The sequence below is a fragment of the Pagrus major genome, chromosome 23 (assembly GCF_040436345.1).
Source record: "Pagrus major chromosome 23, Pma_NU_1.0".
NCBI lineage: Eukaryota > Metazoa > Chordata > Actinopteri > Spariformes > Sparidae > Pagrus > Pagrus major.
In genome coordinates this window covers 5,027,514-5,099,602 of record NC_133237.1, presented here as the reverse complement: position 1 = coordinate 5,099,602, position 72,089 = coordinate 5,027,514, and the positions used below count along the sequence as shown (strand labels likewise).

At 41.0% G+C, this 72,089-nt stretch overlaps 4 protein-coding genes across 4 annotated transcripts in view; all 4 read right to left on the bottom strand.

Moving 5' to 3' along the window:
• The window catches only part of LOC141018938 (NACHT, LRR and PYD domains-containing protein 3-like), a 14,799-nt gene extending 7,673 nt beyond the window's left edge, over positions 1-7,126 (bottom strand). Inside the window, exons 1-2 of the mRNA XM_073493690.1 lie at positions 5,567-7,126; positions 5,303-5,473 (exon numbers count right to left, since the gene is read on the bottom strand). Of these exons, the coding sequence (XP_073349791.1) occupies positions 5,303-5,473; positions 5,567-7,089 (1,694 nt within the window). The 5' untranslated portion in view covers positions 7,090-7,126. The remainder of the gene's footprint in view (positions 1-5,302; positions 5,474-5,566) is intronic.
• A 17,353-nt stretch (positions 7,127-24,479) lies between these two features.
• Positions 24,480-30,798, bottom strand: LOC141019210 (stonustoxin subunit beta-like). The gene is made up of 4 exons (XM_073494064.1): positions 30,713-30,798; positions 25,747-25,779; positions 25,333-25,409; positions 24,480-25,075 (listed from the first exon to the last, which is right to left on the bottom strand). Exons 1-4 carry the CDS (start codon positions 30,796-30,798, stop codon positions 24,480-24,482), a joined length of 792 nt encoding a protein of 263 aa, XP_073350165.1.
• A 775-nt stretch (positions 30,799-31,573) lies between these two features.
• LOC141018937 (NACHT, LRR and PYD domains-containing protein 3-like) lies at positions 31,574-54,922 on the bottom strand. Its single transcript, XM_073493689.1, has 10 exons — positions 54,678-54,922; positions 50,698-52,432; positions 50,431-50,604; positions 48,766-48,939; positions 38,353-38,526; positions 36,605-36,778; positions 36,314-36,487; positions 33,525-33,698; positions 32,849-32,895; positions 31,574-32,507 (listed from the first exon to the last, which is right to left on the bottom strand). The coding sequence occupies exons 1-10, from the start codon at positions 54,733-54,735 to the stop codon at positions 31,918-31,920; spliced, it is 3,474 nt and encodes a 1,157-aa protein (XP_073349790.1). The 5' UTR covers positions 54,736-54,922; the 3' UTR covers positions 31,574-31,917.
• A 3,083-nt stretch (positions 54,923-58,005) lies between these two features.
• nags (N-acetylglutamate synthase) lies at positions 58,006-67,065 on the bottom strand. The gene is made up of 8 exons (XM_073493691.1): positions 66,627-67,065; positions 65,784-66,064; positions 65,084-65,297; positions 64,709-64,889; positions 64,474-64,513; positions 64,149-64,280; positions 63,784-63,966; positions 58,006-60,734 (listed from the first exon to the last, which is right to left on the bottom strand). Exons 1-8 carry the CDS (start codon positions 66,999-67,001, stop codon positions 60,554-60,556), a joined length of 1,587 nt encoding a protein of 528 aa, XP_073349792.1. The 5' UTR covers positions 67,002-67,065; the 3' UTR covers positions 58,006-60,553.
• Positions 67,066-72,089: the final 5,024 nt, after the last annotated feature.

The window sequence follows — 72,089 nt, the reverse complement described above, 5'->3', positions numbered from 1 at the left end:
CCTCCTCATGGGTAAATCAGCGTTGTCCGCCCTCCTCTTTTCCTTCTATCTGCTGCTCGACCCCCGGCTAATTGTTAAATATTCTGTGCCACAGTTTGGATCAGGCAGAAAGCCATGCAGTAACTCTGCTACCTGGCCTGCTGTGACGCTGCGCCGGTGAGGTCCATATGAGCATTAATTCATCGCCACGGCTCCCTGGACGACGCTGCTGTTTTGGTTAGCTCCATTGTATGGCTGCCACGGACTTTACGCAGCTATTTTAGTCCCATTTAAACATTTACTCTTGTTGTCTGGTTTGCTGGGTTAAGTTTGGGTCCAGCATCCCCCTCACAGAGCTGTTATCAGAGCCCTAAAATTCCTGGGCTCTCTGGGCGCTGCTGCGTGGGTCTGTTATTGATTGGAGGAACAGCTTGATTTATTAATTTGATTAATTAATTTAATTGATGAGTGTGAATTTGAGTTCTTTTGTATTCTTTTCATTGTTTTTGTTTATGTATTTGAAGATTTAATTATATATGTATATATTTTTTTGGTTATTTTGGTTTCTTTTTCATAATACTTTGTTGATTTTGGTGTGTGTGTGAGAGAGATATACTAGTCCAGACTGAGGCCATTTTAATTCTCCCTCTCTCCTTGTGGACAGGTGCTGTGAGCCCAGAGCGGCGACCCAATCCCCGGTGGCGGGTTCTTGACTTCTCAGGCGTGTGTGTGCAGTGTCACGGGTGATATTATGTTTCTCCCTCCTCTTTGGTTTCGGGCCGCCGTGGCAAGCCCAGCCCTGTCCATCCATCACCACTTTTTGGCCCAGTGTTTGTTGGTGTGAGACGGCCTGGTAATCTTGAAACTGAAACAAAATTATATAATAAAAGGATTTTTATATTTTGAACACTGTCTCCTGCCCAGTGGTGATTTGAGCCTGTGTAATCTTAAAGCACTCTGTTTAGAAAAGAGGTAACTACTTCCTGGGGCGAAATTCCCCAGGTGGCGTTGTTCGGCAACACTCATCCCCAGCCTTCCACCTCGCCACACTGTAATGACTAAGTAATGGGTTATTAGTGGAATATGTGTGGATGGTGAAGTCACTGGTTGGGTAAAAGCATTTAAATATTACAAGAGTAATTTTAATACTATCGAGACCCTAACCGAATTTCTCTTAAGCTAAAAAGATATGAATCAGAGCCATAAACACCAACTCAATGGTCATTAAACTGTTTCATGTGTGAATCCAGCTGTTATGAGTGATGGAGAGCCTACTTTCTCAGCAGAGTTTTGGAGTCAGCGGGTTTCTCTCCGGTGATTTGCGACTCTAGCTGGCAGTCCCGGTCCAATGGCAGAGTGTCACTGCTCGTCCGGTATCCGCTGGTTGGCGACTCAGTCCCACGTCGTAGGAGGAGGGCAGCGCGTCCAGTACCGAGCCGGTGACGATCTTGGCTCAATGCCCAGCGGGATACCGCTAGTGAACATTGGGGGCAGAGCCGGTCTGGCTTGTCAAAAAGTCTGTCTTTCGTTGGAAACCGCTTGCACGGTTATTGACACAGCAAGTTGCTGTAATGTTGTGATGATGATTTTAATGAAGATGTTCTCCTTCGTTGCTTCGAGTGGTTCTCAGGCTCTGACTTTGTAAACTAAATCTAACTTCTTGAATAAAATAACTGAGGATGATACGTTGATCAGGCGGATCTTCCGTTACTCAAAACAAGATAATTTAAATTAAGTTCACTTCCTCTAAATCAGGTTACGATACTTACGATACGAGAAGTTAATCAATACTGCTAAAAATATAAAAGTGAGAAAAATCAACACGTGAGCACTTTTGCTGAGATCACTGTCTTAAAGCGTGTTTCAAAGTAAAGAGCGGAAAAATTAAACGAAGAGAGCATTTTTAAGAGTAAGTTTTAGGAGTAAGAGCGCGAGTTTCAAAAATAAGAGACAGAGAGCGATGTCTCTTGTTAACTCCGAGGCGGGCATGCCTGGGGGCAGGGCTGCCGGCTTTTTGCCTCAGAGTAGTGTGAAAATTCACATGAACTAACTAAAACTAAACTCTTGTTTTAAATGTTTCAATATCCTGTATCACCTTTTCTCCCAAGAGTCTGTCCCAATCGTACCAGGACTCACCATCAGGATGTGCTGTGGTCCCACAGGACACATTAACATTAAAAGTTGATCTCAGCCAAACTTCATCGCAGAGAAACGTGGGAAAAATCAGTTTTATGAACTTCTTTCACTGTTTCCTAATTTGTTAAAATTAGGAGGGTAAGATCCTGGTTTAATGGTTATTTGGAACTTGCTTGAGATCTGGATGAGTGCAGAAACCGTTATAGATTGGAATGTGGCAGATAAGGTCTTAAATTTCTGAGCTGTCGACCAAGATCAGTAACGAAGAAGGGGGTTTACCAGACCTTCAATCTGGGAATGTGTGCATGTGTATGTTAATTTAGATCAGGAGAGAACATAGCAAATCAGCCATTGTTGATCTTATTTACACTTGAAAAGACATTCGATTATAACACATCTTTGTCACAAAACAGTTTTCTGTTCCTCTTGATGTTCAGAGAGTGGATTCCTCCATGTTGACCTCGACTGACCTGAAGGAAAGGAGTGCTACTTGTTTTGGGGGGGGAGACGCTGTTAGATCCCGTTTTACGGCCCCCTAGAGATGGGTGTAGATACCAGGGAGGATCTCTGAGAATCGTCTATTTGACGGCTTTATTGTAAAGACAACATGTCCTCCTTGCCAGGTGAAGAGGAGGGCTCATATCTTTAAAGGAATGTTTGCCTTTCAAAAACAAATCCTCAATTAAAAGCAGAGGTGAGTCACATGTGTTCCTACATGATCTTGCAAATGCATCTTGTTGGGCAAGCTTTGTGCTGTCGTTGAACACACAATAATTCAGATCAAAAGGTAACCAATAAGGAACTACTTGCAGCTACGGGCATGGTTGAGATGTGAAGACCAGTGAGAAATGACCCATAACTGATGTTTTAGAGAACTACAATGGCAGCTTTTGAGGTTAATGTAGAAGCTGCTATAGCATCTGTCATATCAGAACTGGAGAGGAAAGAACAAAAAACTGCACAGAGGGCTTTTCTTGATGGAGAAGATGGTTTTTGCTCTTCTTCCAGGTGACTTTGATACAAGCTTGGCTGGCTATGCTGGTGGTGGCACTCTCCTACTGTTGGTCTGATTGGCTGAAGGCAGCTTGTGACAGTAGGTGACAGACAGATGGTTCCTCCAACCACCTGCAAAGTAGTTTTTTGTTTTCCCTTTTCCAAAAAGGTTCTGACGTCTCCTTCCCAGGTGGCTCTGTGTAACAAACCATCTGGCACGTCAGGTAGCCTTTAAAAAAGACGATCCAAGTGATTTTACTTTGATCATACTCACTCGGCTATATTTATTTTTAGACAGGAGTACACTGTCAATGAGCTATATCAAATGAAATAGAAAAGAAAAGGATGGGGGAAGTGGCAGAAATGCAACAGAACTGTCCCAAAGACAGCTTTGCTCAGGAAACTCTCCACAACCAACTAAAGTGGAAAACTTTGTGGGACCTGTTGATCTAAATGATGAGTGTTAGATTATTTCAATCTGAAACAAGATAGGACACCTTCTTGTGGCACTAGGGGATCACTAAGTCATTAGGATAGATGATTTGGGAACCATGGATGGCTGCACCAAACTTTGTTCTTTCACTGGTTAACAAAAAATGTTGCTGCTGGATCTACTGTAGATGAAACATCAGGTGATTATTAAATAGTATGGATGTAAGTAAACCAAAAACTCACTGTATGATATCATCACGATATTAAATCCACGGTAAGATAATTATCACAATATTAATCAAAAAAGCAGTGTTCTTTAATAATAAATGTGATGTGTACAGCATTTATTAAAAATGTACAATCTGTTTTTACTTTTTACTTGAGGTCCTTCTTCTTTCCTTTTATATTATAATAAAAGTAGCAGGCCATGACTTACGCATGTGTGAAAAGTAGCCATTGGAATTTGTACAATTGCAAAACAATAGAGCAAGTAGTAGCAATCCCTCCCTCCCTCTGGTTGTACAGTGGGAATTCCAGGGCATGCAGGGGGGTTTGACACGAGAGGACAACACAGGCCCATCCACGGGTCCCACCAATGTCCCTCGCTTATGTTGTCCAGCACACGACCAGGGCCAAAAAAGTGTTAGTGTAACAGACATGTTACTTTTTCCCATCTGTATGTTCAGTGGTGTTCGGGTGTTTATGGGTAGACAGGTTTTTCTTGCGGTTGCTTTGTAAAATTAAACAGCCAGCGGTGAGGCAGTGCAGCTAATGCAGCGGATTGTAAGCTGTAGTTTCACGGTAAAAACACCGCCGAGTTGCCGCAGCTGCAGTGTCTTTGAGCTCGTTAGGTGAAGCAGATATGTCTGGTGGTGGAGCAGTGGCAGCAAGCAGGCCAACTGCTTGCTGCAACCAACAATTAGAGACACCCTTACAGTGAAAAGTGGCTCCGGAGAATGAGTTAATAGGTTGGTGAGCTACTCCAGCTCAAGCACTGCGAAAAACAGACATTACCAGAGCTTGTGTCAGTTAACAGTTACCCCTGGTTTCCATCGGGCACATGTCTATGACATTATGTGTGCAAAGCTATTTTGCTCTGTTCCCCTTGCAAACTGCATATCCCAAAAGAGCCTTAGAGAAGTGGAGTGTGCTGCTGGCTGATACAGTAGACATCCTGAGATTTTGCTTATTTCGTTACATTCTCCTTGATTTGTGTGCTTCTGCCATGGGTGAGTAGGCTACATACTTAAATGTAAATGTACTTAAATGTTCGATGTAGTGAAGTGAAACATGATCCCAAAATGGTACAGGGTGTTTTATTGGAATCGAGGGGTTAGAGTCAGCCATAGAGAAGGCAACCAACCAAACAGAACAATTCAATGACATGGACAGATAACAAAATGCATTCATACTGATTTCCCTTGTTCGATCCATGAACTTTTTGAGCAAAATAGCCACATGACAGGTTGGTAGATATTGTCAGGGTCTCGCGACGGAATATTCGGTATATCGTTACATCCCGATTAAGTAGTGATTTGTATACCTGTTACATATTGCACGGCAATCAATTACATATTTTCTAAGATATTTCAGGTAATATATCTGGACCAAGGTGGTGGACTAACCAACTGTCTTTGCTACCCTAAGAGGCACACCACTATCATAGCTAAAAAGTCTATAAAGTGTAACAATATATTTTAAATACCTACAAAACCTTAACAAACAAAATTAAAATGTTATTACATCAATAAAGCCAGCATACCTGAGAGTCTCCAGTTTGCATTGTGGATTCTTCAACCCCCTTGTGAGCTCATAGAGACCTTGATGCATCACATGGTTGTAACTCAGGTCCAGTTCTCTCAGATTAGAGTTGGAGCCAAGAACTGAGGCCAGAGCTTCACAGCTTCTCTCAGACAGGTTACAGCCACTCAGCCTAAATATGTCATAACCAAAGAAAGAATGAGCAAGAACCTAAAAACAGAACATAATATTACAGTATTTAATATGTACTAAGTTGTAAACCCACATAGCTCGACGGGAAGCCTGAACCACTGGCAGCAATCTCAGAAAACCTTCCTCTGAAGCAGAGAATTTTTTCAGGTCGAACACCTCAAACTCATTCTCTGATGACAGTAAGATGAAGACCAGAGCTGACCACTGAGCTGGAGACAGTTTGTCTGAGGACAAACATCCTGAACTGAGGTACTGTTGGATCTCCTCAACTAGAGACTGATCCTTCAGCTCATTCAGACAGTGAAGCAGGTTGATGCATCGCTCTGGGCAGGGATTCTCCCTGATCTTCTTTTTGATGTACTGGACTGTGTCTTGATTGCTCTGTAGGCTACTTCCTGATCGTTTCAATAGGTCTTGGAGTAGTTCTTGATTATTCTGTTGTGAGAGACCACTGAGAAAGCGGAGGAACAAGTCCAGGTGTCCATTTGTACTCTGTAAAGTCTTGTTGACTGCTGACTGGTAGAGTTGGTTTACTGCTGATTGCTCTGTGATCTGCACAGACTGTTTGGAGGTTGATTGTTCTTCAGACAAGAGGTTGATACCTGAGTTGATGAATGACACTATGACATGAACAGCAGCCAGAAACTCCTGGAAGCTCAAATGAACAAAGAAGAAACGCCTGTCCTGGTTCAGCCCATGATCCTCTTTAAAGATCTCTGAGATTACTTCTGAGTACTCAGAAGCGGCCCTGATGTCAATGCCACACTCCACTAGATCTGCTTCATAGAAGATCAGGTTTCCTTTCTGCAGCTGCTCAAAAGCCAGTTTCCCCAGGGACAGAATCATCGTGCTGGTCTCTGTGCTCCAGATCGGATCTGTCTCAGCTCTTCCATGATCTTTGACATTTGCCAGTTTGGACTGAACTACCAGGAAGTGTGTGTACATGTCAGTCAGAGTCTTGGGCAGCTCTCCTCTGTCATCTGTTTTCAACACATCCTCCAGAACTGTCACAGTGATCCAACAGAAGACTGGGATGTGGCACATGATGTGCAGGCTTCGTGATGTCTTGATGTGGGAGATGATTCTGCTGGCCAGTTCCTTGTTCCTGAATCTCTTCCTGATGTACTCTTCCTTCTTTGGATCAGTGAACCCTCTCACCTCTGTCACCATGTCAATGGACTGTCGAGGGATTCGACCAGCTGCCTCAGGAGTTGTGGTTATCCAGACGCAGGCAGAAGGGAACAGTTTCCCCATGATGAGGTTTGTCAGCAGCACATCCACTGAAGCTGAGTCAGTGACATCAGTCAGGATCTCGTTGTTGTGGAAGTCCAAAGCAAGTTGACACTCATCCAGACCATCAAGGATGAACATAGCCGGGAATTTATCGAAACTGCATGTTCCTGCTCCTTTGGTTTCAGCAAAGAAGTGATGAAGAAGTTCCACCCAGCTGTATTTCTCCCCCTTAAGCAAATTCAACTCTCGGAAAGTGAATGGAAATATGAACTGTATATTGTTGTTAACTTTGTCTTCAGCCCAATCCAGGGCAAACTTCTGTGTTGTGACTGTTTTCCCGATACCAGACACTCCTTTCAACATTAATGTTCTAAGTGATCCATCTTGACCAGGTAAGAGTTTAAGTAAGTCTCCTATATTGACAGTGTGTTCCAAATTTTCATCTGTGATATGGAGCTCAGTGTAGATCTCATTCATCAACATCTGCTTCCCACATTTTGTGGCTTGCACAAACAAATGCTGAAACTTTTTCCTCAGGTTAAACTTGAGTTTGCGCTGGCAATCAGTGAGAGCCTCTGAAAGAATAAACAACAGATATACAAATGGAGTAATGCAATATTTCCAGATAAATGGACACAATCAACACAACACTGACATACTGTATATTCACATTTGTATTCCCAACATTTAGCCAAAGAAACAATGTATGGAGTTTGTTGAGGCCTCGTGCCCCATAGGATAGGAGTTACCTGGGAGTGTCACCTTGCTTAACTCATAGTCTTATAATTTATTTTAATTGGAGCCATGGGCTTAGATCCTTAAGGGCCCAGACACACCAAACTGAGATCAAAGAACTAGCAAAGGCCGACTGTTGCGCCGCCTCACATCGCCTGTGTCTCGGCCAAAAAGCTGCACTTGTACAAGTTGCTTGTCGACAACAGCTATCAGTCAAATAGCTTGTAGTCTGTATTTTCCATTCAAAAGGGGAAACTGGAAGTCTCATTTCTGTGGATATACAAACTGTTGTAACGATAAAGTAGCATTTTTTCACACCACTCTCACTAATATACCAATCTCTAAATGAATACGTCTGAAAAGTTTCAATGAATAAGTCACAGGCACTGGCAAAGAGGTGGAATTGAAAAATAAGGAGAAACCATGCTAAATGGGTAAAATCGTGGATACTACAATAACTTTGCCTATCTTTTCCCCTGTCTCTTTTGTGCACTGATTCCATTAGCTGAACAGCCAATCAGAGCGACTTCTCTTCTGATGGGTTCTGCTGCTGATTCAATATATTCAATGGGCCGAAAAACTAGTACCAATGGTATCATGGTCACAGGTCATTACCCAGTGTAATTCATAACACTGCGATATGCAACTCTCTTCTTCTGGTGACATTAAAAAAAAAAAAAATGCATGGCCACAATTTAATGAGGCGTGGCCATGAGATTTATTTATTTTAACTGTACTTACCTTTGGATGTTGAGTTGATATTTGTTAAACGCTGCACCAAGTCATTCTTTTTGATCTTCTTCAAAACTTTGATGGTCACCTCCACTGCATTTTTGTCATAGGTGTCAGTGATTTCATCCACTGTGTCCATCCTGTCTGCATTCACTAAATGGCTCCTTGGAATTGCTGGGAAGCCCTCTAAGATGTCAGCCTGCTGCAGGAACCATTTGAACTTTTTAAACTCTTCATCTGCCAAATCCTCTAAGGTTGCCAGCAGCTCTGCAGGTGTTGCCATGGTTTCCTTTCACTGCAATACCAATAAACCTTGGTAACAGTTTAACATAAGGGTGCAATCATTAACATCAGTTTATACACGGAAGTATGCTATGTACTATTAAAGCTATACTACAGTTTGGGCACATTACATAATATAAACCAAACTGGTTAACATTTATTGATGATGTGTGTATTTACAAAACAGGTAGTCCAGCGATTTTAATATTGTACTCCCATAAAGTTGTGAGTCTAGAAAGAGACTTTACAAAAGAATGGTGAAAATTGCATATTCTAACTTATAGTCTTAGTTTGAAATAACGTAGCCCACTTTTTGCTAAATTAAGGGAACACTTAAAATCTTTAGTATTGAATACTGACCAGCTGTAGGCTTGAATGGTGGCTCTGAAAAGTTTGAAGCTTGCTTCTGTGTAGTTGTAGTCACCTTGAAATGACAGCCGTGAGAGAGGATCAAACATCAAAATCAAAACAGCCGACGTACAATAACTTCATAAAAGTATTAAAATAAAAGTCAGTATCTAATATTACACATATCTAACAATTAAATGACAGTTTTTATGACAGTATAAAGATAAAAGTGTCTATTTGTTGAACTGTAACCACATTATCTACACTATACGAGAAAAAAATAATATGTTTTAGGAAACAAACACTAATAAAATCAAAACCCTCAAGTATGTATTAAAATAGTTAAAGACTAACAGCCACACCCTTGACTCCAGTTAGAAAACCCCTGACTCAAAGCATGACAACAGCATTTCTCCAGTGAATCCTGCAACATGAAAATAGAAAACATTTGCCCAGCTTAAAAGTCTTTTTTGCATCATTCGGATGGAAAGATTAGAATTTGGGGCACCTACTATGAATAACGTAAAGGGGTATATGAAGAGGCCAATAGATGGACTCTTCCATTATGAAAATGCAGCATGTCACAGGTTATTTTATCATCAGTGTATGGCTCCAGAAACATGACAGGAAGTTAGTTATTCCAGGATCTTACTGAGCATCTTTAGGCTGTTGTGGAAACAGCTGTTCACAGCAAGACAGTGCAATCATTTTGAGATGGACAAATACCCTTATTTAGAAAGCCACTAAGCACCTGCATATGAGGATGGTTTGTAAGCTTATGTTTATAACTGCTGACCATGCAGGCAGATAAAAAAAATTCTAATTATTCACTTCATTGAACTATGGACCAAAGAGTAAAAGCAGTGAATTGGGGTTTTACAGGTGGGGAATGACTTCCCAATTCTCCACCTGACTATCATTTTTGTACAGATTAAACAAGCAAGATATAACATGTATTGGTGAGGTTCAGAGGTGCAGATTTCATGCCAGGGTAGTTGTTTCCCCCTGTTTCCAATCTTGAGTGTTTGGTTGAGCTATGTGGTATCAATCTTCTCATACCACTCTCAGCAAGAAAGCAAACAAGCCGATTTCCCAAAAGGTCACAAGAAAAAGTAAAAGTGTTCAAATCAACCCAGTCGCATCCTGTGAATAGCCTTCCGACTCAGTCTGTGATCAGGTTAACTCGCTACCATACGTGGTGTGATCACAGACGAGAGTGGGAGAATTTGAACTCACTGTTTGACAGTCAGTGACAGTGACTACCAGATTAGTTGTAAACTATGTCCGTGTGTGTTTCCTGTGGCGGATGGTGGCCTGTCAGATGTACGGCAGCTTCAGGAGGACAACACTCCACTGTATTCACAACGAAGCCTGTGTTGTGATTTGTTTATGAAGGTTGAGGTCTGCAGTTGAATACATATGCATTTATTTAATACACTAATCAAAATATAGTGCTGATGTGAAAAAATAATGTGATTCATATGAATAACAAAAACCTTTCTTTACAGGTTCTTTCCAAAACCAGATGTATTGATGTCATCTCCTGACGTTTGTTGTGGTAAGATGTTGTAAAAGTTGCATGACATTGGCTTTCATTGACCACTAATTCAAATTTCATTACATTTACCAGAGAAAATGTGCTGAAAGCTTGAATTTTCACATTAATTTTCTAAAATTCCTACAGAAAATGCTGGCCAGGGTAGAGTCCAAAAATACATAAAAGTTCCACAAAAGGATGAATTGATTTCCTCCAGTTTCTTCAAGCAGGTTTGTATCCATCTATATTTTAAACTCAAAACAGTAATGACTTACAAAGGTCAAATCCAAATGATATGGTTGATATGGTAGCTCAATGTAATTTCTCTTTGTATTATCCTAGTAACAGACACATTTAGCCTGCAGGCTCAACCTCTGAATGAAGGTCTCCTCAGCTTGACTGATACATCAGGTACTGAGGTTGACGCAGACATATTTGATGAGCTGATAAAGTCAGGGATCCAGAACTTCAAGATTGGATACCGTCAGTATCCAGTATCAGGTAAGGTTATTAAATCAATTTGGAAGACGGGATCTTGGACTTAAGTGTAGGTGTTGATATATCTCCTAGCAGTTTATGATTACTAATGAGAGTTTGGTTTAGAAATAGTTTTAAATACGTTCTTGCACCAGTTTCATACATTTTTTGCTTATTTCTCACAAAGGATAATCAACTCTGAAATTCTCTGAAAATATTTTGAAATATGATTTCACTTTGTCAAGGATATTTTTAACACTTCTCACTAATCATTATATGGAAATATTTGTTTTATTCCCTGTGGAACATATTTAGATCTCTAAGTATGTCTTGTGGCAGATAAATCACAGTCCTCAGTATTACCAGGCCCATCAGTGTCACCAATGTCATTGCCAGCATCACCTGTGTCAACACCAGACCCATCAGCATCACCAGCTTCTTCTGCTTCATCAGCTTCTACTATCATTTTATCATCCACTAAGAACAGGAAGAGGGGCCTTGGTGACCTGGACCGTGATGAAGCAAGACAGGTGAAACAATGAAACAGTCAAATTTTTAAATATAAATTAGAATTAAAGATTATTAAGCCTACATTACTAGCACTTGAATTGCCACCGTGCATCTCATAGCAGGTGATTGTTAGAAGTAAATCTAAAATGAATTTAACAGGAGTAGCTGTTAGAATAATTAATTTGCTTAAGCTGATATTTAAAAAATGTTTTTGAAGAAGGTTGAAGCTGTCCTGAGGTCCAATCCAAAGGGTGAAAAAATCTTCAAAGAATATGACAAAAAGAAAACGCTGTCGGATACAACGCGTAGACAGATGGTCAACATTTTGATTGCAGAAATGACTGAATCCTATGGGTAAGAAATTGTTTGAAATGACTAAGGAAAACATGCATAGATTGGATACAAATGTGACAAATATTCTCTTTCAAAAGGAGAATTCCACCCATGAGTGTGCAGACCACCTATGCACTAGGAATTGAGACCCTTTTTCCATATCTGCAAGATCCATACTCAAAAAATGGATATGTAAGTATTTGATAGAGTTTGCTTATATGTAAGTTACAGTTTATATCATTTTGTACTCTTATAACCTTTTATTGGCCTGCTTACTGTCTCTGTTTCATCCAAGGTCGCTTCATCCTGTATCCTGTGTTCTGAGGAAGTGGGGGCTGCGCACCCACTTGCGAAACAGTTTTTGAGAACTCAACCACAGAAAAGCAAAGCACCTGTTGTCTGTGTTTTCATCCTTGTATGGTGTTATGTTTTACGCTCACATTTTGTTATGACGTTGCTACACACAGCTGTTAAGAAATTAGTACTGCTTAATATTTGAATAGTTTTTGGTTGTGCTTTTGATGTGTTTGTGTGTGTACATATCTGTGCTTATGTGAACAGGAACATTACTATGATCCAGAGGCCAATACTGGCTACCTTGCTTGGAGACTCAAGACAGTCCAACGCAACAGCTTTGATGGCTTCCACAGGCGTTCCAAGCCTGATTTGCAGGACAGCCCAACAACCTATCGAGAATCTCTGTTAACTAGTCAACAGCTCTTCGGTGAGGAGTGTCGGGAGGCTCTCTTTGTCATTTAGACAGAAGCTAGTTCATGACCAGGATGTAACATCTACAGTCTTGGATGTCTTCCCTCGTTTCCTTGATGTTCCTGGATTGGTAAGTATACGTATAGATTGTTGAGTATTTTAACTATTTTAAATCTGAATCCCTCCAAATGAAATGCACACTTTTGACATGTAATGGACATTGTGTCTCTGTTTACAGATTGACCAAGATTTTTCCATGATGTTTGGGGATGTGGTATCTGGGAAATTTCTATAAAAGTGGCCCTCATTTTTCAAGCAGAAAGTCGTCACAGAATGAGTTTTCCCTCAAATATGCATGTTGAGGAGCTTCTTGCAGCTTTTGACCCTGATGCTTCGGTAAATAATTGATTTTTTTAAAAATGTTTTTAGATGGATAACATGTACAGCAAGCAAGAAGTAATTTCTTCCCAAATATTTAACTAATTATTTATTTTCTCCAAGGCTGGGATAGTCATATGTCAGCGCTCCTCCTGCTGTTGCATCTCTGCCCCCTACATCAAGAGGCCATAAAAAACAGCCAAGATCAGCTCAGCACAGGCAGCCAACTATCTTGTAAGATTTCTTAAAGTATGTACCCTCAGCTTTTGTTGTACCACCAAAACCACTTTTTGCTTAGCAGTTATGTTAAAGAAGTTTGCTGCAAGTTAATATAGGACTGTAAGAATAAATCTTGATGCTGTGTCATTCAAACTACAGGAGGGTGCAAGCCTCACCACATTCCTGGAGAAAGTTGATGCAAGACAGCCCTTCCTCCTCTGCATTGGTGAGCAAATGAAGAAAATCCAGAGGTTCTTCATTGTCGTGGACCAAAAACCCATCCCACGCAATGCTCAGACAACGGTATTTTCTCGTTCTCGCTTCACTTGTACACGACAGCCTGACCGCTACCATGTACAACCCGAAAGCCGTCGTCGGATGCACGGATCCTCCTGTTTCGCTACATCGCCTCCCTACCAAAGAGGATATCAGAGCAAAGTGGCTACATTTTATTTATCAGGGAAACGTCCCAGCTTCAGTGAGCAAAACGTTATGGTCTGTGCCAGTCACTTCACGCCGGACTGCATCAGCAACCAGGGTCAGGACTGGATGCTGGACTGGCAACAAGATTGTCCCTTAAAAGATGGATCCATACCCATTGTCAATGATGGAGCTGTAAGTATTTAAAAAACAGTGTAGTTTGTGTTACTTTGGCCGTTTAGCACATGAGCTAACGCTAACCGTCGATGTAAATATGAGGCTGAACTAACGTGAAGTTATCAAATTTGGGCTTACTGGCCGTAGTATTCACGATAATGTTAATGTTACCAAACGTTAATTTGTCATATCAGCACTCTTTTAAAACATGACAGTGAATTGAGAAAATGAATTAGGATATTGAGATTTTATCGCTTCTAACCGGCCGGTGAACCACTGCTCGGCCGTGAACAAGCAGAGGAGATTGTATGAAATCGTCTGAGTTGTTCGCGAACGGTGAGCTGCTGTTCCGCCGTGAACAAGCAGAGGAGATTGTATGAAATCGTCTCAGTTGTTCGCAGACGGTGAGCTGCTGTTCCGCCGTGAACACGCAGAGGAGACGGGGTGAAATGTCTCAGTTGTTCGCAGACGGTGAGCTGCTGTTCCGCCGTGAACACGCAGAGGGGACGGTGTGAAATGTCTCAGTTGTTCGCGGACGGTGAGCTACATTAATTCATTAGCATGTTGTGCTAAAGGACAGTGACCTGCACGTTACTTGCAGTAAAGCAATCACTACTTTGTCTTGGAGCCGGAGACAGGGGTTACCTGCTACATGTCTGCTGTGCTACTATCAGTCATATCCAGGCATGGACACAGAAAAGTCGCTTCGCAAATGTGTATAGCTCGTTTCCATGGTCACGCGATGCTGTCCTCACGTCTTCCGCCCCAGCAGGAAGAAGTGGGCGGCGCACGCAGTAGCTCATTAGTATTAAAGGGAAAGGCACTCAAACCAGCCGCTTAAAACAGGGCTGTGAAACTGGTGTGTAAACACCCCTGCTGTGCTCAATCCTTCGGTTTTTTTGACCAAAGCATGTTACTATCATTCCATTTAGAAATCAAGGAACCATGTCAACAAGCAGAAATGAGCATAATATGTCACCTTTAAAAAATCTCCCACCAAAATTAAACTCTATTAATGAATGTGCACCTTGCAGCTCTTTTTTACACAGAAGATTTGAAGAAATATGGTTTTAATGAAATATTAAAGCCTCTAATTGAAGATTTAAAAATTTTAGAGACAAGAGGAATCGAAATTCCATGTATTGAAGAGCCACTGTTTGGATCTGTAATTCAAGTGACAGGAGATAATCTTGCTTTAAATAGCTTTTTAGGGTTTGTGGAGTCTTTCAGTGCAACACACTGGTGTAGGTTTTGTCTGACAAGAAAGGAAGAAATTCAGTTGATATTTAATGAGGATGATCCTGGACTTGTTTTGCACTCCAGAGCGCTTCATATTGAACATTGTAATGCATTAAGTGAAGACCCTGCTCTACCTGCCATTTATGGTGTTAAAAAGTCTTGTGTGCTCAATACATTAGAGTATTTTCACAGCACTGATAATTATGCAGTTGATATAATGCATGATTTGTTAGAGGGTATTGTACAGTATGAGCTTAAGTTGTTTTTTCAGTACCTGATAAAAGATGGCTACATTTCTTTGAACACTCTTTCAGACTTGATACATAGTTTTAATTATTGTTTTACAGAACGTAAGAACAAACCAAGTGGGTTAAAAATTGATGACAACAGCAAGCACTTAGGTTTAAATGCCATTCAGTCATTGTGTGTTCTCCGCAATACCCCACTTATCTTTGGTGATGTGGTTGAAATGGACAACAGTCATTGGGACTTTGTGCTCCTGTTATTACAAATTGTTAACATATTTCTCCCCAATCCTTACTGATGGCATGATATGTTACCTAAAACATTTGATTTGTGACCACTATAACATGTTTAAAACCTTGTACCCCGATAAGAAATTGATCCCCAAACACCACTTAATGATTCACTATCCAAGATGTATTTTAAAAATTGGGCTTTTATCCATATGTGGTGCATGCAATTTGAAGCAAAACATATTTTTTTTAAAAAGTCTGTAAAGAATTTCAAAAATCTTACAAAATCTCTAACAACGCCAGTGTCAATTGGCCTTTACTATGAAAATTATTGTTTTAGGAGGTTTGAGGTTGGTCCTGTAAAAATGAAAACAATTGATAGCATGGAATGTGGAGAAACACTGTGTCAGATACTAAAATTAGATTTATGTTCAGATATTTCAACTACAAATTGGGTTATAAATTATGGCACAGAGTACTAGATTGGTTTATTTATAGCCACTGAAACATCCCATGATCTACCTGTGTTCAAGAAAATATGCCATATTATAATACATGAACAGCATGCTTTTATAGTAGGTTGTACAGTTGATACATTGTACTTTGATGAACTTTGAAGGCATACTTTTTGCTGATCTTGTCTACTAGGGCATGATGGAAAACTAAAGTTTTGTGCACTTCTCTAGACACAGGAATCCTTCCTAACAGGTGCCTGGTTTTTGAACTGGGAGACTCTGAATCTTGCTGTAGTCTTTCACATCTTTTTCTGAATTTGTCAGTTTTTCTTTTCTGTTGTTTGAGTGTTTCCTTCAAAGTCTGAATCTCCCTGTATAACTTGGACTCCCTTCTTTTGACTTTTTTCCTTGCAGCAAATCTCTGTCTATAATGATACACAAATTGTGTTATTATCTGTCAATTCAGTAGAGGAAATATCAAATTCTATAGATCCAAAACAGCATGTACTAGGAATATTTGTCGATTTAAAGAAAGCATTTGATACAATTAACCATAAAATATTATTCAATAAATTAGAACGGTATGGAATCAGGGTTTTAAGTTTACAGTGGATGAAAAGCTATTTGGATGACAGAGAGCAATTTGTAAAACTGGGTGATTTTTGTTCCCAATCCTTGCAAATCACTTGTGGTGTCCCCCAGGGGTCAGTGTTGAGACCCAAATTATTTATACTTTATATTAATGATTTATGCAATGTGTCTAAATATTAAAACCTGTACTATTTGTGGATGATACAAATTTGTTTTGTTCTGGAAATGATTCACAGCAATTAATGTAATGTCACCACAGAATTGGATAAACTAAAATTATGGTTTAATGAAAATAAACTATCATTAAACTTGAACAAAACAAAAATAATGCATTTTGGTAGTTGGAAGAATAAAATACAAATAAAAGTTTTATTAGATGGTGTTGTGATTGAAAGGGTAAATTAAATTAAATGTCTTGGGGTGACAATAGATGAAAAAATTAACTGGAAATCCCACATCAAGCACGTACAACAAAAAGTCTCAAAGACCACTGCAGTTTTAAACAGAGCAAGACAGGTTTTGGATCATAAAGCACTTCAAACTTTATACTGTTCCCTAGTCCTTCCATATCTCACCTACTGTGCTGAAATCTGGGGCTATAACTACAAAAGCAGGTTACACTCCCTGTTCTCAAAAGAGAGCAATACGATACATTCATAAAGCTGGATATCGGGATCATACTAACTCACTATTCCTACAGTCAAAACTACTAAAACTCATAGACCAAGTGGCATTTCAAACAGCACAAGTAATATTTAAGGCAAAACATCATCTATTACCAGAAAAACTTCAAAAACTATTCACGGAAAGGGAAGGGGGTTATAATTTAAGGGGACAATATAACTTCAAAACTTTGAGGGTGTGCACCACAATGAGAAGTTTTTGTGTTTGTGTTGCTGGAGTAAGAGAATGGAACAGTATGAATGTGGAGTTAAAAGAATGCACGACCATAAAACAGTTCAAAAAGACATATAAGGAAAAGATGTTCATACAATATAGGAGTGAGGAAGGTGTTTAAATATCACCAGCTGTTCATTGTTTATTCATCGACTTTAATTGTTATGGATTTTATGTTACCTCCGTACATGGAAGTATGTTCATGTACGGGTGAATCATGTGTGTATGTAGGCGTATATATATATATATATATATATATATATATATATATGTATATATATATATATATATATATATATATATATATATATATATATATATATATATATATATATATATATATATGTGTGTGTGTGTGTATTTATGTTTGTATATACGTGTGTTGTATGTGGGTATGTACGTGTGCGTGGATGTATTCTTCAAGTTTAAATTTTGCACTCAGAAAAAAAAAAAACAATATGGGGATTTAATTTGTTGAAATTTTTTTGTTTTCTCATTGGTAGATTACTCTCCAGATGCACATGATGAATAGGGAAGCACTTTGATATGGGTATTTAATGTGGGTGAAAGGGGGTAGGACACTTCTTCTTACTCCTTTTTGGACATGTTATTTAATTTAATTTCAGCATTATTATTATGATTTTGGGTATTAGGATGTGTTTATCATGACTACTATATTTATGTCTAAAAATTGGGATGATGAATGGGAATGGAGGAAGTTTTTGTTTTGTTTCCTTTTCTGGCTTTTCCTACATTCCTTCATTTTTTTCTTTGACTGGTGAATGTCTTTTATTTTGTTTGATAATGCTTTTCTTTTTTTTAATTTCTTTTATTTACATGTTTGAAATAAACTAAACTATGTTTACTGAACAGAGTAAGATGACAAGCTGTTACTCTAGTCTTTCCAGCACCATTTCATAATAGAATCTATATCTGTACCTTGACATCTGAGGCTGTGGATCAACTTCAGGACTCTGAGGTGGAGTAAGCTGGTGCTCTTTCACTTTCTTTCTCTCTCTGCTCTGGCATTGGACTCTTCTCCAGTAAGCTTGTTTCCTTCTCTTCTACCTCTCACTTAAATCTTTCACTGTCTTCACCTTCCCAAGCTTTTTGTTATCATGCCACTTCTCTCTGTGTTTCTGTAAAATATGCAGCCCTTCCCTTGGGATCAGCATTACGCCGAGCCCTGTACTGGCGCTGCTTCTCAGCAGCAGATAAATCCATTTCCCTAAAACACAAATCACTCTGTTTGTCTCTCAATGTGAACATACATTGTGACAAAAAACTGCCAACATTGTCAACCGTGTTAATCCCTGTCAACTGTGTTACAGTTTATGGGTAACACAGTTGAAATGTCAGCCATTTTAGGGCCTTGTGCTCACTGCAGACCTCAGACCTGTCACCATATGACTTTGATCAACTCGTGTTTTTATACACTTTCTCTGCATATTTGTAAATATAACATCTAATGCAAGTTCACATGAACAAGTTGATAACACAGTTGACAATCAATTAATCTATGTGCACACCATAATATTGCACACCATAATATTGATAAAATATTGAAAAGGAGAAGTAGACACTTACCACACCGTCTTCACATCTCCCTCCAAAAAGGAAATGACATCACTTTGGAGCAAACCATTGCTGATTTATAGGGGTTATTTCAGTGAGTAACACAGTTAACAGAGATTTCTCGGACACACACAATGTGGATGATTTAATGTACATGAATGATCAAAATAGATTTTAAAATGCCTTTCTCATATTTTAATAATTATTTTGAACAAATATTTATGAAAATATTATACAAAAACATGTAATTTAGTTTTAATCTGAAGAGCAAAACCTGACATTTAGCAAATTGGACATCAAAAAACCAACAAATTCCAGTTTAGTATATGCATTTTTGCTAAATAAATGATTATTAAATAAAAGAGGAATGTGCCCTGATGTAAAACTGCTCATTGCTTGAAGTGAATAAATAAATAAATTGATAAATACAGTCTATGGACATGACATGCACCCCTAATTATAGAATGACTCTCATATCATTGGTAGCCACAACAGTTTCACTGTTATGCTGATCACATTCAGCTTCATGCACCACACAAAACCTCCAACCCCAGTTGTCTAGCTTCCTAGAGTTGTCACGTTTTTCCCAGAATGTATCTCTTTTTTCATCAGCTGTCCCGGGAAAAAACAAATCTCTCCCGGGACACAATTTGTCCCGTTTTTTAAGGGAAAATGAATAACCTTAATTTGGTTTCCTTCGTTCTGTAATCTAGAAAGGTTCCCATCAAAAATGTCTGTCTTCTTCCCGTTTATAGTCTATGTCTACGTCATACATCCAATCACGTGATGAGGTGCACCGTGCGCGCGCCTCCATCCAATGCTCAAAGAAGTTTTAGCGTCTTCATTTGAAATGGGAGGAGAGACGACGGGCGAGGAAGGAGATGGAGCAAATAGCCACCAGCGCGAAACAAACGATATACTATTTATAATCCTGACTGGGCGAAACTTTCGGAGTTTGAATGGGTACGGCCGATCCAGGGAGACAATTTTTCCGCCACATGCGTTTTGTGTCCGGCGTTTTGTGTGCAGGGCCGGTTTTTGCTATGGGCAATGTGGGCGACCGCCCAGGGCGCAATCTAAAAAAAAAAAAAAAGAAAAAAAGACAAAACAAAACTGGCCAGTTTTCTACTGCCCTCATTGTCACGTCAACTTGCTGCTGAGAGTCACACAGGTTGTGTGTGTCAGAAGAGGCAAGGGGGAGGGGGAGAGGGATAGACTGATGATCCCAGGCCACACAACACAAACTGCTTCCAAATGAATTGTATTTCATTCCTGAAATTAATATAGACCCATGTACCTACATGTAATTAATTGGGTTATGTGAAAAATGTGGGGAAAAAAAAAATCTGTGCATGCATCTACGTGAATTTGTTTACATCACATGACTCCGGTTGTTTGACGGGCGAACAGACGGTGTTGGCAAAAGGTAATGATGTCGAGTCTTCATCTTCATCATGGATCAAAGTAAAAGAGCAAAGAAGCCATCAGCTGCCCAGTTCAGAAAAAGAAGAAAAGAAGAAGAGCAGAAACAGGCAAAAGATAAAGGTATGCATATTTCTATGAGTGACGTGAGTGACAGTAGCCTATAGGCTATTTATTAGCCTCTTGCTAATATGTTGCTACTTAGCCACAGAAGACGACTGTATTTGGTTTTTTAGTTTTGTTGAACTAGCAGCTATTAGAATTGAGGCATCATGTCATGCAACTAATTTCACCCATAGGCAACCTAGGCTAGTTTGTGTTTGCAACACAACAAGTGCAAATTCACACAGACGTCCTGACTGTGGAATGTTTAATGCTATACGCTGTATGCTAACTAAAATAACTTCTACTATACATTGACATGGCATTTTGTAAGCTACATGTGATAAAGCTTTTTGAATAATTTGTAGTGTGTTATGCTTAGTTAATAGGATGTTAACAAATGTTAATAAAATGTGCATTATGGTCATTTTAATTGGGTAACTGATGCATGTGTGATGTAAGTGTGATATTGTATCTTAATTGTAAATTCAGGGGCACTTCTGAAATATTTTGGAGCTGGAGCACCCACTGGCCAAAATGAGGAGTCAGATACTTCCACAGCAGCCACAGACATGGTCCTGGAGTCTGATGAGGAGCCATCTACCTCTGCAGCCACACAGGCCTCTTCAGGGATGGTCCTGGAGCCATCTACCTCCTCAGCCACATGTTCCTTGCAGGACTCCTCAGGTGTATGTGTGTGTGTGTGTGTGTGTGCGTGCATGAGTGTGTGTGGGGTGGTGTATGTGTGTGTTTTTGCATATTTTTTTACTTTTGTAAATGCTATAAATGCTGTGAATAACATGTATACTAATGACATTTTTTTTAGCTTTCTTCAGGGATTTTTCAAGCATGGTTATTAGATCCTGTGATGAAGGATTTGTGCAATTTACATTGGTGTTTATATACTGTATTTCATTTATTTATCTTTATTTTTTTTATTTTTTTAATGTCTTATTTTTTTCTCTGTTCTTGTTATCTTTTTGTATTTAAGATTATATATAATAAAATAATATATAGTTTTGCTTTTTTTGAGGGGGGGGATCAAGGGATGGTTCGCCCAGGGCATAAATCTAGCCAGGACCGCCCCTGACTACAAGACTTCAAATGGTTCAGAATGCTGCGGAGTCTTAACACATACAAGAAAATTTTATCATAATACACCAACCCTTGCCTCACTTCATTGGCTCACAATTAATGTCAGATCAGACTTTAAGGTGCTGCTGATGACATACAAGACTGTGGAAAGCTTTCCCCCGCTGTACCAGTCCGATCTAATTAAACCATGTATTCCAACTCATGCATTACGCTCTCAGAATTCAGGGCTCCTGACAGTTGCCAGAGTTCAAAAGAAGTCAGCTGGCTGCAGGGCTTTTTCCTATCGTGCCCCCTTCCACTGGAATAACTTCCCAGCTGACATCAGACAATCTGGCTCTATTGAGGCTGGCTCTAAACGCAAAACTTACTTCTTTGACTTAACATTTAATTAGTCCTTGACTTTGATTGCTAGCTTCTTAAGTAGGTTGGTCTCAGTCTCAATGAGTCTCTTACCTGAAGTATTAGAATTCACACTGTCCTGCCGACATGAAACAATCTTTTTATTTTACTTTTGGTTTTTTTGGTTTTCTGGTTGCAAAAGCTGCAAGCTGTGTCGCTCTCACCGTCGACCCTCTAAAGCTTCCTCATCCTCCTCCTCTCTTTTCATTCAGGCTCCCTTCTGACGGACCAGGGGCCCCTGGTAACATCTGACTCTCCTGGCTCCTGCTGCCTCACATATGGATTGGTCTTGATCATCAAACCCTGGGCTCCGCTGGATCATTGCTCTCCTCTGTTTTACTATCTCCTTATATCTGTATGTCATTCTGATGTTTTCTGTTTTACTGCTAATTATCTTGTGTGGCCTGCCCTCTTCCAGGTCACCATGGTGGAGAGGAGGTTGTGTGGCTTGGGCAACAGTTGTCGATGCCTCGGCCTGCTCAGTCGTCCTCCTGGATCCACACACTTAACATATTTTATATAAATTGTATCAGATATTCTGTCAATGACTGATTTTGTTGTTCTGTTGCGTTCATGTGACATCTATTGCATGTCTGTCTGTCCTGGGAGAGGGATCCCTCCTCTGTGACTATTCCTGAGGTTTCTTCCATCTTTTTCCCTGTTAAAAGTTGTTTTTTTTTCTCAATGTGTTGAGTTTTTCCTCACGCAAATCGAGGGTCTAAGGACAGAAGATGTCATTCACTGCACAGATTGTAAAGCCCACTGAGGCAATATGATTGTGATTTTGGGCTATATAAATTCAATTGATTTGATTTGTTTTGGCTTCATGAGGCCATGTTACAAATTCAAATGTATAAAATGGTGTAGAAATTAATTCCTTTTTTAACGTTAAAGTTTTGTTGTCCCAAAAAGATTGCAATTTTATGGTACATACAGTATAAAGACAATGCAACAATTGCAATACAATAATATGATTATGTCATAAATATTGCATTGACACAATCATTGTATCAGAATAGATACCAATTCTGGCCCATATTTTAACTTCGCTTGTTTTGTTTTTTTAAAAGCAAAAAAATATACAACAAAGGTCTAATACTGGCCCGTAGGCGAGGGGGATCGGAGGGTTCGTTCGAACCACCAATAAACTGAACAAAAGAAGAAGACGAATAAGAAGAGGAAAATGGGTAAAAAAGAAGATAAAGAAAGAAAACAAAAGAAAACTGCGGCTATTTTGTCCCAGATTATCGGCAAGATGTTCTGAAAAAATGGGTAAGTTGCTAAGTCCATTGAGCAGCCGTTAGCTATGTTAGCTCGGCTACAGTCGAACTAGAGTGGTCCGTTTATAAACCTAATGAGCAGTGTTACAAATAACCTGTGTACGTGTGTCTCTGTTGTTAAAGTTTAGTTAAAGTTTACTTTAGAAACTCATTTTTACAATCAAGAGTCATGTAAACATGACGTACCGCACGTCATTTCCCGGTCAGTCTTCATGGAAACATGACGCTCTGTCAGTGGCGCTGCATTTGGACCAGAGTGAAAACAAACATGTGTACCAGCTGTAAAATGAAACTGCACGCTACACAGTATGTGTGGCTGCAGTTTTAAATCAATTATTTATTCCTAGATTTATATTTGTTATTTTACGGTTGTGTCTGTCAAACTAGACAATAAAATAAAGTTATCCCTTGGGGTCTGATGGACAGACAACGAAGGAGAGCAACAGAGATGGACAGACAACTGAGGTGAGCAACAGAGACACAAGGAGAGCTACAACTAAGAAAAAGACAATTGTCCGATAGTAGAGAAATAGTACACCTAAATTTAATTCAATTCATTGGTTTACACTAAAAGGAAAGTTTGGATGATAATAGAGAGATGGTTCATTTTCATTAAATTCATTCATGTTTATTCATTTAATTGATTCATTCATGTTAACAGAGACATGCAGCAGAGGAGAGAAACGGAGAGACAGACAAGGAGAAAGCCACAGAAACACTGCGGGGGTTAAAAAGTGGGAAAATATTACATTTGAAAAGTGGCCATAATCGGAATTTTTTTTATAAAAATGAATTACATGGTGAACAATTGTTGTAATAGGCTGTGTTTGAAATTTAAAAAATATTTCAGTATTAGACCTTTGTTGTATATTTTTTTTGCTTTAAAAAAACAAAACAAGCGAAGTTAAAATATGGCCAGAATTGGTATTCTGATACAATGATTGTGTCAATGCAATATTTATATGACATAATCACAGTATTGTATTGCAGTATTGCACAGTCTTTATACTGTATGTATCATAAAATTGCAATCTTTTTGGGACAACAGAACTTTAACGTTAAAAAAGGAATTAATTTCTACCATAACTGAAGACAAAAAACAGAAACTCAGCATCAATAAACAATTTTTACTAGTCATCATCTACAAAATAACCAATTACCTATATTGATTTCACTTATCTGCTTCATCTCATAACACTAGTCTTAAATCCACGTGATGCTGTGTTATTTGCTGTATCATCACCAGCCCGAACATTAACTTATTGCTGATGCAAAATTAACATCCCTAAAAGTCACCCTGAACTGGGTTTGTTATTTCTTACACAACTCTTCTAGAGATTTATAGCAGATAACATCCCCAATAGTGTCAGAATTCTGTACTCACAGTCACAGATTCTGTTTCCTCATCTTTCTGACACAGAGACAGTGCGGAACCATGGTAAGAAAACCTCTGCCTACCAGACTCAAAGCCAAACCCAGGGTAAAGGGGTTCAGTGAATCTGGAGTAGACAGTGTAGACATGTTCCAGTGTGTCAGAGTGGACTGTGTAGAAGGACAGAGAGCCAGCAGGCCAGTCCAGATACACTGCTACTTTCTTACTGTCTTTGCTAAGTCTACGTGTCTTTGTTTCTGTGTTATTGTGACAAAGATAGTACCAATGGTATAACTGCAGACTCCAGGACTTGTCATTCCCCCCAAATTTGCAGTCATAACCACTTCCTCTCCTGCTGATTCCTCGGTAAGTCACTGCTATATCGAAGTTTCCCTTAGTTTCAATTTCCCAGTAACAGCGACCAGTCAAACTGTTTCTACACAGCACCTGTTTGCAGCAATTAAACCTCTCTGGATGAAAGCTATAATGCTGTTCCTCTTCTCCATCCAAACATTCCCCCCGTTTGTTGTCCTCAGACAGTTTAAGCCGTCTGTGTGCTGTGTTTGGGTCCAGTGTGAGTTCACAGGCATCTGATGGAAAGAATAAGACACGATAAAGCAACAGAACACGCTTGTTATAGTCTAATGTTTAGTGAACAATATACAGTGCACACATACACATATAGTGTAGTGCTGTGCTATGAACAGGCACAAAGCAGTCACTTCCAACTTTCATCACCCCAAATAGATACATTGGTAATATATGTGACAATATGCTAATATTTCATATGAATCCACTTTTTGCTAAATTAAGGGAACACTTAAAATCTTTAGTATTGAACACTGACCAGCTGTAGGCTTGAATGGTGGGTCTGAAAAGTTTGAAGCTTGCTTCTGTGTAGTTGAAGTCACCTTGAAATGACAGCTGTGAGAGAGGATCAAACATCAAAATCAAAACTTGCTGTTCGACTCTCATCACCCACTGGAGCACAAGCTGGGGGTCATCAGAACCTTAAACCATGGGGCTGAGACCGTGCCCACTAAGTCAGAGGGGAAGGAGAGGGAACAGAAGCACATCAGGGGAGCACTTAAAATGTGTGGCTACCCGAACTGGACCTTTGTCAAAACCGCTATAAGATCCAGAGCAGACAGAGAGGAGGAGACGAGAAAACGTGACAACATCGTCATTCTGTATGTCGCAGGAACATCTGAGAAACTCAGGAGGATCTTTCATAAACATCATATCCTAGTTCACTGTAAACCTAAGAACACACTGAGGCAGAAACTTGTCCATCCTAAGGACAAAACACAGAGGCATACACAGAATATAGTTTATGCTGTTCAATGCAGCCAGGAATGCACAGATTTGTCCATTGGGGAGACAAAACAACCTCTCCATAAACGAATGGCACAACACATGAGGTCTAACTCCTCAGGTCAAGACGCTGCTGTCCACTTACATCTGAAGGAGAAAAAACATTCCTTTGAGGACAACTATGTAAACATGTTGGCCAGAGAAGACAGATGGTTTGAAAGGGGAGTAAAGGAATCCATCTGTCAAACTGGAACGACCGTCTTTGAACAGAGGAGGTGGCCTAAGACATTACTTATCACCCACCTACAATTAAGTACTAGTTCTCTCCCCGGACAGCTTAACAACCATTCACACCTGGGCTCACCTAGCCTTAGGAACCCACATGAAGGTTTGACCAACAACCCGCAAGTGGCCCTAACGTTTAAAAGCCTGCCAACCCCCCTCCAGTTAGTTAGAACTGAAGAAGCCTCTTGGACGAGAGGTGAAACGTCTTCAAGAAACTGAAACAAGTCCAGTTACCTACGATACAGCACCTAGATTTACCACGACCTGGATGACTGAGAACCTTCATCAACAATTTAGTTTCTTCTTATATTTCTGTGTTTGATCCAATACACTGTTAGCAATTCTTGCAAGGTTCAATGTCTGTAGGAGTTGAGTTAAAAGCGAAGTGTCTCATAAGGCAGAACAGACAGAGCAGTCAAATTTTACTGACCTGTTTTTCCACACCTGCTGAAGTTAGCAAATGTTTTTGGTTTATATTTCAACATTTGTAAGTAACCTAAGTTACATAGCTTAAGTGGCTTGGTAGCTGGAGAGGTCCCCTTGAGCAAGGCACCAAACCCCTAACTGCTTGGAGTGCTGACTATGTGCTCATGATTCTCAGTCCTAATGCGCCAGATATAGCAGCCTGGTCAGCCTTATGCTTCTAAGTATGACACTGTAGTTATCCCTCTAGCGTCACTTCTTGAAGCACCCATCTAATGCAGTGTTATATGAACACACAATGGGACTGCCAACCCATAATGAAAGAAGGAAACCAAATATTTACTGCGTTTTGCCATCAATTACAGTTGTGCTTTCCAATGCCTCTCTCTTTTCCTACACTGCCTGTGTGTGTGTTTCTCACTCCAGGTCCACACACGGAGTTGATAAAAAGTTGTGTTGTGATGTGTTGAACTTGTTTTCTTTTGGGAAATTAAACATTATAGTCGAGGGTTAGGAATGCTACACAGTGTTTTAGAGACAGACTTTTTTTTCCTTTTCACAATAAATTTCCTGGATGCCAGTATACACATGATACTGTATACTGAAAAAAGGTGACTCTTGTATTTTTCAGTGTACTTGTTTATTAACTATGGGTTCTAAAGAATGGTCCAAAACGTTGACTCAAGCACAAAGTAGGACTTAAAAGTGTTCTATAATTAAGATTATAACTTTAAGAACTACTTATTGTCACATACAATCATACTCAGTAGCAAAGTCAATGTCATATCCCTCTCAGAAACATTTCCCACATATCTGACATATCTGAACAACACTGAAATACAAAAGACTACATCCTTTCATATCACTTATGTTGGCAATAGCCGTTCTGTATGGTATTAAAAATCTAAAGAGTAATTTTAAGTAATTTGCCTCTGGTTTACTGAAACAAAACTCAGAGTTTAAATAAAAACAAAATAATGCCTTCAAAAAAAGAAAGAAATGGATTGCAAACAGAGTTGACAGGGCTCCAGTCAATTATCTAGAAGTCACTGGACAACAGTTTCCATCAGGAAGAAACCACATAGTCTGTCTACTATCAAAAACAGTAGTTTCAGTTATACTGGTTGTTCAGGACCAGTCACCTAATAAACGGATTCCTATAAACAAAACCTAAACTGTCATACGCACATGGGACATTACTCACCTGAAGGACAAAAACATTACAGGTTATGATTTTATAGAAATACTTCAGTTCTTACCTTGTGCTGTTGCCTATGTTCCAGTCTTGTCCTTCTCATGCCAACGCAGAATACTAAACAAATAACCCTCCCATGATGAGCATCGGGTAAACAGACAGCCTGATATGCTGACAAACCTGTTTTTCCGACCGACAGTAAAAGAGAAGGAAATGAAGCTCAGCTTTAGTTCATTAAGGACACGGAAGTCACAAGCGAATCCTATGCATGATCTTAACATTGATAATATCACTGTAGATTCTCACATGTATTGCATCAAGCTCAAACATTCAAAATATGAAGGAAGGGAAAGGGTCAACTGTTATTTCACAATACCATTTGCTGTCATATTTTCCATGATCCGGTACCTGCCAAGGCATCATGGGCAAAGCAAGATAAACCCTTCATGACAAGGTCAAGGTTCACAACCCACCTCTGATGTTCCTGCAAATGATGCAGACCCCCTCTTCAACTGTACACCTCTCACTCCTTTCACATTGGTGCTGTTTTGGTCCCGGCATCCACTCTGAAAGCTACGGGTCGCTGGTCAGCTGCAGCCTAGAACATTACATTTGCCCTGGAGTTAGAGATAACCTGAGCTCAAAAGTTATGAGCACTAATACTTAAAGAGCTGGGCACAAATCCTAATTTTGTGACCGTTAAAACATTGCATTTGAGTGGCTGGCGTATGCAGTGCACTGATTTAGGTATGACCTCACATGATGCATGCATGCATCTTTAAAGGCAATGCTCTGAGGTCCGCAGCAGGATTGCTGCTACACACATATTTCAGATAATTGTAGAACGGCCTCTCACTGGATGCATGCTTGCATCCCTAAGATAATGCTTTCTGGGGGCATGCAGCAACACATACTGCACATAATTGTAGAATGGCTACACATAGATGTTTTACCATAGGCTGATGCTTAGCATGGGCATTATCCTTGCTTGGCATTGGGCTCTGTTTTGGAGTTTTTCTGCATTGCCAAAGAAGTCATATGCCCCAGCTGTAATTAGCTGACTGCCTGCTGATCGTTTCATCGTTACCAATCAGTCTCACACCAATCACAGTTCACTGGTCCATTTAAATATGGCTCCCTCCTCACTCATAACTGCTCATACTCAAAAGCTGCCACATACTGCTGGTGCTGGAAAACTTGCCGCCACAACCCCAGCCTCCACCTTTTTAAAGAAGAGTCCTATCGGGATTCAAGTGTGACCAACCCCAGTGTAAGGGTCTCTGCATTAACCCACAAACAAATTTATCCCCAGGTACAAGGAGAGCCAGAGACGTGCACTCAAGTCAAAATTCTATTTATTATGCAAACTGAAATCAGCTGATGGTAATGGACCTGATAATGAAAGAATGAATAATAATTAGTTTTAGCACAATACCTTTAATACTACAACACTAATAGATATTTAAAACTACAAGGTAGCTGAGAAGACTTATTACAATGAATAGAAACACGCAGGAGTATAAAATACACTACCTGCTAATAAATAAATCGTCAAACAGGGTACTCACCACGGGGAGATTCTATCGCAAAACCCAATAGCAACCACCACGTGCACACCGTGACCACTGCAAATCACTGCAAAGGACACTGCAACAATTGAAGTTAATCTACCAACTACTTTTGGGTGCTCGCCACTCTTCAGACCTACCACACTGCATGCAAAGAAGGGTGCGTATACCACGGATACTCCCCGCAGATCCTCCCACTGCCTGACAACTAAACAAAAGAAAATACAATATTAGTACTCGGTTGGTTCACAAATGGTTATCAGCTGACACAGTAAAAACAACAGTCCCAGCAACAATACAAGACAATAGACAGCTCATGATGAGCTGGTTTACATCCACAGCAATTCAAAACTATTAGGAAACTTCAACCAGGCCGCATGGCGCATCAGCCCAGGCAAAGCAGCAGTCTGGCACTAAATCTGAAAAAAGGGAAAACACAGCCATTAAATTGACTGGCAAACATACCTCGGAGGAAATAACCCTCCTACGTTACCATACCAGTCGAGATTACCTTCTCAGTCTGGGGCCCTGTCAGACACTGGCACCGGTGGAGCTGACTGGCTCTATACTGTGACTCAGAGAAAAGGCTGACTCATGTCCTAAGGAATTAAATTGGACACATCACTAATAATTTCTGTAGTCAAAATCCCCCAATATACCAAATAAAGTTCTCCTTTTGCACAATTCTCTTACCTGCACAGACAAGACAGTCCCACCACACATCTACCAGGCCTCAAACGAAGAGGCACTAATGGCTCACACCTGTCCTTATGAAGAGGGGGAGCTTTCTCTAGCCCTACCTACAAGGGGCAGTGCTCCTAATCCAGGTGCCAGCCCTCACCCTCATGAACAGTAAGAGTGTGTGTGTGTGTGTGTGTGTGTGTGTGTGTCTAAGGTGCCTGCCCTCACACAAGGTTAAGAAACACTTTTGTAACAGTATAAGTATTGTCTTCCTTATGGCAAAACGATGGCGATACTCAGCTGTATGTGCCCATAAAAGCTGATGATAAATCACAAAATTAGAGTACTTGTATGCAGTGAAGAAATGGATGTCAGAAAACTTCCTGCTCTTGAATTGGATAAAACTGAGATGTTGGTCATTGGCCCTGCTTGACAGAGACATCACTTTGATCAGGTGACGGTAACTCTTGACAACTGTTATTTCTCAAAGTTTAACTGATCAGAGAAATTACCAAGATCGCTTTTTACCACCTGCGCAACATAGCTAAAATTAGGTCCTTCTTTTCAAGGTGGGCACAGAAATCCTGATTCTTGCCTTTGTTTTCGTCTAGGCTGGTTTATTGCAATGCTACTTTTGTTTTTTTGTTTTCTGGTTGCAAAAGCTGCAAGGTGTATCGCTCTCACTGTCAACCCTCTCAAGCTTCCTCATCCTCCTCCTCCTCCTCCTCCTCTCTTTTCATTCAGGCTCCCTTCTGACGGACCAGGGGCCCCTGGGAACATCTGCCTCTCCTGGCTCCTGCTGCCTCACATGGTCTGGATCATCATACCCTGGGCTCCGCTGGATCATGTTTTACTATCTCCTTATATCTGTATGTTATTCTGATGTTTTCATTTTTACTGCTAATTATCTTGTGTGGCCTGCCCTCTTCCAGGTCACCATGTTGGAGAGGAGGTTGTGTGGCTCGGGCAACAGTTGTCGATGCCTCGGTCTGCTCAGTCGTCCTCCTGGATCCACACACTTAACATATTTTATATAAATTGTATCAGATATTCTGTCAATGCAATTTGTAAATTGTGATTTTGTTGTTCTGTTCTGTTCATGCAACATCAGTTGCATGTCTGTCTGTCCTGGGAGAGGGATCTCTTCTCTATGACTACTCCTGAGGTTTCTTCCATCTTTTTCCCTGTTAAAAGGGGTTTTTTTCTCAATGTGTCACTCGAATAGAGGGTCTAAGGACAAAAGATGTCGTTCACTGCACAGATTGTAAAGCCCACTGGGGCAATATGATTGTGATCTTGGGCTATATAAATTCAATTGATTTGATTTGTTTGGGCTTCATGAGGTCATGTTACAAATTCAAATGTATAAAACGGTGTAGAAATTAATTCCTTTTTTAACGTTAAAGTTTTATTGTCCCAAAAAGATTGCAATTTTATGATACATACAGCATAAAGACTGTGCAATACTGCAATACAATACTGTGATTAGGTCATATAAATATTGCATTGACACAATCATTGTATCAGAAAAAATATCAATTCTGGCCCATATTTTAACTGCACTTGTTTTGTTTTTTTTGTTTTGTTTTTTAAAAGCAAAGAAATTTACAACAAAGGTCTAATCATTTTTAAACATTTTAATGCAGAAATCTTTCATAACATATCTTTTAAAACAGTACAAGGCCATAACTGAAGACAAAAAACTATTTTTACTAGGCATCAATCTACAAAATAACACATTACCTATATTGAGTTCAGTTATCTGCTTTATCTCATAACATTAGTCTTAAACCCATGTTATGCTATGTTATTTGCTGTATCATTACCTCCAGCCCGAACATTAACTTATTGCTGATGCAAAATTAGCATCCCTAAAAGTCACCCTGAACTGGGTTTGTTATTTCTTACACAACTCTTCTAGATATTTATAGCAGATAATATCCTCAATAGTGTCAGAATTCTGCACTCACTGTCTGACAGATTCTGTTTCCTCATCTTTCTGACACAGAGACAGCGAGGAACCACAGCACCACGTGCTAAAACCACCAGACCTATACTCAAAGCCAAACCCAGGGTAAAGGGGTTCAGTGAATCTGGAGTAGACAGTGTAGACATGTTCCAGTGCGTCACAGTGGACTGTGTAGAAGGACAGAGAGCCAGCAGGCCAGTCCAGATACACTGCTACTTTGTTACTGTCTTTGCTAGGACTACGTATCTCTGTTTCTGTGTTATTGTGACAAAGATAGGACCAATGGTATAACTGCAGACTCAAGGACTTGTCATTCCTCCCAAATTTGCAGTCATCACCATCTCCTCTCCTGCTGATTCCTCGGTAAGTCACTGCTATATCAAACCTTCCCTTAGTCTCAATTTCCCAGTAACAGCGACCAGTCAAACTGTTTCTACACAGCACCTGTTTGCAGCAATCAAATCTCTCTGGATGAAAGCTATAATGCTGTTCCTCTTCCTTCTCCACGTATTCAACCCGTTTGTTGTCCTCAGACAGTTTAAGCCGTCTGTGTGCTGTGTTTGGGTCCAGTGTGAGTTCACAGGCATCTGATGGAAAGAATAAGACACGATAAAGCAATAGAACACGCTTGTTATAGTCTAATGTTTAGTGAACAATATACAGTGCACACATACACATATAGTGTAGTGCTGTGCTATGAACAGGCACAAAGCAGTCACTTCCAACTTTCATCACCCCAAATAGATACATTGGTAATATATGTAACAATATGCTAATATTTCATATGAATCCACAGATAAAACATGTAATGTATTATCTTTAACATAATGTATTGAAGAGGCCATCATTTGTCTTACTGTATGTTTGTGTGCAATATAAACTATATACTATACTTTATACAGTCAATGGTAGTCACTAAAATACGTACACTTCTGCAGGCCACGTTGTAACCTCTGCTCTCCACCATGGTCCACTCTGAAAGAATGGAAAAAGGATCAAAAACAAATCTATAGAGGCCCTGAGGTGCAGACACAATGACAACTAAGAAACAGCGTTCCACAAAACACAACAACATTACAGAAAACACAACAACATTACAGAAAATAAACGATTTCAAAAAATATAACAACATACTGTTTGTTTTTTTTCAATTTGATGCTGTGTTCTCTAAGATGCTGTTTTATGGTTTTGTTGTTTTCTTACATATATTCGTATTTGCTGAAATCTTATTGTGTTTTTGCACTTTAGGGCAACACTAATACTGTCTGTGACTGTATAACTAAGAGCATTACATATCCTTCATCAGAAAAAAATCTTCCAACATGAGTTCAAATTAATGCCAAACAACCTAGAGTCTTATTATATAAGTTGTTGCAGACCTTTCTATCAGTTATAACATTGTTCTCACCAAAGTCACACTATAAGCAATAACTTTACCATTTGTCTGTTTTCTCCCCAAAGGTTTGTCCAGTGGTTTCCAATCATTTTTCCCAATTTAAAATTACGTGTAATAATTGTTACATGTAATAACTGAATTATGTTTCAATATTTCTCTGCCCCTGTCAAAGAACAGGTGTAAGCTATCCGCCCTCAATGAGCCATACTTTAGATTGTCCAGTCTCCACTGCGGATCCTTCAGTCCAGCAGAGAGGTGTGTCACCCCTGTGTCTCCTGGATGATTGTAGCTCAGGTCCAGCTCTCTCAGATGGGAGGGGTTGGAGCTCAGAGCTGAGGCCAGAGAACAACAGCCTTCCTCTGTGACCAGGCAGCCTGACAGCCTATTAACATTGATGCATAGTTAGTTATTTGTTGTTTACCACATTTTTGAATGGTCTTTCATGCTTTGAGGTTGTAGAAAGTCATCTTTGTAAATAGATGTTATATTGTATTAATGGTTTGCAAAAACAAAAACAACAAAAAAAATGTGGACAAGGAGAATCAAATGCTGTACAGTGATTCAAAAAGAAGTTAAATAAGAATGAATAAGAAAATGACAATAAATAAGAATATGACAAATCATCAGTCACTGGTAAAAGAAAATGGAGGCTAAGCATTGAAGTCTTTGCAGATTTAAAAAGGAACAGATTCTTGTTTCAGTGTCAAGTGTACAATACTGTCCATAACAAGCTAGAACAACTAGATATGTGTTGTTTGAAACTGATGTCAGGGTTGGAAAGTTATTCTAATAGTATTTTTGTTATATTTGTAGAACATCTCAGCAATCAGTAAACCAAATGCCCTGACAAACAACAGAGAAAAAATGAGCAACTCTGGCAGTTGCAGGACTCTGATAAGCCCATCCAATCATCTTATTCAGCCTATATGAAACAAATGGACAGTCTACCTGTCTGTCTGTCTACATACTCGCCTGCCTGCATGCACTCTACCGTTTGCACTCTGCACTTATTGTGTATGACCGGAGTGTTCCTCAGTGCTAGACCAATGTATTGCTAAAGCTATAGCAAGCTAGTGGCACAAGAATGGCAGAGAAGGGACTAACAAAATAGCTTGACAACAGTGAATACTAATAATAGCCATGTTTGTTGTTTATGTTCATTATGATAATATTGTGTTTTCTTACATGAGAGTCAGACATGAGGTTGTTGTGTATGGTTGGTGATGACAACGATGTGCTGCACTCACAGTATACAGTTTACCTATACCTAAGCCAAGCAGAGCTGGTGGGATGTTCTGTTGGATACTTCCAAAGCTTATCTTGCTTTTGTCAGTTTCTACAGTCTTACCGACCCCAGTGTTAAATTTTAATTTTTTTTTTTGCACACACAATTTTTTGGTTAATGTAGTTGTGATATGATATGCGGAAGGCAGCCCTGCTGTGTATTCCTTTTCTAAAACACCAACCATGCCCCCTAGTGTGAAGATATCTGTAATTTCACAGCATAGAGTGGCACTTTCCTTCTGGGCTTTTCTCCTTAAAATTCGCTCTTTCACAGCTTTCCCATTTTTCTTGTTCTCTCTTTGACCTAAGCTGTTGATTTTCTTGCCACCCTGTGGCCATGCAGTGACTGAAGGTGGCCTTGATGTCTACCTGCATGCGACTGAGCATCAAATTCTATGTAGATCCAAACAGGAACAGGTCCCTCTTTCACTGCCATGAGTACAATACTGACAGCTGGATTTAACAGGGGGTGTTGTTTAAAACTTCAAAACTTCAAAATAGAAATAGAAGGTTAATCACGGGTTACCACTGTTAAACTGTATATATCTATTCAATTTGACCACAGAGCTTGACACACGCATGACACAAGCCAGTCACGCAAATAATGTGGCTGCTCTAACCTGTTAACATGGTTGCCAAGATGTTCTGCCACAAGCTGCTCACACAGCCTGTGTGTCCAGCCTGTAAGAGAATGACCCGCTTTGAGGCTTTCAGCACAATGATTTATAGATCAGCACAATGTCTGGCCTTAGTGTTGTTTTGGCAACTGTTTCTTTGAACTTATGTTGGTTCCTTGTCAACTTTCAGCTCCCAGTCAGCCATTGCTAGCAGACCAGAGAAGGTGGTCCTGGCAGCTGATGATGGCTTTTCCCTAGCCAAAAGCAATGGTCTTCTTCAGTGGGCCTTCAGGACTTGGTCATGGCACCAGCAGTAGCACCCTTAGCCCAGGGATTTTGAACTGCTGCTACTTGGCACTTGGACTTGCAAACTGAATTGCATTTGATGCAGCCTGACCTTCTAAAGCTCAACACATTAGTCCATGAGACTGCTTGCTCACATTCTGTCCAGGGACCATACTGCAGCATTCCAACTATCCAGCTGGCTCTCTCTTTCCTTCTCAACATTTGCTTACACCTCATACTGGATCAGCAACCTCCGATTCTTTCTTTGTGGCTTACTGTAACGTGTAGGTGTGGATCTGCTATATTGGCAAGACCTTCCAAGACACACTTTACCACCAGCACCCTGTGCTTTAGATGCAACTTGAAGACAGTATCTGCTTCGCTCCACTTTCACCCTGTCCTGATCTCAATACCGGCCTGATAGACTTGAATTCGGGCCTGGCCTGCTGACCCTCCTCTCAAAGCCCTTGATTATGGAGATAAGGACCTCATAAACCAATAGGGGACAGATAACCTGGGAGGATATCATGCAGGTATATCCAGGTTTTAAACTTGCCAGATAAGCCTGACTTTGACTCCTAAACTGAATTGAAAACATTTTTAGGATTAGAAGCTGATATGGCCGTGATGGTCAGGCTTTTACTGACTGTTGGCCATGTAGAGTACATTTGTCGTCTGAATTATAGTTTTCTTCTATGTTCAAACAGCCATTATTGCAGAAAAGAAGAAAAACATCAGTGTAACTGGTGATTCCAAACGTATAAACAGTGATGTATGTGAGAGATGCTTTATGTGTCAATGGGAATCTAACCTGAGAGTTTCCAGTCTACACTGAGGACTCTCAAGTCTAACAGAAAGAAGCTTCACTCCTGAATCCTGCAGGTCGTTGGTACTCAGGTCCAACTCTTTCAAACTGGAGGGCTGAGAGCTGAGAGCTGAGGCCAGAGCTTCACAGCTTCTCTCTGACAGCAAACAGTGACTCAACCTGGATAAGAATTAATGATGATTAAAGACCGGCAACTATTCAAAATATCATTGTAAAATCTTTTTTTTTTAAAAATACCACAGTCTCTAAAGATAGCACACATGTCACTCTGCTGACCTGAGACATTCCAGGGTACAGTGTGGACTCTGCAGTCCAGCAGAAAGGAACTTGGCTCCTGAATCCTCTAGGTTGTTGTTAGTCAAGTCCAGCACTCGCAAGCTGGAGGTCTGGAGGGTGACAACCGAGGCCAGAGCTTCACAGCTTTGTCCTGACAGGTCACAAGCGCTTACCCTGAAGAGGAAGGAGTTATAAACAAAAATCTTAAAGATTACATTTGTGATATTTAAAACATTAATAAACCATCAAATACTATTTTAGAAGGAAGAATATTGATGCGGCCCTCATACAAGAATCACATTTACGCAGAATAGATGTTAATCATTTATAAAATAAATATTATAAGATTGCCGCTTCCTCTAGCAAAAGCAGTAAAAGAAAGGGCTGCATTGTTTTACTTTATTGAAAATGCTCCATCACAATAGATAAAACCAGTAAAGACCAAACAGGCAGGATATCCTATACATGTACCACTATAAGAGCCAAGAAAATTGCTTTTGTTTCTGTGTATGCACCCTCAGTGTTTGACACAAATTTATTTCCGCATCTAACCAGTGAATTGTTATCACTTAGCCAATATTCCTTAATTTTGGGGGGGATATGAATGCAGTAATAGACTTGAACCGAGACAGATCAAGGGTCAGAGACTGAGCCAGTGCCAGTGACCCTCTTTTGTGTGGCAAGCAACTAAAGGGTTCATCAGGGATTTCACGTCCTCATTTGCTGTCCATTTGAAAAAGAGCAGAGACGCAAAATTTGTTGAATTGGAAAAACAGTGTCTATCTTTAGAACAGTCACTTAAGGCAGGTTTTTCTAAATCAACACTAGATGGTTTAATGACAAGTCGAACTGAATTAATCAGCTATAGTGGAAATATCTTTGGCAATCAATGGAGACACTTGGTCTTGGAGCCAAATTTATTGATATGGCTCTTGTTTTATATGCAAATCCCACTGCCATGGTTTCAACTAATGGACTGCATTCAGAACCCTTCTTGATTGAACGGGGCTCTCAGCAGGGGTGCCCACTGTCACCCATGCTCTTTGCGATCTCACTGGAACCGCCGGCCCAATGATAAGGCAAAATAAAATCTGTAATATCCAAATTAAGTCAAGTAACAACTCAATATCGCTGTTTGCAGATGCTATTTTATTGTATATCTGTGATGTTAAAATATTCCACCCTGCAAAGCAAGAAATTCCCCGTGCAGAGGACTATTGTCAAGGATTTATGCCAATCAAACAGATGCATCTGTAGGAGAACCTCCAATAGTTAGAAAATGGGAAGAGGATTTGACCTCTGATACATCATTAAGGCCATTCCCAACCCCTACTGCTCTTTCTGCCAGCCTGAACAAATTGGAACTTAATTACATATGGTCCAGGAATGTGAAAAGGTGCATGAATTTTGGGATGAAACAACCTCAGTAATATCTGATATGATTGGCCATCAAATCCGTATCGACCCAAATGTTTTGTTACTTAATGACACTAAATTCAATTTGTTTGATAAACAGAGGACAATTGGAAGGGCACTATCAAAGAAATAAAAATAAAAATAAACCGGCAAGTTTGGGATTGCTTCCTGAGCAGAAAATGACGTCACACTCTACATGACTGTACACCATTCTTTGTTTATGAGCTGGGATGGCTGCACATGCATCTTAGTGCATGAGTCTCTCTCCATCCTCCTTACATCCATTTTCAACATGGCAGCCAAGTGAGAAGCTTTATCAGAAACCTGCTGACCTGAGAGTTTCCAGTTTACAGTGTGGACTCTCCAGTCCAGCACTGAACACCTGCACTCCTGAATCCTGCAGTGTGTTCATACTTAGGTCCAGCTGTTTCAGACAAGAGGACTGGGAGTTAAGGAAAAAGGCCACAGCATCGCAGCTTCTCCATGTCAGTGAACAGCCAATCAATCTAAAAAATAGTGTAACCCACCTGGTAGTGAGTAGCACTGGGCCAGAATACTCTAGATTCTGAGGGAGGAGTGATGATGGAGAATAGGATTGGACACCGATTGAGTAAGAGGCAAACACACAGAGGTGAGTTGTAGCAGAACAAATGTATTAACACACATAAAGAATTAACACTTTTACAATTGCGGCCGGCCTTAAGTCCATTTTCTTTTAAATTGTCTTTTTTCCTGAATCGGGTGCACCCTTAAAAAAAAATAAGTTTGTCTCTTGTTTTCCAGAGGAAAGAAAAAAATATGTATATAGTCCCTTTAATCTTTTTTCAGTCCTACCACACCGGCAGGATGACAGGTGAAGAAGGAGAGAGTCCTCTTCAGCACAAGTCCAGATGTTCACACGGTTAGCTCGCCATCTCCTTCGTCAGGGAGAGAATCCAGAATCCAGGGTATCCAAAAACCCAGCCTGTTTAACACAACAGGGCTTAAATAAATCTATTCACTTTCTTTTAACTGTACAGTTTGTATTTCCTAAATATAATCAATATCAATGTCTAATGTTACTTTTCACTGTTAACTTATTACAAGATAACTGCAGCATTACAGTGTTAGCATATGAAATGTCAACTTCACTGTTTTTTCCTTTTGTAATGAAAATAAAATCATTAAATGACTGATAAACAATCAAAATCTACATGTAAATGATTATAAAACCACTTACAGTTCAATGGTAAATACTCACACTGGATCAAGGTAAGTAAAATAATGTAATATGAATTTATCACGTGCCTGTGTGCACAGTACTGTACTACACAGAAGAATTAAGCAGCCTTAATGAGGTCTTTCTATTCACACAATGTAATTAACACACACATACTTGTTTTCCACACATAAACGCACGCACGCACACGCGCACGCACGCACGCACGCACGCACACACTCGCACACACTCACGCTTTTCTCTTCTTTCTCAAGAAAGTAAACAACACTGCGAGCTAATGCTTCGGCTCGGTGGCTAACACACCACGAGGAATATGCTAACTTGCGGAGCTAGCCGCTAACCACCACACTTCACAGCACTCACCGGGAAAAGAAAAGAATCAACACAGGTAAAGTTCCCAGGGTCGCTTCTTCGTGGTCCGCCAGGCACTCATTTATCGGCTCGAACAGCTCCTCTTTCTCCACAGTTCCTCAGTATGCACAATATCAAGTGTTTTTCCGACTTTCCTCACTCTAATGTCCGTGTTTGTGCTCTCCTCCTGCTATCGTTGTGTGTGTGTATCTCTGCACGTCTCACTACCTGCACCAAGGAGGCGGAACATAAGCTGGTTTCACCAATAGCAATTCGGCTAATGGACTATGAGCGAATAAAATCACTTTCTTCCACAGAATCACTACTCGAAGCGGAAGCGGACCTCTGGGATAAAATTAATAAATAAATAAATTAAATACAGGATGAAATAAAGACTCTGATAAGAAATTAAATGAAAATAGTGCTCAATGAAAGAAAACAATATTTCTAAATGTTGTAACATTTTTCCCTTCTCAACAGGTTACTCGTTCAACAAGTACATTTTCTTTTCTTTTCTTTTCTTTTCTTTCAGGTTACAGAACTAACAGACTTCTCTTTTTTTTCAACAGGTTACACTCTCCCCCTTTAAATGTATGCACGTCCCGCTGCATGTTCAAAGGGCTGTTTAGTAACTACTGTCTCTGTTACTTCAAAGGGAATGTTTGTTAACCAATCTCTACCAGCACTATCATTGAGAGAATTGGTGAGGGCGGTACTCAAACCTTGAAACAAGGAAGTAACAACAGAAACTAGGGGATTACCCAACTCAGGGTAATGGAACCGACGTGCTGGCTCACGTTGTCTGAGTGATCTCCTAATATGAGTTTCTGTTTCTGTTTGTCCCTCTGTCTCTTCTCGAGATGGTATCTCTCCTTCTGTATGGTCTTTAGCTTTTGGTTCCATAAGACCTTCTTCCACAGATTCTGAAGTTGTATCAGGTAAGTCTCCAGGTAAGTTATGAGCTTCCATTTCAGGTAAATCTTCATTTTCATTTTCAGGTAAGTTTTGAGTTTCCGTTCCAGGTGAGTTTCCTGTTTCGGTTTCAGGTGAGTTTTCCGTTTCCTCTTCAGGTGAGTTTTCCGTTTCCTCTCCAGGTGAGTTTTCCGTTTCCTCTCCAGGTGAGTTTTCCGTTTCCTCTCCAGGTGAGTTTTCCGTTTCCTCTCCAGGTGAGTTTTCCGTTTCCTCTCCAGGTGAGTTTTCTGTTTCCTCTCCAGGTGTTAGGGTCTTGGAATATTCAATTTCTCCTTCCTCCTCAGTCATACTGACATGATCGGGGTGGGGTTTTGCAGGGTCTTGACCACGGTCGTGCGGGGCAGGTGCAAGACTGTGTCTTGGCATATCATACACCTCCACGAACCTCTGCTCTTGAACATTTGGTAAGGTAGCAGTTGCATACCAGCTTTCATTTGTGTCATTATCTGTATCAAAGGGCTCTTCATCTTGTTGAATGGCACTTTGCTGCCTTGTTCGAGGTCTCTTTGGACTGCTTTTCATGTTTGTTTCCTCTCTCTCAGTTTCAGGAAGAAATCCACAAGGAAGTAAAAGGTCTCTGTGTAGAGTCCGTGGTGGTCCTTCCTCCTTTTCCGGTTTCACAGAGTAGACCGGTAAGTCTCCCATCCGCTTGGTAACCACATAAACTGCAGGCTCCCAACGATCTGCCAGCTTATGTTTGTTGCGAAGGCGGAGGTTACGGACGAGGACTCGATCCCCAACAGCCAATGTAGACTCTCTGATGACTCTATCAAATCGCCTCTTGTTTTTTTCTGCGACCTTGCAAGAGTTTTCAATGGCAACCTGATAACTTTCTTCCAGGTGAGATCTCAGGTTCCTTACGTACTGAGAGTGTGAACTGGGCTCTTTTTCTTTGACTGGCAACCCAAAGGCTATGTCTAAGGGTAGCCGTGGTTGTCTCCCAAACATTAACTCATACGGCGAGAACCCAGTGACGTCATTCCTCGTGCAATTGTAAGCATGAGTGAGAGGTCTGACATGGTCTCGCCACTGAGTCTTCTCTTTGTCTCGTAGGGTGCCTAACATGCTGAGGAGTGTTCGGTTATACCGCTCGACAGGGTTTCCCCTGGGATGGTAAGGACTTGTTCTCACCTTACGAATACCAGCTAATGCACATAGCTCTTTGATGGTGTGAGACTCGAAGTCTCTACCCTGATCACTGTGCAAGCGTTCAGGAAACCCATAATGAACCAAGAAGTGTTCCCATAAGGTTTTTGCGACGGTACTAGCTTTCTGATCTTTGGTGGGGATGGCTACGGCATATTTAGTGAAGTGGTCCGTAATGACAAGGATGTCCTTGGTGTTGTGGCTGTCCGGTTCTAATGAAAGAAAATCCATACAGACCAACTCCATTGGTCTAGTGGTTCGGATATTCACTAGCGGAGCAGCCTTGTCCGGTTGGGTCTTTCTCCGAACACATCGCTCACATGTTTTCACCTTCTTCTCTACTTCGGCGGCCATCTTCGGCCAGTAGAACCGTGATCTGGTGAGTTCAAGAGTACGCTCAATCCCTAAATGCCCCATATCATCGTGGAGATTCCTGAGTGCAATGGGTCTTAGGACATCCGGAAGTACCAGCTGGAACAAGGTTTGTCCCTCACACTCACGTGTTCGGTACAAAATGCCTGACTTCAACTGAAGCCTTTTCCATTCTCTTAGGATCGACCGTTCTTCAGGAGAGTCTGCTGTGTGGTCTGCAGGTAAGTTGTTGGACTCCACCAGCTTGATAACTTTGTCAAGGACAGGATCTTCTCTTTGAAGTTTCCTGAGGTCAGACTCACTATACTTAGGTACTGTTAAGGCCCCATCTTGTGACTCATTTTCTTCAAAGACAGCAGGGATTGCATCTGCTTGAATGGCAAGGGATTCAATGTAGCCATAGAAAGGTGAGAGCTCTTGAACCTGTTTCACAGTATGTCTTTGACAGGTAGCTTTAACAACCTCTGGGGTCACCAGTTCAAACTTGTCCATGGATGTTAATAGCTGGGAGGTGAACCGGTCAATCCTTCGGCTCTCTTCCTGCGATGCAGCATCATTTTCCAGGGCACCATGGTGTCTCCTTGACAACCCATCTGCATCTGCGTTCAGCTTACCAGCTCGATACTTGATATCGAATGTGAATGTCGAAAGTGCAGCTAACCAACGGTAGCTCGCGGCATCAAGCTTGGCTGTGGTAAGTAGGTAGGTCAAAGGATTGTTATCTGTGATGACAGTAAAGGAGTTTCCATACAGATAATCGTGAAACTTCTCTGTGATGGCCCACTTAAGGGCCAAGAATTCAAGTTTGTGCGCTGGGTATCTTGCTTCACTGCAGGAGAGTCCTCTACTAGCATAAGCGATCACCCGCAGGCTGCCTTCCTGCTCCTGATATAAAGCAGCTCCTAATCCTGTTGTGCTGGCATCCGTGTGGAGCACATAAGGAAGCTTAGGATCTGCATAACCAAGGACTGGGGACGATGTTAACTTGTGTATTATTGCCTCAAAGGCTTGTTGACACTCGGTACTCCAACGTTCACCAAAAGGCTCTTTTGGGCTGAGGTATTTCCCATCACTGAGGCTAACCTTAACTCCTTTCCGCCCTGGTGGATATCCAGCTGTAAGATTAGTCAGGGGCTTGACAATCCTTGAATAATCTTTCACAAACCTCCGGTAATAACCAGAGAATCCCAGAAAGGATTGGAGCTCCTTTAAGTTCTGTGGTCTCGGCCAGGTTTTCAGGGCTTGCACCTTTTCAGGGTCAGTCTTCACTCCATCGCTGGATACAATGTGCCCCAAGTAACGTACTGAAGTCTGAAAGAACTTACATTTATCTGGTGAAAGTCTCAAGCCATATTCCTCGAGACGGCTGAGCACATGGATGAGCCTAGTCTCATGTTCTTCAAGAGTGTCTGAAAACACTATAAGATCGTCAAGAAAAACCAGGACCTCCTTTAGATGGATGTCACTCATGCACTTCTCCATGAGCCGTTGGAATGTGCTCGGTGCATTGGTGACTCCCTGGGGCATTCGGTTGAATTCCCAGAATCCAAAGGGGCACACAAAGGCGGTTTTATGCTTGTCACTTTCACTCATCTCAATTTGATAGTATCCAGACTTCAGGTCCATCACGGAAAACCACTTCGAGCCAGTGAGAGCGGAAAACGACTCTTCCAGGTTTGGCAATGCATAAGAGTCTTTTATTGTTTGCAGGTTTAATTTTCTATAGTCCACACATAGGCGGACATCGCCATTCTTTTTTCTCACCACTACGATCGGTGATGAAAATGGGGACTCTGATTCTCGGATCACACCTGCGTCATGAAGGGTTTGAAGGTGCTTTTTGACTGCTTCATAATCTCGAGGATGAATCGGACGGGGTCTCTGTTTGATTGGGGTCTCATCCTTCAGCTTGATGTGGTGCTGGATTTTGGTCGCATGACCAAAGTCAAGATCATGTTGGGCAAAGACATGAGAGAAGCCATTTAGCTTAGCGGTGATTCTCTCTTTCCACTCCTCAGGGAGAGAAGGGCCGAAATCAAAGCTTTTCCCAGGACACCTTGCCTCTGCTTGGTGAGTAGAGCACTCAACAACATGCTTCTGAGCCTCCTCATGGACTACATGATGATTCTCGATGACGGCATCTGTAATAGTCAAGTCTGCAATAATGCAATTGGTAGGTAGAGTGATGTCATGTTCGGTCTCATTTCTAAGGAGGACAGGCAGCTTGTTGGAGCCATGCTCTGGCAAGGAAATGAGACAACAGTCTACAAACACACCACCTGGCAGGGTGGATCTGGATGGTTGCTCTAACAGCCCATATTTCTCTGTGTTGACTGAGCTGACACACATACAGCCTTCAAGCAGCACTTTTTGTTTTGCTGGAAGGACTTCATGTTCTCTCCCTCTGAGCTTCACAAAACCAAGCTTTCCACTTGTTGCTTGTTTTCTCCTCAGTTGTAGTGTACGAAGGACGTGACTGTAGCCATGGCAAGGTGAGCTATGGGAAAATGGAGACTCATCACAATACTGATCAAAGAGAGGGTCTAAAGTGTTGGTTCCGATTAACAATGGAACACCACTATTTGACCGGAGATCGGGAACGATTAAAGCCAAGGTGGAAATTTCAGGCTCGGACTCAAGAAGGGCTTTCGGGAACTTGAGGTCAACCTCCACATATCCCAGGTAAGGAACGGGTTGGCCATTTGCTCCTTCTACTTCAAGGATATTCCTGAGGGGTCTGATAGGATGCTCAGACAGATGGGTCTCATAAAAGGATTTGGCCACCGTGGTGACCTGTGACCCGGTGTCAAGTAAACAACTGCAGTCCACCCCACCCACATTTACACTGGCCGTACATTTGCTACCTACAAGATGTTTTGGCAATTTTCTTTCTTGTGTGACTCTGTGCGAGTAAATTGCAGGGTTTGGTTCACCTGTAGACGGGGGACATGGTGGTTGCTCGGCTTCCATTTTCCCCACAACGGAAGCCCGTTCTAGTTTAACCGGGGAGTGGTGGGTGAGCCATTCTGGGCTTCCCAAGCGCGCTGCTTCTCCCTGAGCTCTGCCTTCTTGGCCTGCACAAGGGTGGGATTGGGCATGTTGTTGCATGTGGATGCAATGTGGCCATCCTCACCGCATTTAAAACAATACCATGGCTTGGGTTTCACCATGGCCGTCATTTGCTGAAGCTGTCCATCCGGCTGGGTATTTTTAGTCTTTTGTTTCTGTTTTGTACTTATTGTGGCTTTCTTTGTTCCAGGCTTCTCCAAACTGCCTGCACTGAGTTTTGCGACCTGAATCTGAAGTTCAGCCATCTGCTTCTGGATGTCTTTGGTCATGGCTAAGAAGGTTTGTTCTGCTTCCTGCGGCACGCTAATATCCTCTGTGTAGGACATGTGTGCAGCCTGCATGTTTGACATGGCTTTTGGCTTGGTAAAACCAAGGTGCTGTTTCATTCTGCTAGCTTTGTTAGCCTGTTTGTCTTCTTCAGTTCGCAGTAAAAGAAGAAGCTCTGCAAATGATGGCGGCTTACTCTTGAGCTGCTCAAGCTGAAGACTGGTGATGAGAAGACTATTCCAACATCCACGACAGAACTGCTTGAGAAGCTGTTTGTCAATATCCTGAGCAGAAATTCCTCCTTTACTCACCACATAACTTAAAGCTGTGTGAAGTCGCTGCAGGTAGTCTGACGCTTTCTCCCCAGCATTTTGATTGTTGTTCAAGAATCGTGCAAAAAGCTCATCCCCATCTTCGACAGTGGCATAAGCAGAATCAAGTAAGGTCAAGTACTCTGTTGGTGAAGCTTGAGGCCCTAATGACTTGATTATGTTTGCAGCTGGAGATGAAAGACTTTCAACAATTTTCCTTACCACTTGGGAGTTAGGGACTGCTGGATCATTCAAGCAGAACTCCACACTGTTGCGCCATGTCTCGTAGTCGACCTCAAAGGCTGGCTGAGGAAGTCGCCCAGAAAACTGTTTCAGTTTACAAGATGAATGAAAGTGAGATGAAATTTCACTGCTCTTGACAATGTGTTCAACCACAACACGTTGCACTTCCGGCGTGCTGAGTTGATCTGAAGACAAGTGGAAAGGGCTGGTTCTTTCTCCTCTTGGAGAGAGAAGATCTCTTACTTCGATGCCAGTCTGGGGTCTGTAGGAGGTCTGACTCACCTCAGTGGGGGCACTGACAAAGCTAGGGGCCGTAGCTTGGATATCACTTTGTGTAAGGGGCGGCCCAGTTTCCACAGGGTTTTCACTGGTCTCCGCTGGGGTCTCAGTTCTAATGGATTCACTGATCCTAGCCAGCTCCTCACGGAGGATGTCTCCGAAATCCCTGCCGCTCAACTTAGCCAAGTCTTTCAGCCCAGAAAGGTAAGTATTTGTTGCACTGGTGCCCACATCACTAGTGTAAACACTAGCAAGACTCTGAACAATGTGGATAACTTCAGGCTTGGTAACACATGGTCTTCGGTAAGGTAAGACAGTGGTTTCAAGGTCTTTTACAGCACTGCCATGCTCAAACTCTGCAATTGCCTGAGTTACAGGATCTGTGGTAGGTACTTTGATTATTCTAGAGATAGACCCATATTGCTTAAGAACGTCAAAGATCTCATTGTCAACCTCAGTATTGGTTAAGCCACTAACTAAAACAGCATTTGGGATCTTGACACCCTCTGTCACAATGATCTCCATTTTTAAACAAGGTAGAACTGAACTGTCAATGAACTTAAAAATGGGATGAATCAATGTAACCAAAATACCTTAAAATTTTTTTTTTTTTTTTTTTTGCACTCAATTACTCAAAATGTGTCCATTTAATCTGATTATAATGGAAAGGTGTGAATTAAATGTCTCCCTCCTGGCTAGCTCGCCAAGTTTTACTGTGTAACCCACCTGGTAGTGAGTAGCACTGGGCCAGAATACTCTAGATTCTGAGGGAGGAGTGATGATGGAGAATAGGATTGGACACCGATTGAGTAAGAGGCAAACACACAGAGGTGAGTTGTAGCAGAACAAATGTATTAACACACATAAAGAATTAACACTTTTACAATTGCGGCCGGCCTTAAGTCCATTTTCTTTTAAATTGTCTTTTTTCCTGAATCGGGTGCACCCTTAAAAAAAAATAAGTTTGTCTCTTGTTTTCCAGAGGAAAGAAAAAAATATGTATATAGTCCCTTTAATCTTTTTTCAGTCCTACCACACCGGCAGGATGACAGGTGAAGAAGGAGAGAGTCCTCTTCAGCACAAGTCCAGATGTTCACACGGTTAGCTCGCCATCTCCTTCGTCAGGGAGAGAATCCAGAATCCAGGGTATCCAAAAACCCAGCCTGTTTAACACAACAGGGCTTAAATAAATCTATTCACTTTCTTTTAACTGTACAGTTTGTATTTCCTAAATATAATCAATATCAATGTCTAATGTTACTTTTCACTGTTAACTTATTACAAGATAACTGCAGCATTACAGTGTTAGCATATGAAATGTCAACTTCACTGTTTTTTCCTTTTGTAATGAAAATAAAATCATTAAATGACTGATAAACAATCAAAATCTACATGTAAATGATTATAAAACCACTTACAGTTCAATGGTAAATACTCACACTGGATCAAGGTAAGTAAAATAATGTAATATGAATTTATCACGTGCCTGTGTGCACAGTACTGTACTACACAGAAGAATTAAGCAGCCTTAATGAGGTCTTTCTATTCACACAATGTAATTAACACACACATACTTGTTTTCCACACATAAACGCACGCACGCACACGCGCACGCACGCACGCACACACTCGCACACACTCGCACACACTCACGCTTTTCTCTTCTTTCTCAAGAAAGTAAACAACACTGCGAGCTAATGCTTCGGCTCGGTGGCTAACACACCACGAGGAATATGCTAACTTGCGGAGCTAGCCGCTAACCACCACACTTCACAGCACTCACCGGGAAAAGAAAAGAATCAACACAGGTAAAGTTCCCAGGGTCGCTTCTTCGTGGTCCGCCAGGCACTCATTTATCGGCTCGAACAGCTCCTCTTTCTCCACAGTTCCTCAGTATGCACAATATCAAGTGTTTTTCCGACTTTCCTCACTCTAATGTCCGTGTTTGTGCTCTCCTCCTGCTATCGTTGTGTGTGTGTATCTCTGCACGTCTCACTACCTGCACCAAGGAGGCGGAACATAAGCTGGTTTCACCAATAGCAATTCGGCTAATGGACTATGAGCGAATAAAATCACTTTCTTCCACAGAATCACTACTCGAAGCGGAAGCGGACCTCTGGGATAAAATTAATAAATAAATAAATTAAATACAGGATGAAATAAAGACTCTGATAAGAAATTAAATGAAAATAGTGCTCAATGAAAGAAAACAATATTTCTAAATGTTGTAACATTTTTCCCTTCTCAACAGGTTACTCGTTCAACAAGTAAATTTTCTTTTCTTTTCTTTTCTTTTCTTTCAGGTTACAGAACTAACAGACTTCTCTTTTTTTTCAACAGGTTACAATAGGAAGTGTTAGAGACAAATATACAATTTTAAAATGCTGTTTTTCTATTTAATTAGACAATCTAGGTGTCTGTATCTGCATAAACAAGATCTTCAGCTAGTACTAGGTAGTGTCACACTTTAAATGGCTTCAAACACATTTAAGTGGTTAGTCATAGGGTTGGCTGACCTGAGGGATTCCAGTCTACAGTGTGGACTCTCCAATCCCACAGAGAGCAGCTCCACTCCTGAATCCTGCAGATGGTTGTTAGTAAGGTCCAGCCTTCTAAGACTGGAGGACTGGCAACTGAGGACTGAAGACAGAGCTTCACAACTCTGGGATGTCAGTTTACAGTCACAAAGCCTGAAGAAGAATAAAAGATGAAGATGGGCAATTATTTTTTTAATAATTGCAGTCTGAAAGAATGTTGATTTCCCTTAAAGGAAAATTCCAGTATATTTCAACCTGCCAAATTTCCCAAAGGTGTAGCCATTGTGAGTCTGTGTCATGCTAACGTTAAACTTGGCACTTCATTGTAGACATTCGAAGGAATAAGGACTTGTGCAATACATAATAAAATGGGGCAAGCTGCACAAGCCTCTTATGCTTATCTCTGACTTTAACTGAATGACCAGTATGACCAACTCAAACCTGACTTTCACTGCCTTCATACATCTGGCATACTTAAATAGCTATCTGCTCCTCACCTTACAAAGCAGCTTGATTTGTGAGATTACAGGATTAAGTGATCTTGCAAATACATTTTGTTGGGCAAGCTTTATGCTGTAACAAAGGCGCAGCTGATGCAGCAGATTGTGAGCTGTAGTTTCACGGTAAGCACACCACCAGGCTGCCACAGCTGCAGTGTCTTTAGGCTCGTTAAGTGAAGCCGATATGTCGGGTGGTGGAGCTTTGGCAGCAAGCAGTTGGCCTGCTTGCTCCTACCAACGACTTAAGACACCCTTACAGCGAAAAGTGGCTCCAGAGAATGAGTTAATAGGTTGGTCAGCTACTCCAGCTCAAGCACTGCCAAAAACAGACATTACTAGAGCTTGTGTCAGTTAACAGTTACCCCTGGTTTCCATCGGGCACGTGTCAATGATTGTTATGTGTGCAATGCTATTTTGCTCCGTTCGCCACGCAAGATGCATATCCCACCGAGGGCATTGTGGAGCGTGTTGTTGGCTGATACAGTAGCCCTCCTGAGATTTTGCTTATTTCATTACATTCTCCTTGATTTTTGTGCTTCTGCCATGGGTGAGTATGCTTCGTACTTAAATGTAAATGTTCTTAGATGTCTGATGTAGTGAAGTGAAACATGATCCTAAAATGGTACAAGGTGTTTCATTTTGAAAATTGATTGGATGCACTATGCTGTTCCTGTTTTCCACAGCTGGTGGAAACGTGAGCATTGACTAGAATGGCCAGGATCAGCTCTGTGATTGGTCCCGGTGGAATGTAACGGTTAGAGTCAGCCATAGAGAAGGCAACCAACCACACAGAACAATTCAATGACATGGACAGATAACAGAATGCATTCATACTGATTTCTCTTGTTAGATCCATGAACTTTTCGAGCAAAATAGCCACATGGTTGGTAGATATCATCAGAGTCCCGCCAAGGAAATGAGCATTTTTCACGGCAATCAATTAATTTTTTTAAGATATTTCAGATAATATATCTGGACCAAGGTGGTGGACTAACCAACTGACTTTGCTACCCTAAGAGGCACACCACTATCATAGCTAAAAAGTCTATAAAGTGTAATAATATATTTTAAATACCTACAAAACCTTAACAAACTGAAGTAAAATGTTATTATTATTATTAAATTGTCATTAAAGCAAGCAGACCTGAGAGTCTCCAGTTTGCATTGTGGATTCATCAACCCCCTTGTGAGCTCCTGGACACCTTCATCCATCACATGGTTGTAACTCAGGTCCAGTTCTCTCAGATTAGAAGACTTGGAGCCAAGAACTGAGGCCAGAGCTTCATAGCTTCTCAAAGACAGGTTACAGCCACTCAGCCTAAAGATGTCATAACCAAAGAAAGAATGAGCAAGAACCTAAAAATAGAACATAATATTACAGTATTTAATATGTACTAAGTTGTAAACCCACATAGCTCGACGGGAAGCCTGAACCACTGGCAGCAATCTCAGAAAACCTTCCTCTGAAGCAGAGAATTTTTTCAGGTCGAACACCTCAAACTCATTCTCTGATGACAGTAAGATGAAGACCAGAGCTGACCACTGAGCAGGAGTCAGTTTGTTTGAGGACAAACATCCTGAACTGAGGTACTGTTGGATCTCCTCAACTAGAGACTGATCTTTCAGCTCATTCAGACAGTGAAACAGGTTGATGCATCGCTCTGGACAGGGATTCTCCCTGATCTTCTTTTTGATGTACTGGACTGTGTCTTGATTGCTCTGTAGGCTACTTCCTGATTGTTTCAACAGGTCTTGGAGTAGTTCTTGATTGTTCTGTAGTGAGAGACCACTGAGAAAGCGGAGGAACAAGTCTAGGTGTCCATTTGTACTCTGTAAAGTCTTGTTGACTGCTGACTCGTAGAGTTGGTTTACTGCTGATTGCTCTGTGATGAGCACAGACTGTTTGGAGGTTGATTGTTCTTCAGACAAGAGGTTGATACCTGAGTTGATGAATGACACTATGACATGAACAGCAGCCAGGAACTCCTGGAAGCTCAAATGGACAAAGAAGAAACGTCTGTCCTGGTTCAGCCCATGATCCTCTTTGAATATCTCTGAGATTACTTCTGAGTACTCAGAAGCAGCCCTAATGTCAATGCCACACTCCACTAGATCTGCTTCATAGAAGATCAGGCTTCCTTTCTGCAGCTGCTCAAAAGCCAGTTTCCCCAGGGACAGAATCATCGTGCTGGTCTCTGTGCTCCAGATTGGATCTGTCTCAGCTCTTCCATGATCTTTGACATTTGCCAGTTTGGACTGAACTACCAGGAAGTGTGTGTACATGTCAGTCAGAGTCTTGGGCAGCTCTCCTCTGTCATCTGTTTTCAACACATCCTCCAGAACTGTCGCAGTGATCCAACTGAAGACTGGGATGTGGCACATGATGTGCAGGCTTCGTGATGTCTTGATGTGGGAGATGATCCTGCTGGCCAGTTCCTTATTCCTGAATCTCTTCCTGATGTACTCTTCCTTCTTTTGATCAGTGAACCCTCTCACCTCTGTCACCATGTCAATGGACTCTCGAGGGATTCGACCAGCTGCCTCAGGAGTTGTGGTTATCCAGACGCAGGCAGAAGGGAACAGTTTCCCCATGATGAGGTTTGTCAGCAGCACGTCCACTGAAGCTGAGTCAGTGACATCACTCAGGATCTCGTTGTTGTGGAAGTCCAAAGCAAGTTGACACTCATCCAGACCATCAAGGATGAACATAGTCGGGAATTTATCGAAACTGCATGTTCCTGCTCCTTTGGTTTCAGCAAAGAAGTGATGAAGAAGTTCCACCCAGCTGTATTTCTCCCCCTTAAGCAAATTCAACTCGCGGAAAGTGAATGGAAATATGAACTGTGTATTGTTGTTAACTTTGTCTTCAGCCCAATCCAGGGCAAATTTCTGTGTTGTGACAGTTTTCCCAATACCAGACACTCCTTTCAACATCAATGTTCTAAGTGATCCATCTTGACCAGGTAAGAGTTCAAGTAAGTCTCCTATATTGACAGTGCGTTCCACATTTTCATCTGTGATATGGAGCTCAGTGTAGATCTCATTCATCAACATCTGCTTCCCAGATTTTGTGGCTTGCACAAACAAATGCTGAAACTTTTTCCTCAGGTTGAACTTGAGTTTGCGCTGGCAATCAGTGAGAGCCTCTGAAAGAAGAAACAACAGATATACAAATGGAGTAATATAATATTTCCAGATAAATGGACACAATCAATACAACACTGACATACTGTATATTCACATTTGTATTCCCAACATTTAGCCAAAGAAACAATGTATGGAGTTTGTTGAGGCCTCGTGCCCCATAGGATAGGAGTTACCTGGGAGTGTCACCTTGCTTAACTTTTAGTCTTGTAATTTATTTTAATTGGAGCCATGGGCTGAGATCCTTAAGGGCCCAGACACACCAAACTGAGATCAAAGAACTAGCAAAGGCCGACTGTTGCGCCGCCTCACATCACCTGTGTCTCGGCCAAAAAGCTGCACTTGTACAAGTCGCTTGTCAACAACAGCTATCAGTCAAATAGCTTGTAGTCTGTATTTTCCATTCAAAAAGGGAAACTGGAAGTCTCATTTCTGTGGATGTACAAACTGTTGTAACGATAAAGCAGCATTTTTTCACACCACTCTCACTAATATACCAACTTCTAAATGAATATGTCTGAAAAGTTTCAATGAATAAGTCACAGGCACTGGCAAAGGTGGAATTGAAAAATAAGGAGTAACCATGCTAAATGGGTAAAATCGTGGATACTACAATAACTTTGCCTATCTTTTCCCCTGTCTCTTTTGTGCACTGATTCCATTAGCTGAACAGCCAATCAGAGCGACTTCTCTTCTGATGGGTTCTGCTGCCAATTCAACTACTCAATTGGCTGAAAAGCCACCAGCAGGGGCCAACTAGTACCAATGGTGCAGGGAACATGGAAGGACAATCACCGATGGCTAACATGGCTAATTATTTAATTTTTTAATTATACAGGATAGCTTAGAGAGATGACAGGAAATGGGATGAGAGAAAGGGGATGACATGTAGCAAAAGGCCAAAGGTCAGATTTGAACCCTGGGCTACTTCGGCACAGACTCAGCCTCTGTACATGGGGCACATGCTTTTGAAAAAAAAGATAAGCTACAGCTATTGAGTCAGTTAATATGGCATATTAACTGAGATGTCCGGATGGTGCAAGGAAATTCTTGTCAGCACCTTAAGTTGCCACTGACACCTGCAAATGCCTCTACTGGTTATAAGTGGTAGGGCAAACCAGTGGGAAGTTGGTGAGAGATCATGTCTTTGTCAATGCACTTGCTTAGTGACTGCTAATAGCTGGAGTAAAGATACTGTCTCTGTCAACACAGAGGTGGAAGAATTGGTATCCACGAGTCATAACAGGCTGGACAAACTGGATGCCTGTTGTAACAGTAAGAGTTATTTAATGTAGCGTCACTAGGTAGCGCCTCCTTTTGTTTTAATGGGTAATGTGACCCTTACGATGAAGAAGAGTAGCCTACTTCCGCTCCCTATGAGAACAAGGATGACTTCCCTTTTCTTTTGTTTTATTTTGTAAAGTGTTGGTAGAAGAACCTCGGCCTGTGTTCATTTACATATATGACTGTAACATTAGTGCCATAGAGACCTGGCATGGTATGGTCAGTAGCTTAATATGAATAAAAGTGCCGTGCGGAAACCCACACACGTTGCCTGCCATCTCTTGAGTAACCGGTGGTACCGGCACAAAAGTGGACCATCACCATCACCTTCACTTCACCAGACCACGTTAGACTGTGTATGCCTGAAAGTGAAGAAAGAAAGTGCACAGGAAAAAACTGCCCCTCACCTGTTGTGTGTATTCTCTTCATGTCTGTGACATATTCTACACATACAGACATTAAAACTGTAGTGAAGTGCTGGCATGATGTCAATATGACCGTCTACTGGTCGTTTTCAGGTCGATTTTTGCCAACTACACGTGTCGCTGTAGAAATAGGTGACAGATTTAATTTTGAAAGAAAACTGGGGCAATGCAAAAAATAAAAGATAATAAATCAATTTAATCAATATTGGCTCCGGTGCATTTTTGTCAGAGGGACACAGAATTGTACTCAAAATACAAATACAGACGTCCAACAAAGAATACCATAAACGGGCACCTCCCCAGCAACAAATGTTTGTTCTCCAAAATGTTCAATGTTATTTGATCTGTTTAACTGTGTTTAAAGGGTCTCTTTGACTAACACAGCAGTAGAGCAGTGATATTTCATGGATGGTGCAAGTTGTATATCTTAACCATGGTCACAGGTCATTACCCAGTGTAATTCATAACACTGCGATATATAACTCTCTTCTTCTGGTGACATTTGAAAATGAGATTTATTTATTTTAATTGTACTTACCTTTGGATGTTGAGTTGATATTTGATAAACGCTGCACCAAGTCATTCTTTTTGATCATCTTCAAAACTTTGATGGTCACCTCCACTGCATTTTTGTCATAGGTGTCAGTGATTTCATCCACTGTGTCCAGCCTGTCTGCATTCACTAAATGGCTCCTTGGAATTGCTGGGAAGCCCTCTAAGATGTCAGCCTGCTGCAGGAACCATTTGAACTTTTTAAACTCTTCATCTGCCAAATCCTCTAAGGTTGCCAGAAGCTCTGCAGGTGTTGCCATGGTTTCCTTTCACTGCAATACCAATAAACCTTGGTAACAGTTTAACATAAGGGTGCAATCATTAACATCAGTTCATACACGGAAGTATGTTATGTACTATTAAAGCTATACTACAGTTTGGGCACACTAACCAACACTGGTATTAATGTATTAAACATTACATAATATAAACTAAACTTGTTAACATTTATTGATGATGTGTGTATTTATGAAACAGGTAGTCCAGTGATTTTAATATTGTACTCCCATAAAGTTGTGAGTCTATAAAGACACTTTACAAAAGAATGGTGAAAATTTCATATTCTAACTTATAGTCTTTAGTTAGTTTGAAATAACATAGCCCACTTTTTGCTAAATTAAGGGAACACTTAAAATCTTTAGTATTGAACACTGACCAGCTGTAGGCTTGAATGGTGGCTCTGAAAAGTTTGAAGCTTGCTTCTGTGTAGTTGTAGTCACCTTGAAATGACAGCCGTGAGAGAGGATCAAACATCAAAATCAAAACAGCCAACGTACAATAACTTCATAAAAGTATTAAAATAAAAGTCAGTATCTAATATTACACATATCTAACAATTAAATGACAGTTTTTATGACAGTATAAAGATAAAAGTGTCTATTTGTTGAACTGTAACCACATTATCTACACTATACGAGAAAAAATGAATATGTTTGAGGAAACAAACACTAATAAAATCAAAACCCTCAAGTATGTATTAAAATAGGTAAAGACTAACAGCCACACCCTTGACTCCAGTTAGAAAACCACTGACTCAAAGCATGACAACAGCATTTCTCCAGTAAATCCTGCAACATGAAAAAATGGATTATAAGTAGAAAACATTTGCCGAGCTTAAAAGTCTTTTTTGCATCATTCGGATGGAAAGATTAGAATTTGGGGCACCTACTATGAATAATGTAAAGGGGTATATGAAGAGGCCAATAGATGGACTCTTCCATTATGAAAATGCAGCATGTCACAGGTTATTCTATCATCAGTGTATGGCTCCAGAAACATGACACAAAGTTAGTTATTCCAGGATCTTACTGAGCATCTTTAGGCTGTTGTGGAAACAGCTGTTCACAGCAAGACAGTGCAATCATTTTGAGATGGACAAATACCCTTATTAAAAAAGCCACTAAGCACCTGCATAGGAAAGGGAAGGGTTTGTAAGCTTATGTTTATAACTGCTGAAAATTTTAAAATTCTAATTTTTCACTTGATTGAACTATGGACCAAAGAGTAAAAGCAGTGAATTGGGGTTTTACAGGTGTGGAATGACTTCCCAATTCTTCACCTGACTATCATTTTTGCATTTTTGTGCAGATTAAACAAGCAAGATATAACATTCAGAGGTGCAGATTTCATGCCAGGGTAGCTGTTTCCCCCTGTTTCCAATCTTGAGTGTTTGGTTGAGCTATGTGGTATCAATCTTCTCATACCACTCTCAGCAAGAAAGCAAACAAGCCGATTTCCCCAAATGTCACAAGAAAAAGTAACAGTGTTCAAATGCATGTTGAAGATCTAAAGAATGTTGAAGATTGTGCAGGGGATCCGACAGACATCCAAGCCAATCGTTAACACTCCTTACAGGTTAGTCTGCAAAAGCAGTAAATGAAAAAACAATACCTTTACTTTGCAGACAGAGGTCTGAGCTTGAAACACCTTCCCCAGGGCGAGGGCTTGAATCTGTGTGGTGTTATAACTCCTGACAGGCCAGGGCTAACTACATGAGGAACAATACATGAGGAACCTGAAAGTTCCTCATGTATTGTTTGTTCCTCTAGCAAGACTGCCTTAAGTTCCTCAAACAGAACGGGTCTTTTATTATTCAGTTTCACTGTTATGATGATCACAATCAGCTTCATGTACCACTCAAAACCTCCAACCCCACTCAACTGATATACACTGTTGGATGTCCCACAACTTTCTACACCTGAACACAGACAAATCAGTGTCTCCTCTTCTGCCCTTTGACTCCAGATCCCACTTATTACTTTACATTCGCTGACAGTGTCACTGATAGCTGTCCATTATGAATATGCAATTAAAAAAACGCCCAAAACCACATATTTCATCACTGCCCTCCAGTAAACTTAAAGTCAATACAAAACTGAGCTCAGTGGAAGTCAAACTTTTGGGAATATTATTAGTATTGTTTCGGTAAACGGTCATTCTACTTCCTCTATCATAAAGTTATGGCTCAATAACATTTAAGGGAAGGAGACCTAATGCAAGAATTTGCCTTTGTGCCTTTATTAACCACATCCACCCCACACCCTCTGTGCACTATTATCTCTATATCCCCTTTAAGTACAGAGCACACTACTCCTAGAATCTAAGCAGAACATCTGTGATACGATGCTCTCTGGCCTCAGGTTCTCTGTGTGCTAGATAGTTCAGGATAAAGCTCTTTTTTATAAACCTGATCACAACATTTTATAAATAAGCTGCTCTGTAAGGGTTTTGATTCAAATGATGTCTGTCTGTTATGTTGTTGCCTATGGTTTCATTGCTGAAAAAAAATGATCCTGGTTCATTTCTTGCTGCAACGTAACCTGACATTATCCAGTAAGGCCCTGCGTTGGCCACTCATACATGCAAGTGCACATTCTCAGTACATTACTTAGCAGCATCATAGTTCTACTGATTAACTCAAGATTGGTGTGGCAAAAGAAAAAGTAGTTGCCACCATGACAATATTCCAGAGTTGGAAAATCCTGTCTCTTTGAATTAAAAGCCATTGTGCAGTGATTTGGCATCTGATGGGCCTTTATACGCATCAGTTTGTTTTTCCAGGTGGACTGGATCTGGATGATCATACCCTATTATAAGTTTTAAGATTCTGCAAATGACATTCCACAACCTTAAAAAAAATGAAGTTTTGTGAAACAATTTAATTGGCTGATACCTAAAAAAGAAGTGCTGACATGTGAGGGTGCTGAAGGGACCACAAGAAGTGAGGAATGAGGACGAATAAAGAAGTCACACTGCCACTGGGACACTTGGAGTTGGTTGGGGCTTGATCATAAAAACAGACTTTACTGCAAGGAAAGGATCATTTTATTTATTATTTTTATTTGAAAGTTTTCTCCAAACAGTCATAAAATGGTAGAGCATAAAAATCAAATAAACAGCCTTCTTCACTACTGCTTCTCCCACAAAGGGATATAAGTACTGAGTTGCACATTCTGTTTACATTTGTCTCTCAGTTCATCAGTTGTATTGAAGTAAAGGCTAAGAAAGGGCAAATGACCTTGATTAGTAAGAACAAAAGTCAAAACACATTCAGGCTCAGTGACCCCAATCATCATGTATATCTTTCCTCATCAGCTTGAACTGCCTGTGTAAATGTGCTGACCAGAAGGCACCAACAACAGGATCAAAAACAAAACTGCACCAACAGCCACCATCTCCCACCAAACCTGTGGCGGCTGTGGCTCAGGAGGTAGTCTAGGTCTTCAAGTATCCTTGAGGGGGTAAACTGAAACCCAAATTGCTCCTGATGAGCAGGGTAGGCACCTTGCATGGCAGCCGCTGCCATTAGTGTGTGTGAATGGATGAATGTGACAAGTGTTGTAAAGCGCTTTGAGATACAAGAAATGCAAGTCGATTTAACATCTGACTAGCAGATCATTTAAACAGCTGAATGAAAACTGGTCAGTAGAAACGAAGCTTCAAGTGAAAGATACATGTAACATCTTCGAAGCCAAACCATTCTAAAAAGTTATTACTGCTATTATATATATATATAAAAAAAAACTTGATAAGCTTATCACATCTCGGATCTGGGCCCATATTTGTCAAGAATCTCTAAATCACTGCGAAGAAGTTCACATCCGACTAAAAACACTCCAAACTCAGAGAAGGATTTGAGACTAATGATGACTAATGGAGCGTCCTACACTGCCACAGTGATGCGATGTCAGCGTTTTATGACACTCACAGCCATGAAGTGGAAATTACGATTACAAATTGGACTCATTCTTGGTTGGAGTTCCCTCTGTTTCACAAGAATTACTAAACAGATTTCGAAACTTGTATGGAGGATGGGCCTCGGCCAACAGTACTTTAGTACTATAGTACTTTTGGTGTGGATCCATATAAAGCGACAAATCCAGGAATATTTTTCTTACCATCTTTAACATTGTAAGAGTTTTTCAACATTTTTAGGTAGCTGGTATCTATGAGGGATCACAAAAGGGGACTGTTGGGCCTTGGCGGAGGTATACTTTCTACTGCCTTTCTAGTTAAGAAATACATTAATTTTGGGATTAGTAATATCTTTGCATGTTTAACTTTGTGTGTTTAAAGTTATCTGCTTGAACTATTATAAACATTAAAAAGTGGTGCTACTTTATGCATTTTGAATTTTAAAAATGCAGAAAATAAGGCAACTGATGGGGAAAACTAAAATATATTTCATAATTTGGGTCAGTGTAGAAAGCTTCATAAATAAGCCTCAAGTCAACTCTAAAGGAGTGTTGAAGCGTGACACAAAGGAGGGATTCTGAGATACTTGGTATAGTAAGTGTTTGTTCTTTAGGGGTTCTATAGTACTCTATACTTTAAAGTTTATTGTTGCCCATAAGTACTCCGTTTGGCATTTAAGTAGTGCATATGATCCAGATCGTGGAGAGCGTTGTTTTCTGAGCAGCTGCCAAAGAAGCTCTGGATCCTGAACTTAAATGGCCAGTTTCACAGTTCTGCCAGCCAAAACAATAGAAACATAGTAAAACCTCTTCTTCCTGTTGTTCGTCACTATTTATGCTGAATTCACTAGACAACATAAATGGGGATTAAAGGAGTGCTTCAGCTATTCAAGTAGAGAGACTTGCAAATGACAATTTATAAAAAAAAAAAAATGAAATGCCCACAGCAACTCCACTATCCAAGTTTGTAACATAGGCTTCCTGTTAATGGGAACTAGGAGCTCCCAAGCAAATTCCAGGCAACGCTGATGACATCACTATGACATAATCAGGGTTAATTTCTCAAACTCTGAAACCCCCATACAGAGCCACAGTAAACATCATAAAACCATTGTTCTAAGACTGAGTAGGACTCCTCCTTCTGATAGTTAAACTGTCTAAAATTAGTGGAGGGCTGCTTTAATAACATTTGTACTAGGCACTTGGGTGTAGTGTCTTTTAAACTACGAGATCAATTTAAGATCTGGAGGCAACCCAGCACCTGGCTGTGCACTCAGTTTTCCTCTTCCTCAATTTCAATGTAAGACTGTAGTTTTGAGATTTCTGCAAATAATACCCATTTCAGATCAAGCAACCTCACTGCACATTGTTCCAGTGTTTCTTGGCAAACTGGAAATGACATCTCTGACACCCTCAACTCTAATCACTAGAACACCTGGAGCTAATACTGGCTTTCCAAAAAGAGGAACGATTCTCACTGCAGCTTTTGTTTTCAAGTTTCAAGGTAACCCAGGAAAAAAAATCCAAAATAGAACAAGTCCAGTCCGAGAAAAAAGGGGAAACAATATCCAAAGCTTCAAGGCGGAACAAACAAAACCATCAGAGCCTTGGAGCTGAAATCACTCCAGAGTCAAAGAGCAACACGACTAGCAGCCGGTATGGGGGAAGCTCAGGATCCTGTGGCGGGTGTGGGAGGCTGTTTGGGAGCTGTGAGAGAGGAGGCATGGAAGGATTCAGGGAGGTTCTTGGCGTACTCCACCAGCTCGTAGGAATCTCTGATGTCTGTCAGGCCGAACCAGAAGACCGTCCAAACCCCATTAACAAAGCTGCCATCACAATGTTTAAAGTACCTGGACAGACAAACAGACAGAGAGATCGCATGTCAAATTTCACCATTTATTTTTAATTAATGTAACAAGAAAGGGAGCAGAAATTTTAATTGCCAAAAAACAAGTGTAGGGCAGCGGGTCTTGGGTGCACGGACTGTGTTTGGGCGACTTCAGACGCTCCTGATATTTTGCTTCATGTAAGTGCAAAAGAGCTGGTGAGGTGGAAACATAAATAAAATCAGAAGGCAATCACTTGCAAACTGTGTTTAGTGACAACAGTTTTACAAAATGTTCCTGAGCCCATATCCTTAATACAATCATGTTTCACAAAGGGGTGAACCTTGCCTCATCCTTGCTTGTGAACCACTGAACTTTGTCTTTGACATGTGTGGCTGGCATCACATTCTCCACTTGCACAATGCACAACATTTTAATGAGCCTCCCACCTGTTTATTCCTCTCCTCCCTTCTTTGCTGGGAAAATACTACACAGACAGGCAAAGCCAGTTTCAAAGAGACAGCGTTGATGGAGCTGAAGCGAACTAGTGGCTTAGTGACGCCATACTGTTTTTCAGTAATGATGGCACGTTTCCAGATCTGACCTGGAACGATTCCACAGATCATGTAAATGCGGCACGTGAGGTTACCTAAACTTTTTCCTTATTTTTCTTATTCCTAGACTTGATTTGGCCCAGTAGATTCTGTTTCAAACAAGTTTCTTTTAGCTTCATTGTGACTTCACTTGTGGTTTAATCAGTGGTGCACTGAGAACTGCCTGTTTAACTGCTCTTTGCTTTGCTTCAGTTACTCTATTTGCAAAGAATAGATGAATGGATTAGCTTAGTTGACCTGTGGCTTGAGTATTTATTTATCTGGTGTGACAATTTCTGGGCCAGACCACTTTTAAATTAAAATTCTGGTATTTTTAAACCTTGGCCTTACATTTACATTTTTGGCATCTAAATGATTAATTTTTACCAAGCATTGTGGCATCGGTCCAGTAGATCGCCTCAGCTGGCAGTAACATGATCTTCTGGGGCAACTTCGGCTGTTAAGTCCACTAAAAGTGCTTGCTTTTGCCACTGAGTGTCTGACAACATTACAAAAACAGTTCCTACAGAGACAGATCTGTTTGTTATATCATAAGATCCTTTTTGTTACCAGAAACGCAAGTCTCACTCAAAAAAGGAGTCTCGCTCTAAATCTTGCCAGGTGAGTTGTTACAGTTGCCTCATCCAGATTGTCAAAATCGGTTAAAGAGTCAGCCATGGCCTTGGAAATAAATTCTTATTGGCAGTTCCTCTCAGTAAACTCTTCCCTCCAACTTTCACTGTCCTTCTGTTACAACTCACCTCTTGTGAGATTTCAGAGTGAGACTTGTGTTTCTGGTTACTAAAAGGATCATATCATTTAACAAACTGTTCTATCTTTGAAGGAATTGTTTCTGTAATGTTGTCAGACACTTGTCAGGCCAATGCACATCTTCTTCAACAGCCTAAAATCCACCTTTTCAAACTACATCTCCATAACCCTTGTTCAGGGTGTCTACAGGTATCACACCTTTTAGTTTAATGCTTTTTAAGATTTTTCTAATATTTTGTAACCAAATTTAAGACTTTAAATGGACAAATTATCTTTTTTCTCATTCAAACAGTGCATGTTAGTATGATGGTATAGTATATACAGTGATCAGCCACAACAGATCAGAGCTGGCTAGTGTGTTAGGTGCACAGCCAGACCTTCAGGGGGATTTTACATCTGACTCTGCCCTGATCCAGAGCTGTTTACTGGCAGGAAGAGAGCGCCAAGATTAAGTTTTAATTTTTGCAATTAAAAATTGGATTTATCAATGTGACCATAGCAGTGATCCACAGAGGTGACTTCCATTGTGTGACATCAATGTACTGTAATGTTGACTGCCAACTGGGGGGACATTAACTTTACTTCATGAATGGAACATTACAGAGTGGAGAGGTGAAAAGAAGAGAGCGAAGCGGAGTCTCTGGTGAGTGCTGAGTTGAGCGTCGTTTGCTAACATTTGCACGACTTCCCTATCCCAGTAGTTGAAACTGGCAACCAAATGAAACGCCTGTTACTTTGAGGAAACTTGTGGATTTCTCTGGGTTTGAACATTGTCGGGAACATTTGTACACAACTGAACAAAATATATAACAAAGGTCATTTTTAGTCATTTCAGTGCAGAATTCCCACATATGGTAATAATATCTTGAGGACATTTTAAGACTTGTTAAGGACACCCTGTTGTTGTCGCTGGCGTTGTATAAAATGTATTAATTATAATTAATTATAAAACCTGTGTTACATACTCTGTTTGAAGAGAAAAAACATGTATCCTGAGTGCAGAGTGCACACAGAGTGTAGAATACCTATATATCATTCACTGAGCTAAGAAGGCCCAGCTGCATATTGTAAGAGCACTGTGGAGGAGATATGCATGATTAAGATCTCAGCTGAACTTAGTGTGTGTGTGGGGGGGGGATGGTTAGTACATGTATGCTAACCACACCTTTTATACTTTTTAGAAAAGATACTACCGGCTAATGGAGTGTGTTGGGTGTGATAGAAAGGACAACCAATGAGAAGGGCCATAGACAAATCAGGCGATGTCATCCACCATTAGAATTGGCCCTCAGGGGCGGGTGTTTAAGAAATAGGTGGAGACCCTTCAGCATAAAAGCAGGAGCACAGAAAGAACTTGTTTAGTTTGCTCCCGGGTCTGAACTCACTGTTTATTGGTGTTGCTGTCTTGTAGAACCCAATAAACTCCTTTGTACCAGACTCTGCATCTCTGCAGTGATTTTATTTGAGCTTATTTCTTGACTCCAGCCTACACTGAATGGACTACTATTTGGTGAAGTGCCAGGACTCATTTGGTCCATTCTCGGTATTTTGGGAAACAAACCTAGCCATTGTCTTATTTTTAAAAGATGTCTAAGCACTTTAAAAGGGACACGCCCCCAGTTCTTGTTCCTACGTGGTTCAGATGCACTTACTGTAAGATGATTTGGACAAAAGTATCAGCCAAACTGACAGAACATAAAAAGTCTCACCAGGGGTTAATCCTGTTGGTGGCTCTGGACCTCCAGAACAGTTTGCCTAGGTCCTGTCTGATACACTCCCACAGGATGTGGCTGGTGCCCTGACCCTGCTTACTGCTGCTCACCACAAACTTGTCGAGGTAGGGAGTGCCACTGTTCACCGGCTCCATGGTGATGATGGCTGCCGCACTGTAGCTGGAGAGACAGAGATACAAAACCCTCAGGAGGGAGGCTCGCTGGCCTTAGATCCACATATCTGACATATTTACACCTACAGGCCTTGGTTTAATGAGAAAGACAGGATGCAGATTATAACGCCAACACTGATTTGGATTTATATGTGTATGTGTTTTTTTTCTTGGAGTATTTGCACACACCCTTCAGAGAGGTAGATGGAGTGCAGTCTTCCTTTCAGAGAGTCGATGTAGTCTCGCCTCAGAGTTTTATCGAACGACTTGTTGATGAGAGCCAGCAGACGCTCTACATCAATTCCATCCAGAGAGCTGTACCTGCACACACATACAGACACACACCAAACAATAATTTACTTTAAAGGCAATACATGAACCGCTATCTGTTTTTTTTAACTCAGGAAGGAGGAAGACACTCCACTCTTTTAAGGAGGTAGTTTGGATTATGACTTGAATGTAGGGTCACGGTTCGGATTACATGTGTCTGTGTGTACGTGTGTTAAGTACTTACCGGTGAATGGGGTCTCCGTTTTTGAAGAGTGTCCCAGACCCTGAGGGGAAGTACAGACAGAAAGCTGAAGCAGTTATAGAAAATCAAATTAAGATATAAACTCATGTCAATCAATGTTGGATGGTCAAAATCACCTCCCCACACACACACACACACACATATACATATGGACCAGTACCTTCTTGGGTTACACCTTAAAATAGAGAGCTCTCCACGTGCGTTAGCGTGCACTCACCTCTGTGGCTGAACAGCTCAGTGAGCAGCGTGTCTGCGGAGGTGATTACTGCAGAGGACTCAGTCGGCAGCTGATTGAGCAGCCGGGCTATGGTGGTCACTCTGCGGCGCTCTACAGCACTCAGCCACGCCGCCATGGACAGACCGGGCAAGTCGCTAGGCAATGACACTGTACCAAGCACCTGTAACACATATACAGAGTGTTCAGGAGAGGTTATACAGCATGTGTGCATCTATTCTGCACATTTAGACTTCTGTGCCCTTAGTCAGACTGGACTGTTGCTTTCCTTACATCACATTTGCAATCTGTCTGACTTCAAAACCTGACCATGCAAACAATACAGTATTTAAGTGCTGGTTTAGTCATCTCTCTTGCCTTGCGTTCTTGGCTGCGTAGGCCTCCTGAGTTGTTCAAGAACATGACTTTGTGGGGTTGCAGGGCTCGGGAAATTGCTGCCGTCACCTCTGTTGGGTCCAGCATTACCGAACATCCTTGCCCGTCCCTCCCCACCGGACAAACTAAAGGGATTGTCCCGCAGTTCAGGCTCCACTGGAGGAGGCTGGTGTCCACAGTGATGGAGGATGGAGCACTGCAGGCAGAGAAATTAATTAAAAAAGAGAATAAGACACTTTTTTTATCTCTCAAACCATGCACCATACTCATGATGAGGCAGCTGATGGTAAGTCTTTGATATAAATTGGTGAGGAGTGATAATGATTATAAACATTGATGATTGGGTTGGATGGTGATCGCTGGATGTATTTCAGGTTTTAGGCTTATGTGTTTTATGTGAGGTTGTGTGGTAGATTTTGGCATATATTACATCACCACGTGTGGACATGTGGTGCGAGGCAAAGACACTTTTAAACCCCACATGGGGCTGTATGCCTGACACAGTTTTCCAGTGAGACAGTTGGAGGTTGCCATCAGATCGTCAGTAGAAGAGTGGTGACTACAGTAGTGTGCTAATGAGCTACTTCTGCGGCAACTCTGAAGATGATCGTGATAAAGATAGACAGAAAATAGCAAGCTTCCTAATAAGTAACCTGGTGCTTTGGCGTGTCTCAACCCTCACCTGCTTCCATGTGGGGCTTCATGCAGCAGGAGGAAGGACTCAGCGGAGAACAGTGGTAGGACAGTGGCCGAGTGCTGCTGCAGAGCCTCGGTCAGCCGCTGGCTCCGCTCCACCAACCCTCTGGTGCACGGAGACCCGGCGACCGGCTCCTTGGGCCCCATCTCTTTATGCTCAGACTGGCCCATCACCACCACAGGCTTCATATCCATCCGCTGCAGGAAGGAGAGCCCAAAGGCCAGGCTCTGAACCATCTCCCTGCTGTTGAACACTGAGCTGTCCACCTGGAAGACACAGAGGCAGAGAGCGGCACATACATAAGACTTTAATTGACACGGTCTCAAACTTAGTAGTTAGGCTTTCTCTGATTTAAGGATACAGTTAGTTGTTCTTTTTTCAATCACTTGTAGTCAAATTTTTGTGGCTTTTTTTATTAAGCTTCTTATTTTTTGTTTGCAGCAGCTCAGGACTGATGGACTGATGTGTCTTGACTGCCTTTTAGGTGTGCTTCAAGTGTTATGAAGTGTTAAAGTGTTAAAAAATAATATTCAGTTTTAATTTTGAAGTACAATATCTTGCCCAACAAATGTCACATCATCATGATTTGTATTTTTTTTGTCAGTGAAAATGAACACTGTGATGCAAGAATGATTATCCTTTTTTTTATTTTTACCATATCTTCTAGCCCTTAAACAATGGAAGATTTATTTTCCCCTCGAAGTTGACATAGAAATGAGATGGTCCTACTATGTCCGAATGTTTGACATGTGAACCCACCATCCTGCTGCTGAGTGGTGTCTGGGCTTTATATCATGTGGATATGATGAAATGTTTCCCATGCCTTACCTCCAGTATAGCAAAAGCTGTAGACTGGGCCGAAGTCGCTCTCTGGAACTGGGTTAGCCAATACCGAGCCTCCCGGGGGTCTCCACCGACTTCGTTGAGAAAAGCTTTCACGTCCCGATAAATTAAATTCCGGTTAGCCTGCACATGTCGGTCTGTTGCAGAGAAATATCCCACATGCTCCTGCTGGGCCAAAGCCGCGGTTTTTCCTCCTGCGCCGGCCGATTCAGAGCTCATCATGCGCGGCTGCGGGCCGAACATCCTCCGCTGGCGTTGTCCGCATCCCCGGGTCAGAGCCGGCGGAGACGGACCCGACAGATACTTTCCTGCCATCACTACGGCTCGACAACCGGAGGAACTGCTGTTTACTTTGGCCATGTTGCGCTCTGACAGGGTTTTGAGTCCCTCGGGTCGGCTGCGGAGGTTGTGGAGCACTCGGCCGGGGGCCGGCAGCTCTCAGCAGCCGTGAAGAGTTTCATTGAACGCGCCGCTGCTGCTGCTGCTTCTCACATTTCATCAGCCGGTTCATGGGGCGGGTGTTCCTGCTAACTCTGACCCGTCTGCTTCATTCTGAAACTTGCATTACTGTTGGAGAGAAACGCTTTGAGTAAGTCAAAAAATAGATGATCTATTCTAGGTTTTTGATATGTGGTTGAATATTCTGCCAAACCACAGACAGTGGCTGGAAAATCAGGCTACTGGCAATATTATTTTAAGGAAAGAATTATTATAAGGACATACTAACCTGTTTATTGGGCTAGTGGTTTAGTGGTGTTGGGAAGGTTACTCAGATTGTGTTTATTTTTATTTATTTATTTATTTATTTATTTATTTATTTATTCATTTTTGCATAGGCGTAGTTTGCAGGGAGACAAGGGGGCACTTGTCATTTTAAATATCCTATTTTACAAGCCTGCTGTAACAACAGGTGTCACTGTTGCTGAACATGTTCTAATTGTGTGTGTGTGCGTGTGTGTGTGTGTGTGTGTGTGTGTGTGTGTGTGTGTGTGTGTGTGTGTGTGTGTGTGTGTGTGTGTGTGGATATGAGTGAGCATACCTGTCAGTTTTCAGTTAGCTCATGTGCACGCCTACACTCAATCATTTCAAATTGTACATGGAAATGAAAGCTGAAAGGCCCCTAACAAAGTGATGTGTCACTTTTTACAAGCCTAAAACTTTATGATTGCCAGTGCGCTCATGTGTGAAAGACAGACAGCCTGTCCTACACAAGTGTGTGTCTGATACAGTGTGGACTTGAGACGGTCCTAGTTTGACGTTGTGTGGTTGAAAGGTCACCAAAACCTTAACTTAAATAACGTAAACATTGTAGTGCCGGTCCGGTATATTAGCTTTTAGACGGCAGCCATGTTGACGTTGGTGACGTATGTTGAGTGAGACGATGTAGTTCACTGAGTGGTTTCACACAAAACTAGATATTCTACTATCTTTACGACTAACAGCGACTTTATTGACTTGAAAAATGAATGATAAGGTGTATCGGACAAACTGCTGTATTACAGTATAATGTGTGGATGTTAATGCAGTAACACAGGCAGCACTATTGAAATGTAATTTGTGAAATTTATGCAACCTTTTGTTATTTTGTTTTTGTTGTTTTGGTTTATTTAAAAAAGTGAAATTCCTGCATCAACTATGAGACTACACTATAGAGCTGTGTGCTCAACCCCTGAAGTTCAGTAGGGCGTGATGCAGCGATCAAGCTCAGCTATCTTTGTAAAATAGGTCAATATTTGTTAAGACTCACGTTTAAAGCCCTGGTTCTTGGCAATATTAAACACATGGGCCACCCTCTGGTCCCGGCCCTGGGTGCATACAGTTCTTCTGTCTTAAGCCGCAGATCGAGGTCATTTTCAATTTTCTTCTACAGAATAGTTGAGTTTATGGCCTGCTGTGTTGCTCTTGACTCACAGGGATGTAGTGCCAGTGTTATACCACTGGGAAGTGCCCTTGTCTTACTGGCCACACTGAGCTGTGATGATGACTGTGTCAAAGATTCCTCAGTGGCCAGTAAGGGCCTCTCTGTCTTTCTGACATTTTAGCTGTTGTTCACACACTCTACTGAAGAAACTCTGTGGCAGAGGGTGCACTCACAGCTAGTGTGATTGTTTCAGAACCACCACTCTTTTAAAAAAACATGTTTAACAGACTATGAATTCATCGGATAACATTTTCGTTGTCCGGCAAAGTTTGTGTGAGACTCACACTTTCCAGTCAACATCTCAGCGCCATCGAGAGTTGTAGCTGGAGGCATCATGTTTTCATGCTGACCGTCTTTACATCTGTCACATTCTTGTGAAGGTGATATCTCAGGAATACCTTGAGGGAATTTAATTAAATTTGGCACAAGCGTCCCCTTGGACTCAAGAATGAACTGTTTATAATTTTGTGATCAAAGGTCATTGTGACAATTCACATGATAATTATGATAGGATTTTACACAAATGTCTAATTGGATGAATTGATGAAGTTACGACATTTTATATCCAAAAGGTCAGAGGTCAAAAGCACTGTTACATCATAATATTCTGCTAAAAATGTTCTGCCCACTTTTCAATGCCATTGCTCAGGACCTTGCAACTTGACTAATAATAATAATAATACATTTTATTTGTACAGCGCTTTTAAAAACTCTCAAAGACACTTTACAAGAATAGAATACATACAAGAATAAATAAAATCAAGTGCATGGTGCACTAGAGGCATACATCCACAAGGTGGTAATTACATTTCTTTTAAGCATGACTGCGATTGTTCCGTAGGCTTAACAACTCTTTATTACTGTCACTATAATGGCAAAGGTCAAATGACTTCAACAAAACTATCTCAACCCAAATCACGATCTTTCCCGTAAGTGTTTTATTGTTCCTAAACCTAGCAGAACCTTAACGATAGCAATGTCACATCATTAAACTTCTCAGGTGAGATGATGTCATCCTGCTGATATTGGCATCAGATCAAGAAATGTATGTGCGTCAACCTGGAGGCCATGGACAAGGCACAAAGTCTTATGGCAGGCTCACTATTGGACCCTATCATAGTTTTATTTAATCAGAAGCAGTGCTCATCCATCAAGCCAAATCCTCCTGCATCTTTTGTCCTGTCTCCGCTACTCCTGAGACAACTTTTTCTGCCCCCCAAACCAATAATAACACTGAAACCTGCCAAAGTCAAACTGACAACCAGCTCAATGACTTTACCAGCACTCCCATCTCTTTAGCTTTGTTGTGCAAAAATGCGCTGACTCTTTTGGTAAGTTTATACACTTTATGAACTTTAGCATGACTGCCAAAGTTATTTATAACTGTTTTTGGTTGTCACTGTTGGATGACATCATGCCTCTGTCTCTGTTCCTTCCCTATCTCTGTCTGTCATCAGGCGGGGCACAGAGGACTACATCTGCCCCGGCTGCCCTCTGGGTAGCACACACATCACACCAATACACACACACATGCACGCGCTCACACACACAATCACACACACACTCAGTCAGGGTAGTGCAGAGGTGCACGTACTGTATAATCTTCAGGAAGTGATTAGGGGGTGTGAGATCAAAGGTTTTGTGTGACGGGAAAACATTCCTCCCTCCGTTCCCCTTCAGGGGGAAAAGGACGGACAGTTTCCTCATGTTTAACTCCGACTGCCCCGGCTGACACTCAGACGGCTTTTACGCTACCAAAAGCCTTGAAAAAATCAAGGCTAAAAGAAAATCAGTTGAATCAGATTGTTTCAAGTGTTTTTAAAGGGGAAAATATTTTTAGTAATAATTTCTAAACAAATGTCAGCACCCTCGAAATTCTTACGACAAGGAAAGATTCTTCGAAGAGTACAGCAAACATTATCTAATGTGGGGTCAACATCCATAAAATGTCCAGGCTAAGATAAAGAAAATTGTACCGTGTGGTTCGGTCAAACTTTTCCCTACACCACAAAGATTACAGTAGCCTACACATACACATGCTGTAATATTATAACACTTACAGGGTTGCCCTTCTGCTTGAACACTAGTTTTAATTTCATTAATTCCAGTTGGTTTTCCTGATGACACTTTTACTTCAAGGGGAACTTTTACAAATAGAAGTTTGTTCACAGGTCTTGGGAGGTACCACTACATTTATTCAAAAGTTGTACAAAGCATTTTGTGTCCAGAGGGAGCTGTGTGAAGTCTGATAAACTGCCTCTAGTGATTGTAAGTATGACAATATTATAGGAGTGGAAAGCTAAATCGCTGCAGTACTCTTAACATTTTGATTGCACTACTTTACGGATAGTGGAATATTTTTATGTTGTGGTGTTGCTACTTTTACTTCAGTAAGGGACAAGAATACTAGCAAATGGAAAGGATTTTAAGTTTTTTCTAAAAGAGACAGGAAGTATGTTTGTATGTATTGTACATAATCATGGTGCTTCATATGGATCTGGTTTTCCCTTTATAATGTACAAATATAAAGAGGTTTTCTTCATTCGAGTAGAGAACATTCAAGTCAGTCACGTGTTACATATTTATTTTATTATTACATGCCAACTGACAAACATGACCAACATATGCACTACACTCAAACTCATTTTCAGGAAAGCCATCTTGGAGGATATCTAAAGTCTATTAGGGCTTTTCATTTCCTCTGCCAAAGAGGTTACGTTTGTGCCTGCGTCCGTGTGTTGGTTGGTTGGTTGGCTGGTTGGTTGGTTAGTTGGTTTGTCAGCAGGATTACACAAAAACTACTGGACAGACTTTCTCGAAACTTGGATGGAGGATGGGTCTTGGCCCAGAATATACCATATTCACTTTTGATGCAGATCTGGATAAATGGACTGATGGGCGATTTCTTTTCACACTTTCATTAACATAATAATAATTTATAAGGCATCCATGGATCTTGATGAAAAAAAAATCAGGCATATTTAGGTGGCTGGTATCTATGAGTGAGTACGATTTGAAGCAGATCCTAGATCTGGTGATCTTAAATTATGGTTAAGCAGTAACAGGTGATTGAAAAGGGTTAGGGTTAGGGCTATCAGGTTTGATACCGGATTAGGCTTGATTGAATTAAAGGTGACTGTTGAGCCTGGGAAGAGGTATGTGCTCTACTGGGCACCCTTCTTGTATTAAAAGTATGACAGGAGATAAAAATAAAGAGACAGAAGTGCTAAAATGACTAAACTTTCAAATCAACACATAGATGGTTAAAACAGCCATTAACGGGAAAATGTTGAGTGTTTGAAAATTCAGTGGAAACATCAATTTTAGTGGGCAAGAAAAAAAGATTACAAAGACAGAAACATTAATTGGCTTCATTTCTACACTGTCTTATGCATTTAGGAGGAGTACCTCCACAACACTTCAATACAACAAGCAAGTCAATCCAAACCAGTTGTGAATTAAGTACACACATTCTTCACTTCACAGGTTGTTTTTTTAATTAATGAATAATGAGGCATTGACATTTG

Coding starts and splice junctions, on each gene's coding strand:
- nags (XM_073493691.1), bottom strand. CDS start 67,001: ATGGCCAAAGTAAACAGCAGTTCCTCCGGTTGTCGAGCCGTAGTGATG. Junction 64,890..65,083: donor TACGCAGCCAAGAACGCAAG/GCAAGAGAGATG, acceptor TATGTGTTACAG/GTGCTTGGTACAGTGTCATT. Junction 64,281..64,473: donor AACGGAGACCCCATTCACCG/GTAAGTACTTAA, acceptor ATGTGTGTGCAG/GTACAGCTCTCTGGATGGAA.
- LOC141019210 (XM_073494064.1), bottom strand. CDS start 30,798: ATGATCCAGCGGAGCCCAGGGTATGATGATCCAGACCATGTGAGGCAG. Junction 25,780..30,712: donor GATGTTCCCAGGGGCCCCTG/GTCCGTCAGAAG, acceptor TTTTGTCCTTAG/GATGGACAAGTTTCTGCCTC. Junction 25,410..25,746: donor CTGCCTCAGTGTGTTCTTAG/GTTTACAGTGAA, acceptor CCTCTCTCACAG/CTGTCATTTCAAGGTGACTT.
- LOC141018937 (XM_073493689.1), bottom strand. CDS start 54,735: ATGATCAAAAAGAATGACTTGGTGCAGCGTTTATCAAATATCAACTCA. Junction 38,527..48,765: donor TGTAGACTGGAATCCCTCAG/GTCAGCCAACCC, acceptor ACTATTTTTTAG/ATTGATTGGCTGTTCACTGA. Junction 33,699..36,313: donor TGTAGACTGGAAACTCTCAG/GTTAGATTCCCA, acceptor CAATGTTAATAG/GCTGTCAGGCTGCCTGGTCA.